The sequence below is a fragment of the Podarcis tiliguerta genome (assembly GCF_965153285.1).
Source record: "Podarcis tiliguerta genome assembly, chromosome: 2".
NCBI classification, from domain to species: domain Eukaryota; kingdom Metazoa; phylum Chordata; class Lepidosauria; order Squamata; family Lacertidae; genus Podarcis; species Podarcis tiliguerta.
In genome coordinates, this window is record NC_139535.1 from 70981128 (window position 1) to 71053216 (window position 72089).

A 72089-nucleotide genomic window follows, 5' to 3' on the forward strand; every position below is an offset into this window, starting at 1 on the left:
ATGAGCTGCCTCTATTCTGCCTATCACAAGAAAAGAGCAAATGCACCATTGACTTCATTGGTGCCTGGGAAGTCTATTTGCTGTCACAACTATTTCCACTGCTTAAGAATTCGTCTCCCCAATTTTGTGAAGATGGTTGTGGCGCCAACATGGAACAAAGAATGTGGTCCGACATGTAGATTTAGAGTCATGTGCTGTTGTAATAAAAAGATGGATAAGTTTTTATGTATTTCTATTTTAATTAGAGCAATTAGTACTACATTTGCATCTATACATTTAAAGCAGCACATACAGATTCCCCCCCCCCATCTGTGCTCTAATTTACATTGTTTCAATTTTTGGAGGGAGTGGGGAATTAGGTGAACATTTGTCTAAAATTATTTATCGGTTAAATGATTGGGGGGAAACAACAACTTCAGGCTATTTTTTAAACCCTCTTTGACTTGTTTTTTTTTCTTTATTAAAAAATCTTTTTTTTATCATTTATTGATTTTTAAATGATTTTATGTCTTGTCATGAGCTGCCCTGATAACTCTTTCTGAAAAGGGTGCAGCCTATAAGCATGCTATAAATCACCAAAGAGTAGAGCACTGTTAATCTTTCACCGCACTGAATTTAAGTGCAAAGCAGCGGTAACAATGTCCAAAGTTCTGATTACTTTCTCTGTTTCACCATTCCAAACACAGTTTCAGAAAAGCCATTGGAAAGATAGGACTCTGCTGAATGAAGGATACATTTTAGTTTGAGACTGCCAAGGACTTCATATAATGCTATGTCTAGATTCCAGAACAAGCTATACACGTCAAAAGGTTTTCTTTTTTCCCTTTTAAAGAAGTGCTTGAACAGACCCTGTCTTGAAGTCTTTTTCTACTCTAGTGATCCAAGCTTTTAGAGGATTATTATTATTATTATTAATTAAATTTGTATAACGCCTATTATCCATAGATTTCAGGGCAGTTCACAGCATAAAAAATAAGAGAAAAACACAAAATACATAATAGAAAAATCAGAGAAAACCCTTAATAACCCCTCCTCTTCACCACCAAACACATTTAAAAGGGTATAGGATTGCTGTGCCTGGGAATAAAGCTGGGGATTACTCTCAGCTTCTGCCCGGGTCCTTATTACTGCAGGGCAGCTGTCACCCCATCACCCTATCTACATTTCTCTTTGATAGATTATGCAATTGTCCTGGTTCTGGCCGTCGTTTCCGAAACTGGAAAGAGCAGCCACAGGAAATGCTTGATGGGGAAATTTATTTTATTTGCCCCTGAGGGAAAACAAAACACTGGCTCAATGCTCTTGTAACCATCCAAATTGTTCTTTTTTGTGGTTATCTTGGGTTCTCTCCTATGCCTCTGATATTTTCAGCCGAGCACTTAAAGTGAACATTGCTGAATCACAGGACTTCAGCATCTCCTTTGTCCACTGAACTGATGCTGTGGGAATGAACTTTACAGTTACAAAAGGTTTTATCTGGGCAAATAACCCATCCCTCTTGCTTAAGACCCTCTTCTTGCACCAACAGTGTAATCCTATAAATGCCTACTCAGATGTGGGCACCATTAAATCTAATGGGTCATATACCCCCAGGCAAGTTTGCATAAGATTGCAGCCTAAAGGTCTGAGTGGATGGGTACCCAATATATTTTTCAATGTACACTTAAAAATAAGTGGGCATGTGGCAAATAGATGTATAGTGTGTATCAGAGAACCACGCCAAGGAGTGCAAAATGGGGTCACATCTGATGCCCCTGATCTCAAGAATGTAGATGGGCATCTAGGTGTATCTTGTCCCGAAGGACTGAGAAAAGATAAATTATAAAATGACCCTCCTGTCTGTCTGTCTGTCTGTCTGTCTGTCTCTCTCTCTCTCTCTTTCTCTCTCTCTCTCTCTCTCACACACACACACACGCTAAAGGAAGAGCAAAAGTGACTCTTGCATCTGGTAACTCATTCCAGTCCACTAAATCATTCCACAAATACCCAGAAAGTGCTTCTATCCTTGCCTTTCCCTTAATGGATTGGGATGTGCCTATTTCTGCCTCACTTGCTCACAACAGCAAATGGATTTATAATTGGCCGGGATGGGAAAATCAAAACCACTGGGATGCTATCGTTTCTGTTTGTACTGTGGCCTTTGGTTATGAACTCCACAGCTTCTTTACATTTCCAACCTGTCCTGGAACAAACTGGTCACCACATTCACTGGATATATTTAAGCAGAGATTGGATACCTATCTCCTAGGGTTGCAGCTGCTGCAAGGCGCCTACACAAAACAAGGAGCTGGGCCGCAGGGCTGCCAAGTTTCTTTCTGAACCATAAAATTCTATGTTTCTATGTTTAGGGACTGTAGTTAAAGGTTTCAAGTGGCCTCTTTACAGCTCTGAGTTAATTTTAAATCTAACAGTTTTCTTGTAAAGAATGGCTGAATTCCCATAATTGCCACTAATTAGGAGAGAGAACTTGACTAATCTCAACATCCTGGATTTCCCCTTTGGATATACAACCATGAATAACCCTTGTGCACTACAGCTGAAATGCACCAGGGGAAGAAACTGTCATGATACAGAGCTATAGATAAAATAATAATAGTTTATAACATTTATATAGCCTTTGTTTGGAGGGAAGATATTCAGGCTATTTTCCCCAAAGTTTATTTAGCTTCATGTGTCCATGTGTGCATGGTGACTACTTGAAAATGTGCACTGTGTTATTTGACACGTTTCAGTTAAAAAACCCAAACCACCACCAGAATGATCCTATGTTTTCTTGTGCAGTTTGGTCTTCAGAGTCATTTGTGGTAAACAGGAACCAAATGAGGTCATCAGCAAAAGTTAAATCCACAATCAGAAGAACCTAGGCTTGACATACGTTGGGAAAATCCCTGACACATCCTGGTTTTCAGGTGTAAAAATGGCATTGGGGGAATTCTGCTGAATTGGCAAAATGTCAGGGAAGACCCAGATGTGTGGCAACATGATGAAAAAAGCAGCGGAAACAGCTCTAAAAGCTTTAAATCACTCTCTTGGGGGGGGAGGATTCCTAAAAAAAGCTCTTTGGGGTCTTCCTTTGTGGGTGTCAGGATATTTACTTTTTTTAAATACGGCAACCCTAGGGTAACCAGGTATATTTTTCTGACAGCCTTTGGGAAATAAGAGAGTTATTGCTAAACTAGCCCCCAAACAATACATACAAGAGCTATTAAGGCAGGGGAAATAGACACCAAATGAAGCATTCAGAGGGATAGGCCTTCTGCCCAATCAATCAGAAAAGAAATTGGTATGGGGCAGGCAGTGCAAAACGAATGAGGAGTTAGCATTGCTCTGTAGTAACTCTTTCTAGGCAGAGAAGCAGTCAGTCACTCTCACCACAGAATCACAGAAATGTAGAGTTGGGATGAATCCCAAATGCCATCTAGTCCAACTCCTGTGATGCAAAAATCACAGAAAAGCAATATGGGATGAGTTTATGAAAGAATCGTTTTGCAAATATGTGGACCACTGTGCCTTGTGGTGATGGAGTGATTTTTTAAAGGAGAAATCATAAATATATAAGTCCTTTTTAAAAAGGAAATTGGACACTGATGTGGAAATATGGCAAACTGTTAAGACTGGAAAAGTGTGGGAGGGAGTTCATCACCTGCAAAACTGCAGCCTGGCTGGTGAGCCAAAGAGCAGGAAAGAGAGAGATGTGTCCTGTCTTGTGTTTTGAGTCCAGGAGTGAGGCTGCTGGCCAGCTATATAGCGGAAGCAAAGGATCCAAGTTTTAAAAGTCTGGTGTTTTTAATGTTGAATGTTAGCATGAATATATGAGCTTGGTGTTATTATTTAGACAGTGTAGTGTTATGAGATATCAGTTCCTTGTTTTATTCACTCTGTACCTTGCAGATTTAGTTTTTATGAGTTTTACGTACGTCTTTTATTGCCTGGAGTTGTTCCCATATCGATCCTGTATTTATTGATATTTACAGTTACCCTTAAGCAAGACATTGTGTCTGAAACATGCTGAGCACTCCATGTGAACTCTAAAATTGTCCTTCAGCCAGCAATTTGGGAACGAGGTTAACCTCTCTCTTTCTATTTTCTTTCCTGGACTTTTCTGCCACCACCCCCCGACAGTATTTTCTGTTATATCAGAGCACGCAGATGTTCCTTTCTACCCATTGCAGATCACATGAAATGCACCCACATTACATCAAAAGCCATAATTCTAGTAGAACTCAATACAGACATGAAAGAAATCTCAGCCCTTCTGGGCCCACATTCATTATTGTCCAATGGAGGGGGAAAAAATCAAAATGCTTGTACAAAGCATTGCCTTTCTTTCATATTGGATGTGCTCATGCTGATGTACGGCTATAAAACATCATTACTCAGTAGTAAGCCCCACTAAGTTCTCCCATAAAGAGATGGGAATGTACTGCTGAGTACCACCAGATAGAAAGCATATTGATCATTTCAAGGGTAGTTGTGTAGCTCAGTAGCTACAAGCATTTGCCTTGCATAGGTCACAGGTTCAATTCCCACTGTTTCCAAGTAGAGAAAGACTCCTATCTGAAATCATGGAGAGCTACTGACAATCAGTTTAGACAATGTTAAAGCTAAGTGGGTCCAATGGTCTTACTCAGTATGAGGCAGCTTCCTAAAGTCATTTACAATGTATATACTACCTTAAGAACTTAAGAAGAGCCTGCTGGATCAGGCCAGTGGCCCACCTGGGGGATTCAAGCAGGATTCAAGCATAAGAGCACCCTCTCCTCCTGTGGTCTCCAGCGACTGACACTCAGAAGCAATATGGCCTCCACCTTGAGATGGATCATTGTCAGAAAGGAAGGTGTCATACTTTATTTAAACAAATGGGCCAGGTCTAACTCATATTGACTGCAAGGTGTTCTCTCTCTCTCTCTCTCTCTCTCTTTCTCTCTCCCCAAGTGATGGAAGCAAAAGGCAAATATTAATTATGAAAGATGGCGTTAATGCTCCCTGCAGACCCTCCTGTTCCTCCCCCAAATTAGATCCAATGAGAAATTGCACAGAACTGCCTGAAACCATTTATCTAATGGGAATAAATTATTGTAAAAACAACAACAGTACAAACAATAAACAAACAGCTTCCAAGGTCATTGCGCATCAATTTCCATTAAAACAGGTCAGATACAATGCCCTTTGTTTCCTGTCTGATTCTTATTAAATTACTTTAGCGTGGCAGAGAAATGAGGGCTCTTCATTCCCTTAAATGTAGCTGATTACCTTGAATGTAAACCCCGACTAGATTTATTTGAATGAGGAATAAGCGAGAGTTTGGACTTCTCTTCCAGGCATTCTGGGTTGTTAAGAAGTGGAAGAATGATGGGGAACCTGCAGCCCTCCCCCAATGTTGATGGACTACAACTCCCATCATCCTTGACTATTGTCCATACTTCCTGGGAGTTAGAGTCCAACAACGTCTAGCAGCCTTCAGGTTTCTCATTCCTGAAGCAAAGGATGCTGATTTCATTAAAATGCAGAAGACTCCAGCCCTAATACAGCAATCCATTAAATCAGGAGTGGGGGACCTTTCTCAGTCTGAAGGGTTCATTCCTTCAAAGGCATTTTTCTGGGGCTGCATACCAGTGGAGGTGTGGCCAGAAGTAAAAGTTGGTGGGGCCATGGAGATGAGGTTTACCATTGCCCAGTAAGCTGCACTCCAGTCAGAGTACACACCCACACCCTTAGGAGCCAACTCCTAGGGGCTGAGGTCCCTTTGCCTCCCCCATAACATATTTGAGGGGGACAACCCTACCCCCATTCAAGTGGTGTGCATGTGCCACATTTTGAGCTGAAATATGCGGGGTGGGACTTATCTGGGACCAATATTTTATTCGAGTTGGCACCCTTGTCCTCACCCTTCCCCTTTAAAAAGCAAGGAATTTGCTTTTCAGAGAGACCAAAGCACACAGGGAAAATATGGAGGAAGCTTGGTAAGGGGTGTGGCCTGGGAAGGGGGTGTGGCCTGGGAAGAGTCCCAAGGGCTGAATGGAGAAGCCTAGAGCATCACATTTGACTCCTGGGCCTGAGGTTCTTCACTTCTGCTCTGAAATAAAAAGGTTTCTGTTGCCTGAGCAACCACCAAGCATGTGCAAAAAGCTCCCTCAAACGTTTACTTTTCACGAAGACTCCACAACTACTCACTTTCAAATTTCCATGCTTCTGTTATTCCAGTATTGCTGACAGGCCAACAAGTGATAGCTTGAGGGCTATCTTGAATATTTATTTGGTTTTTTTTTTTTACAATATTTATATCCTGTGTCCTCTACATGTTTGGTTAGGCTGAGGTACAGTGGCTGTTCCAAAGTCACCCAGTGAGGCTTGTGGCTGAAAGGAAATTTGAACCTGGATCTCCCCAGTCATTGTCCAACACTCTAACTGCTGCAACACCCCCCTGCTGCTTAATCAGAATACCAAGCAATTGAGGCTTCTGCCTGCTGCTCCCTCAGTCCATTTATCTGCTTCCTTCAGCACCAAACAGGACTCCCAGTGTACCAGACTGCAGGCCAGTCAAGTGATGGGCTGCATCATGGATGGTTGGGGGAAATGGCCACGTGAAGCCAGAATTGCATAACCTACTAAGTCAGCAGCAAATTCAAAAGTAGACCTCCCTTCATCCTTTATTATAAAGAACATCAAGCAAAGGCGTAAGTGAGAAAGAGTGTGGGATTATAGCATAAGGATGTAAATATGAAAAATACCCTGGAGAATACAATCGTATGCTTCCAAATCTGTTGCAGAATTTATAAATGACACTGTGATAATTTATTATGGCATTTATTATGATGTACTGATTGTATTGTTAAACTGATGTTAATAAGAGTTGTTATTATTTTTTTATTAAAAGAAACCCTTACATATTCAGCATATCTGTTTTTATATGTCTGCCACCATCATTTATCATCATTTACCTTTATAGCATTCACTATGTATTCACTGTACTTGCACAATGAACATGCTATTATATGGATTCTAATAACAGGGTGCATTTATTTGCTAAGTTTATACTGGCAGTGCAGATATTCAGACTTCTGCCCCATGATGAAAACTTTGAAGGGAAGTCAGTGAGCATTTTGGTAAATAATTGCTTAATAATTTCTGTTACTATAAAAGAAGAGACACTTGTACTCTTCAAGAAGCAAATAGGTTGCTTATTATCATTTCTTGTAAGATCTGATTATCTAATTCAAATTTGTGTTGCTCTCTTATCCTAAATTAAGCTTTTGGCCAGTGTTGTACAGTTATGTCTATAACGTTTGACCATGCTTATTTTATACAATCCAATGAATTTTTTATTTGAGTCAACTCCTTTCTATTTGTGGTGGGTTTATGAGCATTGCTGTTTTTTCCTTCCTTCTGGGCCTGTCAAACTGACAAAAGCTACATAATTACATTCCTTCTTTACAAACAAGATTTGAACAGGGCCGGATTTAGGTTTGATGAGGCCCTAAGCTACTGAAGGTAATGGAATCCTTTATATAGCAGGTGGGGCCCATTACTTACATCATAGGAGACTACACAACACAAAACAAAACACTGTTGCTGTATGTAGGTTTTATTTTATTTTATTTGTTTTTTATCTTATATTTTGGAAATGTACATTCAGCTTTTTTTCCTTTAAATTTTTTTAGGGCCCCCAAGAGAGTGGGGGCCTAAGGTATAGCTTGCTTAGCTTATATGTAAATCTGGCACTGGATTTGAACCTTATTTCAAACAAAAAACAAAAAACCCTGCCCCCCCCCAAAAAAATACATTTTTGGACGCAGCCTTGAAAATGAGGCTGCTGTTTCTACAGGAAATACAATCAGTTATACACAAAACTTTAACAAAGAATGTCTAATCCTTTATTGCTAAAGGTAGGTAAAGGTAAAGGACCCCTGGGCAGTTGTCCAGTCGAATTTGACTATGGGGTGTGGCGCCCATCTCTCTTCAGGCTGAGTGAGCCGGTGTTTGTCTGCAGTTAGTTATGTTTCCAGGTCATGTGGCCAGCATGACTAAACTGCTACTGGCGCACGGAGGACCGTGACAGAAGCCAGAGCGCATGGAAACACTGTTTACCTTCCCACCACAGTGGTAACTATCTACTCAAACTGCTAGGTTGGCAGGAGCTGGGACAAACAACAGGAGCTCACCCCATCGCATGATCTCGAACTGCCGACCTTACGATCAGCAAGCCCAAGAGGCTTGATGGTTTAGACCACAGCACCATCTGTTTTCCTCTATTGCTAACACCTAGAACATTCATATGTTCAATGTCATGGACTGACTGGATGTCAAGGAATGGTAGAAGGCACCAGCTGGGGAACCTCCAGGGGAAGGAGGCTCAGAGCCAGGGAATTTGTGGTGGGACAACAATGAGTGGTCAGAGGAAGAAGAAGGAGCTGACTGGGAGAAGGAGGTGTTGGAAGCAGAAGAGGTAACAAGGCTTAGTGAGTAGGGAGAGGCTGTGACACAGCACAGTCCAGAGAACAGCACCCACAAATAAGAGCGTGGTATCAGTAGACTTAGGGGAGTTCTGAGGTTTGTAGAAATAAAGAAAAAAAACTACTTTAGGTGAAAAACCCTAAAGGGAAGAGGCCTCCTGCAAACCTCCCAGCCCCTACAAGAACTCAGTGGAATGGAACGTAGAGAGAATAAATGTTTATTCAGGTATTTGTTTGATTATGCAAACACTCAAAATTTGGATGACGCAGGAATGTGCATGCAAGCCAAACACCCTTGTAATGTCCTGTTACCCCTCAGTACCCAACCTTTTGTGAAAATGAGAGGTAAAGTTATTCCTTCATTTAGTATAATAAGCATATCAGGTGGCATCCCATTTCGAAATATTCATTGCAATCTGTCTCATAAATATGCATGTGTCATCAAACAAATTGTGCCTCCTCCCAAAGCAGACACTTAAGCTAATGAGAAGACAGCTAACCATTAGTATTATGGATTATTATTATTTTTAAAAGCCGCATCAGATTTATTTTAAAAGTCTCCTTGAAAATAGATCACCAGTAGGATGCCTCCTCGTGATGTTTTTCTTCAAGGATAACAGCAACTCTTAGAAAAGTTTTGCGGAATGAAAATAACAACCCAGCAACCCCTATTATAAAGACATAGACAATACACATTTGAGTAAGATTTTATGGATTTTGCTTTGCAGTTGATAAAATAACTCCAGTGCCTAATCACTAGACATGCAGGGACTTGTAGATATCTCTCATAGGCAGCCTAATGAAATGGAGAAGATGCTAAGGTGTGGAGGTGATAACATGTGATGTCACCTTTTCATACAGTGAACAACTGATTGCATACTGCAAGAACGAACAGACTTCAAAATTCTATAGTAAATTAATATGCTCAGAAGCCGCCATAGCACAATTAAAAATGATGTGTTGGATCCAGAGATCCCATAAGTGAAACTCTGCTTGGGCAAAGAACACTCAGAGTTACATATGGGTTAATCTGTCAATTTCAGGTTCTGCCAGTTTTCATTTTTCCAATCAGTTTTCCACAATTCTGCAGTCATTTTTATTTTTATTTTTAAAAAGTCCTTATAATTCTTCAGCATTTGGGTGTGAATTTTTTCTAATAAACACACTATTCTATGCACTATATACACATTTTTGCAAGCAATTTTGCCATATATATGAACCAACCTGGACCCTGAGATCATCATGTGAGGTCCTTCTTCTTGCACATCCTCCACAAGAGGTCCAAAGGGCGGCAACATGAGAATGGGTCTTTTCTGTGGTGGCCCCTGCTTGCAGAATGCTTCCCTGGTGCCTTTACTACTACCTACAGAGGCTTCCCTGGTGCCTTTACTACCTATTTTAAAATGTCTTTAAATGTTGTAAGCCCCCTTGAATTCCAACTTGGGAGAAAGGCAGGATAGAAATACGTTAAATAAATTAAAATACATAAATAGATCTGGGGCAGCCAACATGATGCCTTCCAGTTGGTTTGGAATACAACTTCTATCAGCCCCAGCCAGCATGACCAGTTGTGAAGGATGAAAAGAGTTGGAGCCCACTGACATCTGGATGGTCCCACATTGACTAACCCTGGAGTAGATCATTGTAATCCAGACCTCTGTACCTGATGTTCATTTTCAGCCTTTCAAAACAACTACTGTCCTGGCCTTACAACAATAGATTAGTCATTCTGCAAACTGGTGAGCACCTGTTGGTCCTGGTGTTGTTGTTTTTAACTGTCCCAATATTGTTTATGCACTAGCTAATAAAAGGGTGGCAATTGTTGCTTTGACTACATCACAACTTCAGCTTATCTAAAGACAGTACAGATGCTGTCATCTGACCCATTATATATCCCGATCAGTTGTGTGAAGGAATGTGTGGTGACGGAAGAGCCAAGGAAGCCTACGCTCAAATTGCAGTGAGAGCTACTGCAATTACTTTGCCTAAAGTAAACTAAAATCAGAATTGATTGCTGAATGTTTGAAATTTAGATCAGTGCTTCTGCTTTTCAGAAGCAGGCTCAACCATCTGAAAAGCAAATAAAAAATTGCCTGTCAGGTCAGCCTCCCATGCATTAAACTGAGGAAGTTCATGAATATAAAAGTAATTGGGCAAACTCTTTTCCCCACGTCGAACAGCTGCTTAAATGCATGTTTCAATGAAGAAAACTATCCAAAAACTTCTATAGGCTTAAAATATATTTAAGTATATATTTTAACTGCAGGGCAAGCAAATACACCTCCCTTACAAGCTTGTCTAGTGAATTTTAACATCAGAGATCTGTTGAAATTTTTATAGCCAATACTTGCTCTTTAGTATGATACCTGATAGTGGTTGATACTTAACAATGCTATTCAGTGGATAACTTTCGTTATTTGAAAACCTGTTATAATCAATACAGTTTTATATAAGGAGGAATCCAGGTCAGCTGTGAGTGGAGTTACAATCATGGGATGCCCCTGCAGGCAGAAGGGAAGGAAGATAATTTTACCTCCTGAAAGGCTGCTTCAGAGAGTTTGGGGGCCCACGGAAGTCTGTGAGGTGCAGGAGGGTCTGCAACAGGAAGGGACATTGGCAAAATTGGTCTATCATTTGTTGGGTCAGGGTTGCTGCTGTGAATGGAAGGAATCTTTTCAACCTTTCATACTTTGAAGGGCAAGTCTGGTTCCAACCCATAATGTATCCAATGTTACACACGCATTCACTTACATGCACACACATATAAAGTTGATCCATTATAATATGAATCCCATAATAAGTCGCATGGGACATGTTACAAGGATATGCCTTGGAGTCATCAGTTGTGTCTCCCGAATAACATGTAGTGGAGAAAAATGCACTATGTGGGATTATCACATCAGTATTTGCTCATCTCCCAGCTCTGCTTCATTGCCTGCCTTTGTTGGGAGAAGCATAATCGCTGCTTTGAATGCAGCAGGTCCCAGGTTCAATCCTGGCATCTTCATATTTTTAGCAAGATGCAAGCAGTTCATGGAGATCAGGAGTATCTGTACATCTTTTTGCAATTTTTGGTTTAGCCTGTCAGCTTGTATAAGTGCTTTCAAAAAAATAAATACAGATATATTTGTTCCTTCCTGTTGACTTAACTGAAATATGATTCCATGATTCGTGCAAAAATTGTCCTTTGTGACCATCAGCTAGCTTCATCCAAGCCTGCCAAGTTTTTAGTGTGAAAAACGCCAGTTATTTTTCAAAAAGGAATTAGTGCATCAGACAAAGAAAGTAGCTAAAAGTGAGTAAAGAGAACAGTTGAAAATATAAATGTTACATTGCTACTGGTCTTTTCCACCTCCACATCATTTTTCTTTGGCTAATATACAGACTTCAGCAGTTCACTAGAAAAAAAATAAGTATGACATTTATGAAGGTGCACAGAAATATTTTGTTAGCTGACAAGTAAAATGTGTAGTTCCAAGTCAGACCCTCACCAAATGGGAATAGTAATAATGAAGTTGAGGTAAATATTGAAAGCACAATTTGCTGTCCAAAAAGGACAGTGAACAACATGGTGTGTATCAGTTTGGTGTGCATTAGTTTAATACAAGACACCTTCTGAATGAATGTGTCAAAGACAAGAAGGTACAAAATAGTTATTGTGTAAATAGGAAGAAACGATGGATGGTATTCAGCTAAGTTTTATTTGCAATAGAATTAAAATTAATGAACATCAATTAAAGTAATGCCCACTAAATTTTACTCTGTGTAAAACTTAGTTGAATACCACCGCATATGCAGCTTCCCCTATATACGATGCTCTAGCAGGAATTCAATGTCACACTTTTCCAAACATGTCATCATCACAAACATTTATACTTGCTTGATAGAATGTCCCCTCTATTCCCCCTGTGCACTGTTCTGGGGGTTCTTCTGGACCCCCCCAGCTGATTTAGGGGGGGGGGGGTGTGGCACAAAGGGGAGGAGAGGCGGCGGGGGGGGGGGGAGAGAGATGTCCATTGTGCTAGTGGAAGTCTTTGCGTAGGCTTCCACTAGCAGAAGACACTAACTGAATCTGTCCCTATGTTTTTCTCATTTTTTCTCATGATATTATCATGATGACAGAGAGCCTCATGCCACTGATTTAGAGCTAGACTCTAGAAGTGAATCCCTGGCCACTGGGATGGCTGTCTCTTGTGGGCAGGCAAAACACAGGGTGCTTTTGTTCAGGAAAATTGCTGTGACATATTTCATAGTAATGGCTTGACTCAGAGACCTACACGTATTTGAAATGATGAGGTCAGATTCTTGACACCCAGTTCTGAAATTCAATTTGAAAATGTGAAACTTTGTGCCCACTCCAGTTTGAATGATTTAATGTTGTGCTAGATTCTATGCCTCCTCTTTTTAGTCTTAGTTAAAAAGGAACATGGGGTGGCTCCAGGCTGCTGGTATTTTGTGGGAGGCTTTCAAATGCATACTGGAACTTTAGCTTTGCACAGTTGATGTGGATTTAAAGTGCTCTGTCACCCTAGCGCAACAAATCCACTTTTCTTTTTAAAATGGACTTTATACAGTTTGGAAAGTGATGTAACGTTTAGCAGGAAGAAGTATAAGTACCTGACAAGCAAATCAGAAAGAATGTTGGATGAACACTCATCAACATATAAAACTGCCCTATAAACAAATCAGAGCTTATGCTCTTTAAAGATTGGGCACAGTCAAACAATCACAAGCAAATCAGGATGAAAGCCGAGTAAAAAGGTTGCCTAGTCAATCTCCCATACAATAGCAGAGTGAATTCTGGGAATCAGAGCATGTGGATGGTATTATTCCACCACGACTCAGTGTGGCCAATCTTGCTAAACTACATCATCAAGTCAGTTCAGTTCTTATATCGTTCCTTTGCTGAAGCCTTCCACATACATTTTATGTAAGAGGCTTTTGGGGGATAATTTAAGCACAGTTTAATTTTCTGTAAAAATGGCAGGCACTGTTAAAAGTGCCTTTCATCAATCAACTGACAGAAGATGCTAACTACATTACTTTCATGTCTAATGCCTTTGGGCTGTTACAGATACTACGTATTGGAAAGCAGCTGGAGATGTTGTGGAGAATAAAACATCTGCTAAGCTTGATTTTAAAACTGGACAGCTTTACATTTATAATTGCATGCACCTACACATTTTGCATGAGTCTATGAAGCTTCGGGAATTTCTCAACATCCTCAGAATATCTCATGTAGGTTAGAATGTGGGGGTAAGAGGAATAAGCCTAACTGTCTAGATATTTGTGTGCCATGACTTAAATTAGAAGTAGCTAACATGGCACCCTCCAAATGTTACCAGACTATGATTTCCTCCATCCTTGACCATTGGCCATGCTGGCTGAGGCTGAAGGGAGTTGCAGTCCAGCAAACTGGAGCCTGCCAAGTTGCCTACCTTGGACTTAAACACTCACCTAATACAAAAATATGAAGAAGAATGTGATAATTCATGTAATTTTCAATGCTACCCAGAGAATTTTATTGAATTAATAAATACATTCATAGTATTTTCTTGCTTTCTCCAAATGAAGAAAATCAGCAGTGATATACCCTCAGTACCAGACAAGACCACTGTGTAAATATTACTCAATGTTTGAGTCCACTTACTTTCACAGAAGTTGGAAAAGCCTCCAGCCAACTCACTGCTATCCATAGCTCCAAGAGATAGGGTAATAGTGGCCAGGAAGCCAATCTTACAGCACAATCCTATGCATACCTACTGAAAAGTAAGTTCAACTGAATTCAGTGCGGATTACTCCCAGGTAGAAAGGTATAGGTTTGCAGCCTTCATAAATCAAGAACGATTCACTGACCATTATCAGTAATTGCTGACCATAATCAACTGTCACTGGCTTTTTGGAATATAGTGCCTCACCCATACATTGGGTACTGCAGCAATGGCACACTTTGTGCATATTGAATATTATGTAGATACACCCAGGATGGAGGCATCCACAGGGGCAGTTGTACTGAAGCTTCTGAAGTAAGGTATAAGAATAAAGTGATGTGGCAGGGCAAAAATAAAATGAAAGTAAGTGGGGGCAGTGGTAGACAGCCAAAAATGATAAGACATGCAAGAGTCAGATTACCAGCTCCTCTTTCATTATCTCCCTCTGCTCTTCCTGACATATACTTTCAGTCTCTACACATATCATCTATGCATGGCTTAGTCTGAGGATTTTGTGGGATTTCATGAGCTCTCCTGTTGACAGTTAAAATATCTGCTTTGATTGTTTGCTACTACAGAAATTCTCCATCAGTCAAAAGAGGAAATGTTTTGGGTGCAGGGGAAATATTTATATATTTCTTTTTCTTGTAAATGGGCTTTAACCTTCCTGGATATTTCTGTAATTATTTTTATAATCCGTATCATATAATCCAAAGGCCATGGGGTAGAACAACCACCTCCAAGCAGACCATTTGTGAAAGAGTTATCAGGAAGGCTTTGCCTTCCAAATCTCATTCTTGCCAGGAAGCCCAGAAGGAGATTGCGGTTGATAAATCAAACTGACAGATTGAGAAGAATTTGCAGAGTCCCACTCTTCCTCTCTGACCCCTAGCACAGATAATCTATCAAGGCAACCAAAACAAGGTTGAAAAACCAGTCTGGAAATCAAATTGGATCTGAATAATTAACTATATCCAATACCCTGTGTGGTTGCTATTACAGGCTCACAGGGGAATCCTATGAACGTCTGCTCAGTGAATGTCTGCTCAAAAAGTGATGATGATCATTTTCAATTTCATACCTTTCATTCACCACAAAGTTCCAAAGTGGGTTGCAGCAATTTAAAACTACAATAAAGTCAAAAGAATAGCCTGGATAGAGAGATGATAGATGATAGATAGATAGATAGATAGATAGATGATAGAGTGTGTGTGCATGTGTGCATGGATGTGCTTGTGTGTGTGTCAAAGGTCATAGTAAAGAAGCACATCTTCATCATGCCATGGAAACTACATAATGAAGATGCCAGACACATCTCTTTGAGGAGAAATTTTCTCAATTTTGAGGCTGTCACAGAGAATGCTCTCTCCTGAGCTGCCATCTTCTGAACTTCTGAGGGCAGTGCCATTACTCCATTGCCTCTGAGTTCAATGGAGGTTCCAGATAAGTGTGTATAGCAGGCTTCATCAACTTGATTTCCTCCTGAGGCTTAGACTTCAACTCTAATACCTGACCACTTTCTATGTCGTCCAAAACAATTGGAGGACACCAGGTTGGGAAATGCTGGTAACTGCATTTTCAAAAACCTTGTGGTAAATTTGGCCAGTGGTTATTAAAATCAGTTGATGACTTCTTTAAAAGGGATCTCACAATAACTTCCTCAAGACACACTGGGACAACACATTTTCTTAAGAAGATCCTTAGCACCTACAACACCTCTGCAATCAGGAAACCAAACAAGAAGGGTTAATGCTTTTATTTGGTTATTTTATTTGTAACCAATTTCCCTCTTATTTGGATTATTGCCCTTTAGTAAATCATCTGCTCCTAGATATCAGCGTAGCCTCTTCACAATACATACTTGATAACCCTTCTACTTGTATTGATTCTTCCACAACAGCACTGGGCACTTCATTATAACCGTCTCCTGGTATTATTTTCTGCAGAAAAGATTCTTTGTCACATAGAAAAGCATCCATTCAGAAAATTGTCAGTCTTATTTGACATTTCTGAAAGTAACAATCTGGCTGCCGAAGATTCACATTTTGGAGAGTTTTGCAAGAAGACTGGAGCCAAGTGTTTGACTACATTTGGCCTTCTATCTAGGCAGCTTTGAAAAATATATATTATGGTGATGTAAATTTGCCAGTTAATATATTTGAAGGAAAAAGTATGAATCTCTTTTTAAAAATGGAGTTAAATCACATTACTAGTAGTTGCAGGAGTCCAAATTAAATTGTTGACAGCTAGTTTTGCCCAGTTTGTTTTGGGTAATAATGTTCTTAAACTTCTTTTCTCCTGCACTGTTTATCTGGAAATGTGCACTGAAATTTTAGCAACTATAATTATTTTCTCTCTACTGTATAGTAATTCATGATCTGAATATTTGGAAACTCATCATAAGTACTGGATGGACACACATGCTCAAGCAGAAGCATGCACACTTGGTAGACCAGGCATCCCGAACCTTCGGCCCTCCAGATGTTTTGGACTACAGTTCCTATCATCCCTGACCACTGGTCCTGTTAGCTAGGGTTCATGGGAGTTGTAGGCCAAAACATCTGGAGGGCCACAGGTTGGGGATGCCTGTGGTAGACCCTTCATGGTTAGGAGGACAAAGGGTAGACAAAAACAGAGAGATAAACCTTCTAAAATACAAAAAAAAAAAAAACACCCCACAACCCCTCAACTCAACCTTTTCCCATTGCCAGTTCAGCCCTAAGCACTGGAAACTACCTCTCCCCCCCCCCCCAAATAATATCTTACAATAATCACAAAGGAGTCAGACCTGGAAGTTATAAGTTCCCTTTGGAAAGAAATTCCATTCTTGTAGAGAAGCTCAATGCATGGGTCTTGAAGCTTAACCCAAGCAACACAGAAGTATGGCTGTTAGGGCTCAGGCAACAGTTGCATGGGCTTTTGATTCACTTCTAGGCAAAACTCAATGTGCCAGTTATTGTCATATTTTCAATCCCTAAATTCTTCACTTCCAAGGCAGCAGTAAGCAGTAGTAGCTCTGATGAGGAGATGACCCCATTTTCTGGACCACTCCAAGTAGACTACATTCTGCATCTTGAACCCTGGGGAAGCATCTTTGCCTATGGAATCTGAGAGATGGACTACTGATCAAGAATGCCCTCCAGAGCTTCTTCAGACCAAGTCCTCACAGTCCAAAACCCCACCATGTAGCAGGGCATGACTTCTTTAACTGGCACCCTGAAGGTGAAACTTCAACCTTGATCCCTCAGGCAAGACTCGAAATCTCTTATAATTGTAGCAAGACAACTTGCTCTTTTTATTTTTCCAGCTACAGGATTCCTGCCTGTGGTCCCAAATGCAGCACTCTGGTTGCTGTCCAAGGTTCTGACATCATTCCAACATGAAGCTGCCTTGGACAGTCCTGGGCCTGCCTCCCACCCCATTATTTGGACTGCTGCTTCAGGGCAGTTATCATCTCAAAAGCCTCTATGTAGCTTAGGACCAGCATGCCTAAAGAACTGCCTTTTCCCATATGAACTTGCCCATTTACTAAAGGGGCCACCAGACTGTCAGTATTTTGCAGGGAAGATTCAAGTGCATACCAGGAAATGTAAGTTTGCACAATCAAAGTAGACAAATGCTCTGTGTTGCCCTAGTAGAAAAAGAACAAAGAAGAGCCCTGGTGGATTTAGCCAAAGGCCCTTGTTTTTCAGCATCCTGTTTTCACAGTGCCCAACCAGTAGCCAAACAAATCCACTATAAAGGACTTTGCTGTTAGGAATGTGTCAGGAAAATGCATTGAAAAGTGTGGGGTGAATGACTGGTGAATGGAAATATGTGTAAACACCCCAGAAGCAAATCAAGATGAATATAGGATGAATGCTCTTTATATTCCAACCTCCCCACAAACGAATGCTAGATGAGGACTGAACCTTATCTAACCTCTATTTAAATATTTGTGCAAGCAAATTGGGACTAATGCTCAAAAAAATAAGTCATGTGGAGGAGCCCTTGGTTGCACTAGATGTACTATTTTATGCATTCTGCTGGTAGCTGGAGTGCAGATGAGAGCCATGAGAACAACCAGAAAGCTTTATAAAAATACACAAGCCATCAGTACTCACTAACAAATTATCACTGAACATTGCCTTCCTTTTGAAAGCCACTTCTTCTCGCCATGAGATAACACACACACACCATTTCTATTCCTGGGCATGTCTCTCCAGGGAGACAGATAAATTTCAAATCTTGTCAGGAATCTTGATTTGTTTGTTTTTTTCCTAGATCACCTCAGCGGCAGCCCCTTGTAAGCTTATTTTGTTTTGTTTCAGCAAATGTGGGAGGCACCAGGAGAATATGCCAGAGGGGACAAGGGAATCCTACCAACTCATTCAATCATCTAAAAAGAATTATTGTAGAGGCTGAAAATCATCAACATGACCAGCTTGTGAACTCTAGCTTAGGAAAAGATGGCAGAGCCTTAATAGATTTGGGTTCTTTCTTTTTTGATGGTAAAAACTCATAGAAAGTGTATCAAGTATGGGAAGTATACAATGCTCCTCCACTGGTCCAGATGTTAGAAAGGAGCATTGGTAGATACAGTTTCTGTTCTGTTGTTCATGCTCAATGCAATAGCTAGCGGTGCAGGGAACAAAAGGAACTAATTTACCATTGGCTATGAACACCCTGAATTCTATAGCAAGCAGGTGCAGCAGAGTCAGACCTTGGTCCTTGCCATCATATTCCCTGGAGTTCCCCCTGCCAGGTGTTCACATCTGGTAAATTTCCAGGAGTGAGGGTGGTGGTGGTCAATGATTGTGACTGCTCCATTGAGTACTGCAGCACAGTCTCCATAACCTGGCAAACTGTGGTGACGATGCCACTGCCTAGGGGTTGCGCATAAGGGAATACAGCTCTGGGGTTGACATAAAAGGTACCTTCAGAGGAAGAACTGCCCTCTGTATAGTAGAAAACATGAACACCATTCTTGCTCTTTCTTTCCATGTAGCAGGCAGCACCCAGGAAGTGGTAGAGTGCGTGGGTGGTAGCAGGGTGGAGGGAGCCAGCATTATGGCAGCAGGGCCATCTTCATTGTTTTCCAGGTTGGAAAGAACTTTGGTTAATCTACAGAATCTTCTTTTAGCACTCATGCAGAAGCTTGACGTCACGCTGAGCAATCTGGAGCAAGTAAACATGCCTGATGCAGTCTTCAGTCGACAGACACAGACAGAAATAGAGGGAGAAGACAGACGCCCACAGCTCTTTGACAGCCAGTCCCTTAGAAGACTATCGTTCTATATATAGCAGCTGACTACATCTTTCTTTTGGCTTGCACCTCCAGGCAATGAGGGCACAGAAAAGTAAAAGAATGTTCCTAGCCATTCCAAACTTTAAAAACATGAGTAGCTCTACAAGGAGCTGGCAATGAAACTGATTTCATTCCTGTAGTACCTATTGATCATATTCACATAGTCCCTTTGGCATGTTTGATCCTTTGCAGAGCAACAAGAAGACAGGCATCTGCCCCGAGGAGTATAAAATCTAAATTTGATAGGGGAGGAACTGAAGACGGTGCAAAAATGGTTGAGATATGGATATTAATATCTACTCTTCCCCAGTATCAATTATTCTTCCTTGATTTCCTCAATTGCAGTACTTGTGGGTGGGGGTGGAATCCTGTCCTTTAGGGCACCCCTGTCATGTGGCTGTGAAAAGGGAGATTTTAAAAAGGCAAGAGCTCTCTGTCTCCCCTAATGCACATGTGCCAAAGAGTGTCTCCATTTATGTTTTGAAATGAAATGCCTGTGAGCTATACCTCAATCCTGAGCATGCTGGTGCTTGGTTGGCTGTCCCTGGGCTATAGGTTCAGTTCTTCCACTTTCTCACAAATGCCTTCTGATTTCCTTTTTTGTCCTCAGCTGCAATGCAGAAATACTTTTGCCCTGTGATGGTTGGTACCTATTGAGGCTGGTTGGGACCAAATGCAGGGAGCCCAAACAGTAAGTGGAACCTGAGCCAATGACAGGCAGAGTGAACAAATTCTCATTTTGTCCCTATCCTCCCCACTGTTGGGTTATACAAGGGCAAGAGTTATGCAAGCTGATGGGTATCCATCCGTCCATCCATCCATCCATCCATCCATCCCAGAGTTACAATTCCCAGCAACCTATAACAAACTAGAGTGCTCTGAATTATTGTGGGGGGAGGGAGGAATATGCTTTGAATGTACTTTAAATGCACAGTGTGTATGCAGCCCTAGTGATTCACAGGGAGGGGAAAGGAGGAAATTGGTTTGACAATGGTCAGTAGGGTGTTGGTGAATATTGCCTGCTGTTCTGATTATGTGATTTTAAGTAGGTTTGAAACAATTGTTTGAATTCTAATGTGTAAACCACCTTGGCATCATGAATGTTGGTTTAGAAATTGGATCAATAAATGCAATAAATAAATAATGAACTTGAGATATACAATGTGTTGGAAATTATTTTGTGCAGGGAATTCTGCTAATGTTTTAAACCAGTTATTGTATTTGTATTCCACTTTACCTCCAAGGATTTCAGTGTTGTGTGTATGGATTTTATTTCAGTTTTGGAAACATGATCTAATAAGAACCAAGATCCCTACTTTCCCATGAGGCTCATGGGTGAACTTGGCCAGTCACGACCTTTCAGCCTAATGTACTTCATAGGGCTGTTGTGAGGATAAAATTGTTTGTATGTGGGGGGGACCACGTCATTATCCTTTTGGAAGAAATGCAAGAAATAAATGCAATATAATAATAATAACAACCCTAAAAGAGCAATTTCCCAGTGGTGGATTGATTGCTTGAGCTTGTAGGGTCAGGCACCAGGAGATTAGCAGAAAATGTGAGGCTAACACAACTGAATTATGGATGAAGAGGTAGAACCAACAGGAAGGTCATGAATAATAACTCTATGCCCTTGGTGGCACTAGCTGGTGGCCCTCTATGTTGTCTGTCAAAAGTTCTGGATAGTCAAAGGAAGCATCTAACATATGGACTATAACACTCCCAAGGTGAACTGTGGACTTTCACAGGCTTCTGAGTTTCATCCATAAAAATAGGGCTTAGTAAGCCAGTCAACAGTGCATGTTTTTGCTATTAATACACAGGCTGCACATGCTTGCGGCAGTGGCCTAAAAATAGTCCTCACATTCTGACTTTTTACTCTATTGCTATTTGATGCAGATCTCAAGGGAAGTGATGGTGCAGAAAACCATGGATTTCATGGCCTCTGATTCCACACATGAAAACAGACGTGATTCAAACGTCACTTGAACTTTAGCACCCAGTTCATCCTTTGCAGGGAGCAGTTTCACAATAATTTTGAATTTTGTTTGAAGGGGTGAATGACAAATTAGTTATGAGTCTTGCATATATGTCTGCTCATTAAGTTATTCACCAAGGGGTGCCTGCCTAAGTGCAGATCAAGGTGGATAACATATTGATCATTCACAATCTGCTCCCATTTCATCTCTTCAAGGGGAAGTGAAGAAAGGGTGGGTGGTTGAAGGCGAAGGAAATGAACCAGAGCAAGGGCAATATTTGAAATCTTAAGGCTCCCACCACCCTTAAACTTTCCACTAACTTCAGTGGAGCCCATGTATCAAATGCTCTGCTGCACATGTTTGATAATTGGGGAAAGGCGATAAGATGGAAGCAAATGCTTGCTTGCCTTTAACAGAAATTTCCATCAGAAAAAGCTGAGCTGCAGGGCAGAAGTTTGGCTAGGATGTGAGCAGACTGGGAACAGGAAATTGCAAAAATGACAAGGCAGAAATGAAAATAGATGGAATATATTGGCATAGGACCTCACAATACATGTCATTTTGAGTGGGGCATAGCTGCTAAGGCTGAAAATGTGGAACAGTGGGAGGGGAACCTTGTGCTGTTTCTCCCCTGAAAACCACCCATAGCATTGGGGGATGCTATGGGTGAAAGCAGCTTTGGGGATGTGTGTGTAATTATCAGTGGAGAACAGGCTGAATGGAAATGGTTAACCACCTCCCCCTTCCCCGTATTTGTGTCTCAGTGGTTGCATTGTATAAAAATGACACCCCCCAATCACTGATCTGAGGTCAGTGTCTTTTTGCAGTATAGGGACCATTCTTTGTGTTTGTTGGCCATGGCTTTAACAGTGCAATCCTAATTATGTCTCCTCAGAAGTAAGTCCCATTGAGTTCCATGAGGCTTACTTCCAGATAAGTGAGCATACCATTGGGACCTTTAACATAGCTCTCAAAGCTACTTTACAGCTTCCCCAAAAATGATTCCCCCCCTCCCCCCGGGATTCATGTGAACAAATATCCACTGTCCTCATCTCAAGGGTTCAGCTCCTTTTTGAAGCCAGCATAGCTGCTTCAGAGGGTTTCAGGGCTTGACATCTTTTAAAAATACCCAGATGAGCTTCTGTAATACTATTTCTTGCTCCCAAGTGTCCACTGCTCTTTTTGCCTCTCAAAGCGAATGCTGTAACAACTCCACCCACCTAATCATCCCTTAGGAAGTATGAATAAAATGTATGTCCTGATTTATGATTTATTCTGCAGCCCCAACGACCCTTATTTTCTTTAATAATGTATCGCTTTGATTTATACACTTGCCTTCAGTCTAACAAATGCATTTTGCCTCATCATAAAAATAAAATCATCGCTGTAGAGTAGCTCGGAAGAAGCAAGGGATTTAATTTTCCAGCAGAGCAACTGGATATATTGAAGTAGGGCTTTTAAATGCTGCTGGGACATTGCTGTTCAATACTCATAGCAGAATTAAAATGGTGATTCAACACATCACATAATACAATGCTGTATTATCCAGTAATACCTGCCCCCATGCCTAAGATCCTTCTACGATGTTTACTCTGAAGTAAGCCTTGTTCAACAAAGGTTCCCTGCAACTTTAATTAGAAGCTTCTTCCTGAAAATTGTGGCTTTAACTGATTGCTGTTCAGCGTAGCATAGTATCACTAGATGCAGTGGACCGTAACTAGTTACTTTTCCCAGTGGATGTAGACTTTACTCACCAGTTTCCTCTTAACATTCACCCCCTTTTAAAAAATGACATAGCAGCAGTATTTTGTAATAAACATTTTGTTACCCACCCAATTTTGTAAGCCACACAGAGAGCTCTGGCTATTGGGCAGTGTCAAACTGCGAAATGATACTGAGGTCAGTGAATCCCCACCCTCAGAATGTTGCTATATAAGGCTCCACAACTTTTGTCTCATGATCATTTAAATAAAACTTGGAATGAAACATTGCCAAATAAGCCATACATGATCGAAATCCCTTTCAAATCAGGGGACCATTGTTTTTAAAGCCCTTGTAACGTTCAAGTATCTTGAGTACTTTAATTGCTTTCTGAAAGTCAATTGAACAAAGTGAGATATTGTTGGGAGTCAGATCGCGTGATACATCACTGTCACTTCACCATTTTAACAAAAAAAATTGGGGGGGGGGGAGGAAAAGGAAGACAAAAGACAGAGCGGCTTTTGTGACTTGTGAATACATGGGAAAAATGAAAGTGAATGTTGAGAAATACATTGATGCACATCTACGTTTCCTCCAGTAGCACAAAGGGAGAGTTTGCATTCACTGACCATGCAGAAAGATGTAGAGAGACAGGGCTATTTTAGGACCAAGCCAGAGAAGTATGCACAGAATAGCAATTTAAGATACTGCATCACTGGCTCACATAGGACAGCTCAAGGGAATTCCATGTTATGGAGACAGACCAAAGACTGAGCCTATGCCACTAGTGCCATTATGGATTTTCATGGGGTGGAAATAAACGTGAATTCAGTTGCTCACAGAACTTTCCTTGTCATCTTGAAGTGCTTCATTTGACAGTTAAGAGTCAGGAGTCTTGAAGATGTTTTCAGAGGGAAACAAATGAAACACTTTGATGAGTGCCATTATCTGAAGCTGCTGCTATTTTCCTTTTTTCTTGCACTTATGGATCCTTCGGAGGGAAAACACAATTCTAAGGCTTGCCTTCTGGAGAGTACTAAGTCTCAAACTCGTGCATAATTTAACTTATGGGCTGAATATTCCCATAGGATCAATTTGGGATCAAATGTTGATATCTTAGGGATTAGAAAGACTCCTCCCCCCACCCCTGGCCAAGGGGCATATTTTTTTCATTGCCACTCTCTCAAGCTCCTGATGGCTGCTACCCACTTCCAAGAATCTGCTTATGTACCTTGGCAGAAAGAGACACTGGCAAGAGACTGCTGCTATACTGAAAACATCTTCACTTTGCACACACTCCGGGGAACGAAGAGAGTCCCTCCCCCATTCTTTGAACATTTGAAAATGCAACCAGTTTGCATGCAAGTTAATGGAGTGTGATGCTTCTGTATGCAGCTGAGAGCTGGATTAGTCTTGGAAGGAGGTCTTGGGGTGGGGGCAGCCTAAATTGACTGAGAGGTATGGGGAATTTTTGCTAGGCAATTCAAACCAGTCCCAGCCACACCTCTGACCTACAGTGTTAACAGCAGACAACACTGCAAGGGTGCTACATAAACTGTCAGAAAATACCCTCCTATCTTCAAAAGAGGTAGGGATATGTCAGTTTCAAATTCTCATCCTCCCCCATCCTTCAATTCAATTCTCCGCATTTGTGATTTTTTTTTTTTTTAAGTCCTCATGAAAATCCAGCATTTTAGTCTGAATTTCTTCTAACATACATGTTGGTATGCAATTCTGCCAAATATTCACATTTTTGCAAAGCAATTTCCCTTAAAGAAATGCATTTTTGTATGTTTGTTTCACTAACAGATGCTTGGTTATGGACACTTTTGCATGTGCATTTTTGTACACATTGCTTGGCTGGAGAACGGCACTGCAAAATTCTGAGAAGTGCGAATTTCGAGCTTGGTCATGTTTTGGCTGATGTATTGATTTAGAAAGTGTGAATTAGGTAGGGTCACGTTTAAATGCAAACCAAATCAAATTTCTCCCCCATCCCTACCTCAAACAAACATAAAGTGGCAACTATAAGAAAAGGGATTGAGAAATTACAAGCTAGAGCAGATGACTGTGCAATTTGTTAAGTAAGTTAGGATAATGCTTGGCGCAAAGAAAGGAGTAGCAGTATAGGGGGCAAATCTGCTCTTCAGTGAAGAAGGACACTGTCAGTGGACACTACTCAGTGTCTGAGCCAGACTGATGCATTTTCTTTTAGAAGTATCTCTTCCTTACTAGCTTCCGCCTGTCCCTTTAATTGTGCACAAGTTGTGAACTGTTTCAGATGTGAAGCGAAACTTCTAGCCAAAAGCAGCAGGTATGCATACTTGCTTGCAAATTAAGCCCCATGCTTAAGTGCAATAGGGCAGACACCACAGTGAGCAAGGAGGCTTGGAACTGCAAGCTTAATTCCTACTTCCAGGGGATGAACAATAAAAAGGAGGGGGGAAACCCCGGAAGTCTATTTACTTGAAACTAAGTCAGAGTGACATCTTTAGGACAAAAGAGCTATGAGACACACATCACAATCCTGAATTTGACTTTTGTTTTTCTTCAGCCTTTGAGAAGAATGTGTATTTGTGAATAGCTTTAATAAATAATGTGGGGTGTTTTTTTTTGTTTTTTTTTTTGTTTTACCATTTGCTGAGAACAGGGTCATGCAGTAATAATTATTTCATGACAGATTAAAGATTAATTTAAAGCTTTCTGATATGCAGACATCAAGAAACTACAAATAGTGAATAAAATCTATATTTTTCCAGATTTGTTTTTTGAAACCAAAATACAGGATACTAATATTCAGCAGTAGCAGCTCAAAACCCTTTGCTGAAGCGCTAGCTACATGGATAAACATGGTAGGCAATTATGGTAGTCAATTAAGTTTAATTTAGAGTTGACCTATTGAAATGAATGGCCTTAGCTTAGCCAATGTTATTTATTTCAATTGTATTAGTAAAATGCAGTTGAATATGATCCCTGGTCTATCCACACCAAGATTTGTTGTGCAGCATCCATAGGAAAAGCCCTGAAAAAGTTGAACAAATAGGTTGAATTCAGACTTAATGATAGCTTATTGTTACACAACTGAGTCTTAGACTTACCAGTTTTCCACTCCTCTTCCAGCAATTCCTGGAGAATGGAAGCTTCCACACTCATTTTTAAATCATCACAGTTTAATTTTCCATCTGAACACAGGCTAACTGTGGTTAATGGAAGTGGTTTTCTGGATATGGTGGACCTCCTATGCTAGCTTCCCAGCAGGTGGGGTACTGTTGCTTTCTAGCAGGGAAAGGGAAGAGGTCAGTGTGGTGAAAAGGCACTGGCAGAACCAATCTGACATTCCTGCTGGTATGTTTGCACAGCAACAGACTCCCGCCTCATCACACTTCCCAGTAAGCAGCAGAAACCTACCTGCTGGGAAGCTAGCATAGTGGCTCTGCCAACCCAGCCAGCCACTTCTGATGGCTAGTCTTGGTTATGGTTTACTGGAACAGGCAACTTCACACTGTAATTTATGAAGATGGCTAGTTTTGACAAACCGTAATTAATATTAACCACACTTTAGGGTTCAGCTGTAACAATAACCTGCAGCTCATTGAAAGCAGACAGTGGGAAACTTTTGTTCTCCTCACAGATGTGCCAAAGGAGAAGTAGCACAATATCTATATATAATTGAATTTAAATGGCTATGTTTATTTCTATGCTGCTGCTGCTGTCCAGAGGCAGCACTTTATAATTTGAATTTTATCCCATTTTAAAAGAATAAAAGTGATTTTCTTTAGCTCTTTTGCATGTAGTTCCTGCTGGTTTGGACAGTCCTTTGTTTCACAGTGTTGAAATCTAGATGGGCCTCTATTCCATCTGGTTGTTGGTTTTCTCCTTTCTCCTTACTTGCTTATTGTGCAGTTGTTGACACACAATGCCAATAGTGAAGATGAAGCAGCTGTACATTATGTTCCTCTACTTTCTACTGCGGTTGCCTCCAGACGTCAGTATTTCCAGTGATATTCAGTTAGAATAGGGGTAGCTAATGCAAAACTTTCCAAATGTTGTTGAACTCCAGCTCCCATCCATTCTCACCAGCATTTTCAATGTCCAGGAATGGTGGGGTTGTAGTACAACAACATCAGGGGAGCAACACTGGCTCCTCCTGTGTTAGAACAACTTCTAATAATTTCCTTCAATAAAACACAAAATTAGGTGGTTTTTTTGGAGCCAATTCTAGGTTCATTCTACTCCTCTTTTGTTTTGGGCTTGTGACTGCCATTAATCAAAGGATCTCTGTTGAGAGCAAATCGTTTCTGTAGCAATGAAGCACACTTGAAATGGCATTTTACACAAAGTCATTTCACACTGATGCTTGTCTGTGGGAAGGGAACAAAATCTTATTAAGTTAAATAATGCCTTAGTGCGAATAAATTAATTAAAGTCTGCCTGTTGTTTAACTCTTGCCTTATTTATTAGATAATATATAATGAAGTCATAATCTTTTATTACAGCAAAGCCTATGAATCATGCTTTGAGTGTAAATGCTAATTTTTCATTTTGTACTTTTCATGACTTATAAAACAATAATTCAATTCAGCTGTAGTGACTGACAGCCCCATATCTTATTACAGGAAAAAAGAAAAAAGAAGATGAGTGTATTTCAAAGCCATGAATAATGTAGCAAAGGCAATTCCTACTTTAACACAAGGATTGACTTTGACTTACAGAGTGCTTTGGGTCTAGGGTTGGCACCTACTTTCAGCCCGTGCTTCTGTGCCTTTAATGTAAAACAAGATGCTGCCTTTGATCAGATCAGACCAGGGGTGCCAACTATGATCACATAATTGATCACAAGATGCAACACACACACCATTTGAATGGCAATGCCCATCAACTTTGGGGGGCCCAACCCCCTCAAATATATTATTGGGGAGGGGGGTCTGAAGGGACTTCGGTCCCTAGCAGTTGGCTCCTACAGATCAGACTATTCTGCAATCTGGTCCAGTATTGGCTGCTCTGATTGGTAGTGACTCTCCAGTAGAAGGTCTGCCTCACCATCTGCTACATGGTTCTTTTAACTGGAGATGTCAGCCATTGAAAGTGGGACCTTCTTCGTTCACCATGTGCAAGCTGCTTCTGAGCCACAGTTACGAACCCCGAATAGCTATGTGATAAAAAGCTGAGGATTTTGTTGGCATGGTGATGCAGTCCCATTTCAGGAGGAATGTCAGGAGGAACCATCCATTAAAAAATATGGTCACTCAGCTATACAGCTATCCAATAGTGAACAGCACCAAGACCTGCTATAGAATGGTCTTCCTTGCTTGAATGCATCGTCTAGGTACAAAGGGGCTGGAAATGCTCCTTACGTGAATACACAATTTTTGTTGGATGAGGGGTGCGATCAACATATACAGCCATGGTGGAGGGTGATGGTGGAGCTAGCCTGAGCATGTTTTGATGAACGCATAAGGACGTTTGTCCAAATGCCCCTTCGCTAAAGGGAGAATGGCAATAAACAACTGCTGCAGCTACTTACCCTACAGATTGATGCGGAAGATGCAGCTTATACCTGCAGCTGCACAGGGAGAGGTTGTATGTGTTTGAGAGCTGGTTCAATAAATGGTTGCATTTCCTCAAAAGAGGTGCACCCAACTCTTTTAACATGTCGTCGCCCTCCTTTTCTCGCAAATGAGGGCAGTGTATGAATCCCAGCCATTTTATCAGCATTTTTTTTTTTTAGCTGTTTGCTATTTTACTGTTTACTCAACTGACACTTTAAGCAGAAAGAACCTGCAGATACTAAACACTGGCAAGAGCTCTCAGGGACTCTGCAAAGAGGCTTAACCTTAATGAGTCTATTATTCCTCCTCCTGCCCATCCACTCACATCTAGCTGCAAGGGGAGCACAGATGGTTTGTGACAACATATTTATGTGCTGGTGGCCCTAATTAATTATTTTTTCTTCGCTAAATGGGATGATATTATTGCTTTTTGGCACAGAGTTCAGGCAATTTAAAAATGCACTGGACCAAATTCCTCCCTTGTGAATATTCGCAGCAGCCAGACCATTGTTTTGACCATGTTTATCAAAGAATACTACCATGTGATGAGTCCCCAGACATGGCAAACTTTGCCAGGGCGTGCTTCATTCTTGCCCAAATGGCTGCTATCATTTCACCATTGATTTATTCCTGGCTCTTAATGAGGGTGAGCAACATTTAAAGTGTATTATCTCAACCACCTCCCTTCCACTCCAGACAGGAGTTCCTTATCGTTCATAAGGGGATTTGGGCAAGCCACTCGTGGCTTGGGTTGGATTGTTGCAGGCCACCCCCTCCCCCCCCAAAAAAGAAAAATTAAGTGGTTCAGAGTTCTCTGCCCATTTCCAAAGGACAGCTTCACCCAAACAGGAGAGGAGATTCTCATAGTTACAGAAAGCATCTCTAGGGATGGTGACAGACATCAGTGTCTACTGATCCAAGCTGCACCTCTGAAAACAGTTCTTGGAAGGCCAAGGTCAACTCCTCAACATGAACCCTTGAGGTGAGAGCCCCCTACCAACTGTGATGCAGCCCCTTCATTATCTTGCTTTTGACCCCCAGCTTAAAGAGAAGAGGGTATGGGGCTTGGGGGGACGGGACTTGATGTGTGGAAGGAATGAGTGTGGGGAACTGGTTGAGCAGGAGGCAGGGAAGCCAGGATTTCTCTAATAGATCAGATTTTAATCTGAACCAGAAAAGAACTTGGTGTTTCTCAGAGTATCTATTCAGGCCTGAGGTGAGAAAGCTTTGCCATCATCTTGGTAGATAATGCACTGAGATGGAGATGGGTGGCAGAAAAGTGGAAGGTGCTGGGCATTGCTTCTTGGTAAGGCCAGTATTAATGTATTCATGTATTAATAATCCCTTCCAGCAAAAGTCAACGTGAAGCATCCTAACAGCCAGTACATATGAAATAGGATGTTATCACTGAAATTATTTAAATGCCCATTGCCAACATGTTGGTATAATGTGAAGAATAAAAGCTCGCCCAAGGCAAAATGAATCAGAACAGCAGCGAGGAGAGTTTATTTTAGTTTAGTTACTTGCTTATTTCAGACTACTCTTTACCTGTGCTCCAGGCACTTGGGAACCTTCCTTAGGGTGCAGAGAAGATGGGTTGTCAGCTACCCTTTTCCATTTTAAATGGCTTCATATGAAGCACAAACGCCACTCAAATGTGTGTACGAGAATATGTGACTTGACAAACCAAGCAGTGGATAAAGTAGCTGCAACGGAAAGCATCCACCTGTTGTGGGCAGAAGCTGAAACTCCTAAAAGTTATTCTAGGATGTAGCTGTCAGCCAGGAATCCAGGAGCAAAAACCAGTGTTAGGAACTGCTGACCACTGCCCCATGTGCTGAACTGCAGCAATTGTTGCCTCTCAGAGAAAGAGTTTCGGACTCTGAACTGACTCCAGCTGCCCATTGTGCTGCACATATATTTTGCATTGCGGTGTTGGGTGTTTTTACCTCTGACTTTTATGCTTCTTCGTCGTACTTTATATTATGATAATTGCATCTGCCTTTCCCAACTGCATTGCGCCAATGCAGCGTTAATTGCTTTTGCTATGGCATTTGTCAGCATCATATTTGCTAGTGCATATTTATGTTAGGGTGGATTTCTCCTGCCTCCAGAAAGATGAGGACAGACAGCTCTCGCTCTCCATCTGTGACCCAAGCATGACTAAGCAAGGTCCATTTGCTGTAAAGCAAAGGGTGGGCGAAATGTAGAATTGGCAGCTGCGCTATTCTTATTTTTGTGTGCTATTCACATGACAGGGCTTAATGCACAAGGTTTTTATAAATAGTGCAGGTAAATGCTCTTGTGCTTAAAATGCCTTCCCAGGTTTCACTTGAGGTGATCTTTGAAAATCAGGAGAGAGAGAAAATAGCAACGGATGTTTAGCCTGAAGCTGGAAAGGCAGTGATCTGAAAGAGAAAGTGTGTGTGTGTGTGTGTGTGTGTGAGAGAGAGAGAGAGAGAGAGAGAGAGAGAGAGAGTCAGGCAAGAGAAAGGAGGGCAGAACAATACTACAGCCCATGTCTATGGACTTGCACTGTAAAATATTTCTGAAGCTGCCATTTGCTATACAGCTGCTGTAGGAAAAAATGCAATGGGTTGTTAGAATTTATTTTGTCCCATGTAGATGCAAATAAGTTTAATTCCTGTCATTGTGAAGTCACCCTGGTGAGTAAGCCTTAAAGGGCCCCCAGAGCTGCTGGGAGCAGCCTTGCGAGTTCATTAGGTAAAGGATGCTGCGAGACTTGCCAGTGCACAGATCCTTGCAGCTGAGCTCCGTTCTGAGCCAACTGCATTGCTAAAGAGGCTAAATATAGGTTGACGGATGCTGAAGAAAGCCAGGCGTGAGAATTGTTGTGCATGAGTCGTTGCCTCGTGGATGCCACTCGGGCTGCTCCACAAAATGGAAGAGCAACCTGCGGTACTTTCTTAGAGTGATTGCATCTTAATGGAGCCACTAATGGAGACTGACCATCCTGTTGTTAAAATATGGGGCAATGGTTTACTGGCTTTGGGAAGAGGTAGAGAATTTTTAAAGGTGCAGCATCAGAAGCTCCAGGCATGGCTAAACATGAGGATTTCATGTGGATATTGCAAGCATGCTATGAATCATTAGGAAGGGATGCCTACTGGCCTCAAGCTTTGATTAGTGGTGCACACTCATATTGGGGCAAGAGGAAAATTGAACTAAATAGAATCAATTCAGTTAAGAACATTATTATTATTATTATTATTAGGATTTATTTATTTCATTTACAAATCATTTCCCATGAAGCATCCCAAGGTAATTTTAAATATAATAAAAACATATACAATTACATATATTAAAACAGTTAAAACAAATGCAAAAATAAAAATAATTTTTAAAACCATGCACGGTCTAAAACAACCCCCACCACCCATAGATCAAAGCAATTCAAATCCAGTACAGCTTAGATGGCCTCAGTGGCACAGAGTGCCTTCCATCAGCTTTGGCTGGTGGCCCAGCTGCGTCCCTATCTAGATAGGAGATAGTCTTACTTCTCTTGCCTGTGCTCTGGTAACCTCCAGGTTAGATTAATGCAATGCATTATGCATAGGGTTGCCTCTGAAGATGGTTTGGAAACTTCAACAGGGGCAGAATTTGGAAGCCAGGTTGCTTACCGAAGCAAGATGGTTTGAACATATTACACTGCTGCTGGCCCGATTGCACTGGCTGCCAATTAGTCTCTGGGCCCAATTCAAAGTGCTGTTTTGACCTATAACTCCTTAAATGGCTCAGAACTGCTATAGTTCAAGCACTACCTCGCCTCATATGAACTGACCTGGACCCTGCAATCATCATGTGAGGCCCTTCTTTGTGCGACTCCTCCATGAGAGGTCCAGAGGGTGGCAACATGTGAATAGTCCTTTTCTGTGGTGGCTCCCTGTTTGGGAATGCTCTCCCCAGGGAGGCTCGCCTGGCACTTTCATTACAGATCTTTAGGCACTAGACAAAAACATTTCTCTATAACCAGGCCTTTAGCTGGTTAACATTCTATGACCTTTGAGTATGTTTGTGAGAGGAGGTTATTGTTTTGTTTTGTTTTCTTTCTGTTTTATTATGTGTTTTGTGTTTTCATTTTGTATTTTTCTGTTGTGAACCACCCTGTGATCTTCGAATGAAGGGTGGGATGCAAATTTAACTGAAAATAATATTAATAATATTTTTTTAAAACCTGAAAATTTTCATGAGAAAGAAATAGCAAATTGCTGCAGAAATGTGGAGAACCAAATTTAAGATGTATCCTAAAAGGTTGCTCTAGCACCTTGATAATTTTAGTTGCCGTTTTCTGAACCTTTTTCAGCTCTGTGATATCCTTTAGCTGTTTAACAAGGTAGACCAAAAATATGTCCTAATCCTAATTGTTTAGGAGGCTGAAAAACTGCCACTATATTGAGAAATTATGGGTGGTATAAAGCTTCCTGATGAGTTCAGACATCTTGCTGCTGTTAAATGATTTAATTCTTTGTTGAACTCTAATTGAATATGAAAATTGTGTTTCCCTCAGTGGCAGCCAAGATAAGGAGCACATTGAAATGCTGAAGGTGTCAGAAAGCTGTGAACTTTTTAATGACCGTCTCAACATTTTGATTGATGGTGGTGCTTCCCCCTCCCCCGCCCCTAGGCTTGTTTTGGAATCAAAGAGCAGCAAGATAAGAAAGTTCACTGAAAAGGAAAATCACAAAACCATTGCTGGTCTTCCTGTGACTGCCAGAAGTATTCTTCACAGGTTTTATTATACTTCATCATAGAAATTTTCAAAGTCCCCTTTTTTGGGGGTGTGACATAACCCAGGGAATTCAGTTCTTTTCCTTGTAGAGGTGGGAGCTCAGACATATTGAAATAACATTCAACCTCTTTCTTCAGTGGTATTCTAAGAGAACTGGCCTAAGATTTTTGAAAACTACAGTGGTACCACTGGTCACATATGCTTCAGGTTACATACGCTTCAGGTTACAGACTCCACTAACGCAGAAATAGTACCTCGGGTTAAGAACTTTGCTTCAGGATGAGAACAGAAATTGTGCTCCGGAGGCGCAGCGGCAGCGGGAGGCCCCATTAGCTAAAGTGGTGCTTCAGCTTAAGAACAGTTTCAGGTTAAGAACAGACCTCCGGAACGAATTAAGTACTTAACCTGAGGTACCACTGTATATTTCTTTTATTAAAAAGTGGCCTCAAGGCACAAAAACACCAAGAAGCCAAGTAGAATTTAAAGCTCGTTCGAATTTAGCAACGCCTTTTCTTCTCATTTGAGATTTTTCTCACCCTTCCCTTTTTTATTTTGTTTTATGCATGCAAGTAGTCTGATCTTAATTTTTTTTAAAGCTTTCTATTTCCACCCTCCTACATTGTGTTATGATTTGATCTTTTCATGTTGCAGCACCTATGTTGTGGAGCTCTCTGCCTATTAACTTTTGAGAGGTACTCCCACTATGCTGTTTGAGATGGCTGCCAAAATTTATTTTAGTAATTTCAACAAGACACATAATTTAGCTGCATATAGTTAGTTTTAATATTTGCTGATTATCTGTGCCTTATTAATTGTTTTATATTGTTGTATGCAGGGCCATTTTTCAGCCAGAACTCTCCGGAACCCACTTCTGAGGTTGACACCATTACCATTACAGTGGTACCTTGGTTGTCAAATGGCTTCACTCCCGGACAAATAGGCTCCCGAACGCCCCAAACCCAGAAGTGAGTGTTCCAGTTTGAGTGCAGAAAGCTCCTGCAGCCAATCAGAAGCTGTTCCTTGGACTCCTGGAACAAATTAAGTTAGACAACCAAGGTACCACTGTATAAGAGAACAAGGGAGGTGTTCATAGTGAGTTCCGGCATCTCTTTTTCTAGAAAAATAGCCCTGGTTGTATGCACACTGCTTCAAGATTTGTGGATTTGTTTTTTGATTAGTGAGTTGATGTATTTTTTTCTAAATAAATTAATACTCCAGGCTGTGCTAATGCTACCCAAGGGTTTGGAATCTTTCTTAGCATGAGTGCACAAATACTTCAGGGTTTTAAGAAAAGGTCCACTGACAGCTGTCCGAAGTGTTTTCTATCTGAAGCAGAGATATGGGATGATCACTGAAGAGCCCCGGTGACCTCAGGATCCCTATAGGCTCTCCGCAGATGGTTTTGTGTATGTTCAGGAGCACTGCTCCTTTAAACCTAGGCACCTCAGAGCACTAGCAACTGGCCTAGGCAGTATGCTTCTGAATACAAGTTGCTGGAAACTACAGAAGGGTAGAGTGCTACCCTGCTTACGGGCTTCCCATAGGCATCTGATTGGCCACTGTGAGAACAGGATTCTGAACTAGATGTCACCAGCATGATCCAGTAGGGTCTTCTTGTGTTCTTGCCCCTGGGCTGTACAATCCTATGCAGGAGGATGTTCAGCTGGCATTTCCGACCGGCAGGTTTGCATATTCTTGTAGCCTGAATCAAACAATAAGCCTTTGAGGATCAGAAAATCCGCAGTTGTGTCAAGCTGTCCACGAAGAACTAGATAGACAGTTTCCATCAACTTCAGGGGAGTAGTTTTACTCATTGTTCCACACCACGGGAGCTATTATTAGCATTTTGTAGGTGAAGAATAAGGGAAATTGCCAAAGGGCAACCAACAGTTGTCAGCAGAATCCAAGCTGACTGTCAGAAGTATTCAAAGTTGTAAGCTCCAAACAGTCATCCTTAGCAACTGAGGGCCAATGGGTCTGGGTGGTGTTCATGAAGATGTCAAAGTCAGAAGAACCCTGAATGTCATTTACAAGTGATATTTATTTTGCTCAGCATCTAAAGCCCAAATGGATATAGTGAAAATCCATACCAGACAGAAAGGGTTAGACAGGTGACATGCCAATTTTGTGGGAAAGAAGGATGGGACCAGCATTTTTTTTTTAAAGAGAGATGCTAGGCACCAGGTCTAATAGGCACATTAACCTGGAAGGTAAAGATCAAGCGAGTCCACTTTGCAATTTGAATTCTTTAAATTTACACCCATAAATGGCATCATTTCTTAAAACTGCACACACTTTTCTTTTAGTGTACTCTTTTCATATGGCATTGCCATAGTAGGCTTTGCGGGGCCCCTGATTGTACCAGCATAGCTTTTTAAAATGTCTACAGTTGTGTGAAAGCAGTCCATCATTCAATGAATGCATGTAGATCGGGGGACAACACCTATTGTCATGATGTCTATAAGTGTACATGGGTTGGGTGTGGTAGCAGCTAAGATCTGCAAAGGGCTTGTTTGTGAACCCACTGTCAGTCACAGCAGTCTATTCACAAAAGTGTGTGTATAAAATAGATGTTTGTAGGATCTTCACATGCCACAATTTGCACAGGTTGTTGTTATTTCTACATTGGGGTGGGGAACAAGGGCATCCCTTGAAATGCAAACAACGGCTTTGGAGAGATTATCTTTCTTGGGACCATGACTGTGGGAGAAAAAGAGTCCATTTCTTTCCCCACCTCCCCACTTCCCTGCATGATTCTGCGGCTGCTAAGATTTCCCATGTGCATATTAGTTGGACTTGCTCTGTCCATTTTGCCCTTTTGAACAAAACTGGACCAACAACACACACCTAACTACTGCCTAGAAGGGTACCAGATATTTTAAGGGTGTAACTGAATGAGCATACACAGTTGAAAGTATGCACATTTTTGAACTGAATGTATTCAAGCAAAATCAGGAGCATATTTGCAAACCCAGCATGTCTGCAAATTGATACCCTTCCCCCATTCATTCCCTGCAGTGACAAATATTGCGCCAGCTTTTTGTTGCCTTGAAAGACTTTAGTACAGTTAAAAACTTAATTCATTCCAGAGGTCCGTTCTTAACCTGAAACTGTTCTTCACCTGAGGTACTACTTTAGCTAATGGGGCCTCCCGCCGCTGCCGCGCCGCTGCCATGCGATTTCTGTTCGCATCCTGAAGTAAAGTTCTTAACCCAAGCTACTGCTTCCAGGTTAGTGGAGTCTGTAACCTGAAGCATTTGTAACCCAAGGTATCACTGTACTTGAAAAAAGGACAATGATTATAAAAAAAGAAGACCTACTACAGTGGTACCTTGGTTCCGGAAGTCCGTTCTACTTCTGAAAACGTTTGAAAATCAAGGTGCGGCTTCTGATTGGCTGCAGGAGCTTCCGGACCTCAGTTGGAAGCCTCAGAATGGATATTTGGGTTCCAAATAACTTTCACAAACTGGAACACTCACTTCTGGGTTTGCTGCGTTCGGAAGCCAACGTTTGAGTTGCAAGGCATTCGTCAACCAAGGTACAACTGTACAGGGAATGCAGACACCTCCTCTTGGCTCCAACCAGTCTTGCCAATGCTGATTTCTAGTTAGATGGAAGGTAGTAGTTCAACCAAGGTTGGTATCTGTTTCCCCAATCCACCACCACCACCTTGGGTAACCTGGTGCGGTAAGTGGGTGGCACAGATGGTTTCTTAGGTGATGTGCACTTTATAAGCAACAGACAGGGGTGAGATTTGGAAGTGGGCTCTGGCTGGGTATAGCATGCCTACTTATTTTCAAATGATAGACCTTTCCTACCTAGGTAGCATTTTATTGGGGTTTCTGTATTTTACTTGTGTTGTCAGTAGTAGAAACATTTAGAAAAGGAACCTTAAAATTGTTTTCTCTACACACACACACACCCACACACCCACCCACCACAAAGAAGACTACAAGAGGTTCAAGAATGCCTCAAACGCTTGTCTACATGCTTGTCTGGTTTGCCCCTTGGCCTGGAAGCTTAACTATAAATGATGGACCACAAGGAGCCACAAATTAATGAGTGTGTTGGTTTCCTCATCAGTGGAGGCCTACTTTCCTTTTTGAGAGAAAATCCCACTCCTCCTATCATGTGCCTTACCGCCATTGCAATGGTCTTGACACCACCTTTGCCTCATAGTGCACAGGAGAGGCAACCTGGTCCTCATCTAGTCAGATTTTATGGGATGCTTTCAGTTACTGAGTCCCAATGACGTAGGCAGAATACTTGCTTCTGTCTGTCTCATTGGGAGTCAGTAATTGAAAACAAATTGTCTACTCAGTCCACGGATTGAATCACTTCAAAAGGCCAGAAGAAACTGCCGGCTTGTTTGTTTTATATAATCACTGTCGCTTTGGGAGACAGTCGTGTTCCAGCAAGGTTGGAAGCGGCAATAAATGAGACAGCTGCTAATAAATACCCTCTTTATGAATTGAGATGCCGCAAGCCCATTTTTAATCTCCCATTTTCAGCCACAATGATCCAATGGACTGTGGCTCCACTCCCCAGGTAATATGGAGTGTCTAGATCCCCATCCATTTGGCTCCTTTCCGAGTTTTGGGACTGAGAATGCCTTGGTCACTTTGGTCTTAACTTCACTAGGAAAGACAGAGATCCTCCAACCCTAAAGGACTGGGAGAACAGAAATGGCAACAAAAAGAATATGGCAGGCAAATCTCTCTAAGAAGGGAGGTTTTTCACTGAAAATTAATATAAGAATGCACTTGTACATTATTTACCCTCAGTAAAGTCTTATATCCATAGCAATGACCAGAGGAGGAATAACCACTGAGAGGAACGCAGAGAGAAGAAACTACATGGTGTATCTGCAGCAGCCCAACTGGATGCTTTCATCTTTCTCAGCTGCGACAAAGCATCTCTCTCCTGATTCTACAGTCACAGCAGGCACCTCAACCTTCCAATAATTTGACTTCATCCCCAAAGGCGCACTCCTCCATTGTCTCCCAAGACAGAGTACCAACCCATTTATCACATAATTATCTTACAGATAATCTCAGAGAAGCATGGAGCATTCTGAATTTTCTCTGTTGCTTATGCAACACAGTATTTTATTAGCAGCTTTTATATATGAAAATGTTAGTGAAAGATAATACTTGGTAGAAGCAAATGCTGCAAAGTTCAGTTTGAAGACTTGTGGGAATAAAAATACTAGTTTCACCAGGTCTCTATTTTTCATATAAAACTCTCTGAATGCGCTTGTTCCCATCTTTATCTATAATACTCTTAGCTGTTTTGGTTGGGCAATGCTATTAGACAGAGTGTCAGTCAAATCAAACTCAGTGGTCATTTTGGGAGGCCATGCCACGGCTGATTAATATAATTGAATCATATCCATAGTGGACTCAGGAACAGACTAATTGAAATGGATATGCAGGTTAAGAAACATGACCTGTATCACTGCAGTTAGTTTCTTAGCCTCCTACACATTGCAGCCATGGCTATGATAATGCTACCATGTATTTCATTACATAACTTTAGTCTAAATTTATTGCAAAATTAAAAAAGACAGAAAAATGAATTAGATGTGAGTCACTAAAAGCCATTTAATCCATAGCTGCTTCACTAACACAGCTGATTTTGTAGTCAGAAGCATTATAGTCTGAATCTTAGTTTTAGTCTTCTTTTTTAAGTAAGTATGTGGGATGCAGTGCTAAGAGTATTGGACTAGGACCTCAAATCCCACCTGACCTACCTTACAGGGTTTTTTTGAGGATAGAATGGAGAGAGAAAAGAATCAATTACTCCACATTGAGCTTCATGGAATGAAAGTGGGATCTAAATGAAACGATAAAAGAAATAATAAAAATAACTAGGTATGCAAAGTAATTTCAACACAATGAGAAAAAAAATGTTTTTTGAACAATAAAGCTGGCATTTTCTAAAGACCAAGAGAAAACCAGAGCACACATATTTCTGATTATCTTGTTTGTAAATGGTTGATCTGTTCTACTCTTTGGTTAAAAAATGCAAGCAGATGAAATAGAATACTGTACTGCACTGAAGCAGAATAAAGGGAGTTCATGATGGCTGGGAGTTTGTTAAGAGGGAGATAGTAAAAGCACAACTTCAGGCAATACCAATGAGACGGAAACATGGAAGGTGCCTAAAGAAGCCAGGGTGGCTATCTAAAGAACTTTTAACTGAGTTAAGATTAAAAAAGGATGTGTACAAAAAATGGAAAAGGGGGGAAACCACCAAAGAGGAATTCAAACAAATAGCCAGCACATGTAGACACAAAGTCAGAAAAGCTAAAGCACAGAATGAACTCAGGCTTGCCAGAGAGGTTAAAAGCAACAAAAAAGGCTTTTATGGGTATGTCCGTAGGAAAAGGAAGAACAAAGAAACAGTGGGGTCACTCAGAGGAGAAGATGGTGAAATGCAAACAGAGGACACAGAAAGGGCTGAACTCCTCAATGCCTTCTTTGCCTCAGTCTTCTCCGATAAAGAAAACAATGCCCGACCTGAAGAATTTGGAGCAAATGATTCAGTAGAGGAAACACAGCCCAGAATAACTAAGGAGATAGTACAAGAATACTTGGCTAGTTTAGATGTATTCAAGTCTCCAGGGCCAGATGAACTGCATCTAAGAGTATTTAAAGAACTGGCAGATGTGATCTCAGAACCACTGGCAGTCATCTTTGAGAATTCCTGGAGAACAGGCGAAGTCCCGGCAGACTGGAGGAGGGCAAATGTTGTCCCTATTTTCAAAAAGGGGGAAAGAGAGGAAATTATCACCCAGTCAGTCTGACATCAATACCAGGGAAGATTCTGGAGCAGATCATTAAGCAAACAGTCTGTGAGCACCTAGAAAGGAATGCTGTGATCACCAATAGTCAGCATGGATTTCTGAAAAATAAGTCATGTCAGACTAACCTGATCTCATTTTTTGACAGAATTACAAGCCTGGTAAATGAAGGGAACGCAGTGGATGTAGCCTACCTTGATTTCAGCAAGGCATTTGACAAGGTGCCCCATGATATTCTTGTAAAGAAGCTGGTAAAATGCGGTCTTGACTATGGTACCACTCAGTGGATTTGTAACTGGCTGACTGACCAAACCCAAAGGGTGCTCATCAATGGTTCCTCTTCATCCTGGAGAAGAGTGACTAGTGGGGTGCCACAGGGCCTGGTCTTATTCAACATCTTTATCAATGACTTGGATGATGGACTCAAGGGCATCCTGATCAAATTTGCAGATGACACCAAACTGGGAGGGGTGGCTAACACCCCAGAGGACAGGATCACACTTCAAAACGACCTTGACAGATTAGAGAACTGGGCCAAAACAAACAAGATGAACTTTAACAGGGAGAAATGTAAAGTATTGCACTTGGGCAAAAAAAAAAATGAGAGGCACAAATACAAGATGGATGACACCTGGCTTGAGAGCAGTACATGTGAAAAGGATCTAGGAGTCTTGGTTGACCACAAACTTGACATGAGCCAACAGTGTGACGCGGTAGCTAAAAAAGCCAATGCAATTCTGGGCTGCATCAATAGGAGTATAGCATCTAGATCAAGGGAAGTAATAGTGCCACTGTATTCTGCTCTGGTCAGACCTCACCTGGAGTACTGTATCCAGTTCTGGGCACCACAGTTCAAGAAGGACACTGACAAACTGGAACGTGTCCAGAGGAGGGCAACCAAAATGGTCAAAGGCCTGGAAACGATGCCTTATGAGGAACGGCTAAGGGAGCTGGGCATGTTTAGCCTGGAGAAGAGGAGGTTAAGGGGTGATATGATAGCCATGTTCAAATATATAAAAGGATGTCATATAGAGGAGGGAGAAAGGTTGTTTTCTGCTGCTCCAGAGAAGCGGACACGGAGCAATGGATCCAAACTACAAGAAAGAAGAATCCACCTAAACATTAGGAAGAACTTCCTGACAGTAAGAGTTGTTCGACAGTGGAATTTGCTGCCAAGGAGTGTGGTGGAGTCTCCTTCTTTGGAGGTCTTTAAGCAGAGGCTTGACAACCATATTGCAGGAGTGCTCTGATGGTGTTTCCTGCTTGGCAGGGGGTTGGACTCGATGGCCCTTGTGGTCTATTCCAACTCTATGATTCTATGATTTTTAGAACCAAGTAGATTCCATTTGTTATCAAGAATCTTGAATATTAATGGGATCTGATATATTTTTGAAACATTGCTTTTCTAAGGGAGAAGGGCAAGTCCAAGACTCTGCTGCCTTCTCTGCACAGTCACACTAGGATGTGGAGTTGGGGATATTCCATTTCCTTTTTGTCTGAATACATTCTTTAAACTTATTTGACCTACTGACTAATTTGGTAAGCCATTCCAATATTTAAATAACACATGGAAAGACAAGAGCACATAAACAACTTTTATGTTCTGTTTTGTTTTGTTTAAAACCCAACCTGCCTTTTTAACCAGCACATGCTGTGCAATATCCTGTTTAATTGTCTACAAGGTACACCTGGGAATGCAGAGCTGCATCGATGAGGAAGAGAGGAAGGCTTAGATCTATGACTCTTGTTTTTCTTAAGGTAATTGCAGCTCTGTGTGTGGCAACTGCTATCCAAATCGCAGCAAGCAGAAAGGGAAGATTTATCCTGAAAATCCTGCCTCACTTAGTTTAGAAGTTCCTGCTGGCAGAAATGGGAATGGGCTGTCTGGACCCAACACTGCAACTCTCCACTTCCATGTGCACAATGGAACATCCTCTCCTGTCCCCTGTAGTCATCCACCCAATGTGTCCTCAAAATCAGCCCTGGTGGGTTGGAGGGCTCTCTAGAGCAGATTTTGAGGGTACACAGGGGGAAGAGAGGAAATGGAAGTCCCATTATGCAAGTGGAACCCCGCTCGTACCGCATTGGATACAACGCCTTTAATAAGTCTTGCCGCCGGGCAGGTGATCTTCAGGGTGTGTGTCTGTGGCTATGCAGCTAAAATGGAAATAAACCTGTCTGCAATCCCAATAACCGTTTCTCCCTCAGTGGCTGTAATAAATATAAGGGCAGGGGAGAAATTTCATTGTGCACTATGCATAAGTGAATTAGTTAATTTTATTTTTCTTCTATCAGTTATTAATATACAACTTAATTCTGTAGCTTCACCCTATCTGTACTTTTCATATGCAGTCTTGAAAACTTGAAGAATAAAATTACAAAATAATAAAATAATCATCATCATAATAATCACAGAAAGCTGAAACATGTGGATGTCAGGCTGCAGAGGAACCAACTTCCCCCTCATATTTTCTAAGTGGTGTACATAGAGAGTACAAAAAACCCCCACACTGATAATAAAATCATTTAAAATTAGTCATAAAAGCTGAAAGCTTAAGTGTAACATGTCATTTGGCCCTAAGGGCAAAATGCAGAGGGAGCCCCCAGCTATGGGAGGAAGAGGCAGGTGGAATACAACTCCAAGCTGAGGGGGAAAGGACAATGCCTATTTAATGTGTTATTGTTATTGTTATATTATGTATTTTCTATTCTTATTTTGTTTTTGTGGGTTGTTGTTTTTTGCTGTGAACTGCCGTGGGATCTTTGGATGAAGGGCAAACTACAAATTTAATAAATAATAATAACAAACAATTAACTTTCTCTCTCTCCATGCTCTAGCAGTTTGTCTCAACCACCTCCCATTATTCTTATGCCGTTTGGTGAAACGTCCCGGCGGTGTGCACAGCACCTGGGTTTGGTTTCTTTTGAAAGGAGGCCACCAGGTGCTGATGGTGATTTCTAACATCGGAGTTTGTTTCCAAGAGGTGGAGACAGATACAGTGGTACCTCAGGTTAAGTACTTAATTCGTTCTGGAGGTCCGTTCTTAACCTGAAACTGTTCTTAACCTGAAGCACCACTTTAGCTAATGGGGTCTCCCATTAGCTCTTAACCTGAGGTACTATTTCTGGGTTAGTGGAGTCTGTAACCTGAAGCGTATGTAACCCGAGGTACCACTGTAGTTTAAACACACTAACTGCAAACCTCACTGCCCTGCATCAGATCTGTGGAGAGAAGCAGTCCCTCAAAGTCATTTCCTGAGCGCCAAGTGAGTCCGCTGTCTCTTTCCCTGTTTCACCTCTGTCTCCCTCAATGCTTCTACTGTTTCTCCTTCACACCAAACCTGATGAAAGTGGGGGGATGAAGATCAGCCATCTTCTTCAGCCATGCCCATGCCTTCTTGGCACACTTGCTTGCAATGTCTATCATTGCAATTTCTGTACTGCAAACAGCACCGTCGTGAGTGGCGCATTAATATTTGTAGGAGGTGCCATCTGTCTCCCAGGGGCAGCGTGGGAAGAAGAGCCCTTGTTGTCACCGTTAAGATATCTGACTGTGGTTAGATGTTCCAAGCAACAGTTGTGTGTTAAGATTCCTGAAGTAAACATGAAAAACTGTGCTTCTTCTTGCTGGAAGACGCGAAACTGCTCTTAATCTCTAATTACAAGAAATATGCGCCTTTGCTAATGACTGGAGCATCTGCAGTCATTCTGGTCCAGTTAAGCTGCTCCTGTCCAATACTTCCTGGCAGAATTTATGTCGAACGCTCACCGTGGGACAACTCTGAGCATAATAAAGAGGGAGGATATTGGAAATTCTTCTTTGCTGCAATATTTTAGTTTTGTGATCATTTTATCACTGGCTTTTTTTTTTGGTCAAGTGAAGCTTAGAACCAATTTCCATTTGGTGATAAGCCTTAAACCTACATTCCAGTCAGATGAAAGACCAAAGTCCCCTCACAAGTACCTTCCATGTCTGTAATTCACACCAGAGGGTGACACTCCCATCATCTCCGGAGTTCTGAATACCCATATTAAGATAACAGCAATCATTTGGAGGTGACAGATTACACAAATAGCCTTGCTCACCTGATAACTCCTATTGCTCTACTGAGGGATAATGCTCATAATTCACCATTATGTGTGAATTGGTCCTAAAAATAAATAAAAATAATCACACCTAAACCATAACAAGATGCTCTTCTGTTTATCTTATAAGGCACTGAGGCAGAGAAAAGAAAGAAGGAAATGGAGGGAAAGAAGGTGACAGTTCTTCTTTATGGCTCAAGGAAAAGGCATAAGAAAAATAATATTTTTCTGGGTTCCCCTCCTTTTGCTTTCCATAGTATTGGGTGTATGGGGGTGGGGAGTTAAACAAACAGCACAACTCACTGCCTCTTCCCAGATTTAATGTCTATTTCACAGTTATAACTGTAAGTGCCAGGACTCAGGGAGAGAAATAATGAATTTTGCAAGTGAAAAGCCAGACAACTGGGGATATGATCTATAAATACAGAAAACTGCAGTAGAATTTCAACACTGAAGTAGCAGTGAGGATGGCTCAGTGCCTCTCCCTTAGACCTCATGTTGAGGAAGATGAGCAGTTTGTAATATGTTCCAAAACAACAACAGCATTTGCTTGTTTTGCATTGGCCTGCTAATTATTCTGGGCAATGCTCACAATGCCCTTGATGTCTTTATCTGAAAGGCTATTGCAGAGTCATTTTTTAATTTTAATTTTATTTTATATGACTTTTATATATTTGTGATATAATGATATGAATGATGAAGCAGCTGGAAAACTGGAAGAGATTTTTCATGCCTGAAAAATATATTGAACTATGCCAGAGTTCTTCAGCCTTGGGTCCCCTGTTGGTGTTAGGCTACAACGCCCAACATCGCCCAACAGGGAAATAATACTTTTGAGAAATTGGAGGACAGATTTCAGCAGAGCACTATTTAAAATTGCCAGCCTGCTTCCTTTTGCATTAGAGGAAGCATTAGAATCAATGGAAATAAAGGGGGATATATTTATATATATTATATATAAAGTGAGTAATATGCTAATATGCCATTCCCTACTTCATAACAGAGAAAGAACAAATATGGGAAGCTGTTGTATAATGAGATAGGCCATTGGTCCATCTAGCTAAAATTACTGGTGATGCTGGGGATTGAACCTGAAACCATTTATATACAAAACATGTGCTCTACCACTGAACTACAGTCCTTCTCCCTAACAACAACAACAACAACAACAATTTATACCCCACCCATCTGACTGGATTTTCCCAGCCACTCTTGACGGCTCCCAACAGAATATTAAAAGCACGATAAAACATCAGGCATTAAAAACTTCCCTAAACAGGACTGCCTTCTAAAAGTCAGATAGTTGTTTGTTTCCTTGACATCTGATGGGAGGGTATTCCACAGGGCGGGTGCCACTACCAAGAAGGCCCTCTGCCTGGTTCCCTGTAACCTCACTTCTCGCAGTGAGGGAACTGCCAGAAGGCCCTTGGAGCTGGACCTCAGTGTCCGGACTGGATGATGGGGGTGGAGACGCTCCTTCAGGTATACTGGGGCGAGGCCATTTAGGGCTTTAAAGGTCAGCACTGACACTTTGAATTGTGCTCGGAAACATACTGGAAGGAACTTAGAGCTAATGGATGATAACATATATTACCCTCCTCCCCCTGTCTGTGTGATATATGGCTGGCAACAGAGACTCCTTCCAGGTGATCTCTGAAGGAGGTTTCAGAGAATAACTCCAGGCTAACCAGTTAATTGCAAGTCTGTCAACACCATTCAGCTATTTGCTCAGGAAGGATTTAATTAGTGAAGTTAACTGGAACACAAAAATTGCTACAGCACCGTTTGTCTTTGATCCATCACATTGAATATTACATGTCTAATTTCCTTTCAGGATTACTCTGAACTCTTGTTTTACATCCTTGTCAGTTAACCGGGACTCATAGGTGAAACCCATGAGAAGTATCTTGTGATCACTTGCTGGCAAATGACTAATATATCCCCCTTTAAAACAACAACAACGTAAGGTTTCTTGGTCTTAATTCCATTGCAGAATCAAGCCAGGCATCTGTCTTGCTTTAAATAAAAAGTATGTCAGAATAAATCTTTCATGAAGAGGTGTTCTGTTCTAGCACAGATCTTCTCTGCTATCTCTGGCTGTTTGAAGACAAGCAGGTCCCCCTAGAGGTCTGCTGTTTCCCTGACTATGAAAGCATCATCCCCTGATTATAACTGCCTATGTGGATAATAGACATTGATGGTGCATGGAAAATGTCATCAGAGCTTTTGAAATTCCATTTGCAAAAGAAACTTTCCACTGTGTAGAAGCTTTATGATTACAACTCCCAAAGCACTGCTAATATGCCAAATGTATCCCACCCATAGCTTATTCTCTTCACATCAGTCCTGTGAAGCAGGTTACATCCTTCCCTTTTTACACAGTTGACCTTTGCCAGTGCCGGATTTAAGGGTGGATCCCCACCCTGAGTGGGTCTGCCCACTCAGGGTGCCGAGCTGTGGGGGCACAAAACTGAGATCCATAATTGAGAAAATCCATTTGGAGGCACCAAACTTTCAGCTCACACAGGGCACCATACTGCCAAAGATTATCTCCCCTGCCTTTGCTGTTAGATGACTTGCAAATGGCTATCTGATTGGGGATGCCAACTTGAGTAAAACATTGAGGGGGGGAGCAGGTAAGCCCCGCCCCACATAATTGATCACATGACACAGTGCACACACACCATTTGAATGGCATTTTCCATCAACTTTGGGAGCTGAGGCCCCTTCGGCCCCTAGAAGTTAGCTTCTATGTATCTAACAGATTTAGGTCTGCAGCCTAATTAATTGCTGGCTCCATATTTGTTGGTGCTGGAGGAGACTCTTGAGACTTAAGGAAATCAGCCTTAAGTGCTCACTGGAAGGACAGATCGTGAAGCTGAGGCTCCAATACTTTGGCCACCTCATGAGAAGAGAAGACTCCCTGGAAAAGACCCTGATGTTGGGAAAGATGGAGGGCACAAGGAGAAGGGGATGGCAGAGGACGAGATGGTTGGATAGTGTTCTTGAAGCTACCAGCATGAGCTTGACCAAACTGCGGGAGGCAGTGGAAGACAGAAGTGCCTGGCGTGCTCTGGTCCATGGGGTCACGAAGAGTCGGAGACGACTAAACGACTAAACAACAACAACATATTTTGTAGAATCTTGGTCAAGTCAGCCTTGTCCAAAGCAATATTGTGCTACAAAGCACTGCAGTGTTGTGCCTGGACCTTCAGCTCCTAGACCTTCAACATGCATGGACCTTAGCTCCCAGAAACCCCAGCCATAGAAACTGTTGAGCTCCACTGCTGTGTTCCTTCTAGTGATACCACTGTGGTCAGCAGCAGCAGCAATTTCACCATTCCCCCACCAAGAACCACACAAATTGTACCTCACTGGGCTACAGTTCCTCCAGACTGACCCACCCGGGCCAAATATCATTGCAAAATAGAAGTGGCATGATCATTGTACCTCTCAGTGTGGGAATTTCAGGACTGACCATACCATTTGACTGACTGAGGTGCCTGACATAGGCAGCAGATGCTGGGAGGAGGTTAGTGGCGGAGTGGTGATGGAGAGCAGAGTTGAATATGGCATACCCATAAGCTTGTGCGACCCATAACCTAGGCTACTGCCCTCAGGTACAATGGAGGATGCTGCCTTGTTGCCATTGTTGACGCCAGTTAAATGCCAGTCTGGTCAGCTTTTGGATGTGGAATCGGGGCGTGTGTGTTCACATGCGCCATATTGTCCTTTGCCTCAGGCAGCAAAATGCCCTGGGATGGTCCTGGATTACTCCATCATTCATCAGGTGTTCTGATTCTGGGGATCCTGACAGCTTCATTCAGTAAATAAACAAACAAAATCCTTTGTGAGAAGAGCTCATTTGTTAATAAAAATCCCAAGCTCTTCTGTTTTATTAGTGAGATTCTGCTCAACTCTGGCAATGCAAGAAGAAAATGGGAAGTACTATGCCCATTTTGTTTATGCATGTCCTCTCCAATTGATTTGTCTCCTTCCTCACCTCTTCCCTCCTTTTGGCCTCTGTCTTATTTGTTTATTGCATTTCATATCAAAGAGCAACAGCTACTGTTGGAAACTGCTCAGTAAAAAAACCTGCTTTACCCCACAGGATTGTTTTTTTTGGATTTTTTTTACATGAGCTCGTTTATGCAGGCTGTGATCTTTTATTTTTAAACAGTTTTTTGTGCACGAAATCCTTATAAATGACAGTTCTGTGATAACAGTTCACAGGGGAATGGCACAAAGCAGCAGGCAGTTATGTTACACAATGTAAGAACTTGCTGGATAGTGATTTAGGGCTCTGTAGCATATCACTCTCCAAATACTATTATTCCATCATCTCAGTTCCATTCATCTTAGGCTCGGCTTGCATACTGTATGTTGCGATATGATAAATTTGGCACACTTCAACATAATAATAATAATAAATTGCTTCCACATTGGTGCAGAAGATATATTCTATCTTTGACAGTTTGTGCTGGGTTGTGTTTTTTTAAAAGGATGCATTAAATTATTATGTGAAAATAGCAAAATGTAGCTACCCTGAAAATTGTGCTCTTATGTGATTAAACACCATGAGGATATCTTCTAGTAAGCTGAAATATTTTCCTTCCCCTTCTCTCTGTAGGTTTTATAATCCCCATCTTTAAAAAGATCTAATTTTGCTGCTGCACAGCAGATCTGAGTTGAGAAAGGGAGTTTGTTCTGTCATGCTGTGCGTGAAAAACACAACATTAGAAGCACTATACACTAATCTTCCCAAGACTTAACAGCAGGTGCTTCAATCAAGGAACATAGGTAGTTGAAGCAAAAACACTTCGAAGATGAGGCTGATATCCATTCAAGAAACAAATACAAGAATGCAAAAAGAGCTGAGGTCAGGAATACTGCTGCAGAGAGGTGTTTCTTTTCATTTAGAGGAAATATTCTTCACTACTCTGCAAAATAATTATTGCAACTACATGCAGAAAGAGTCTGATCGCAAAAGCACCCAAGGTGTAACAAGAAATCCAAAATGGAGGCTCTGCTGGACACTGATGTGGCTAGCTTTTGGTTTCTGACAATTTGTCAGTAACTGGCTTTCACTTGTGGCAAAGAGGGATTACTGTGTTAGATCACAGTTGACCTAAAATGTGTCCTCAACAGCTCAAAACAAACCTCAGTGGATGCCTTGTTTGAAATGGCAGGTTCTCATTCAAAAATTGGTCTTCAAGAGGGATGCCAGAGAAACACACAAAATGTAATAAGGCTTCTCTCGTGAAAGGCAAAAACAGGGGGAATGATTGACCAGGGATAAGGATTACAAAATAGATGCTCTTTCTGGTAAATAAGGACAGTGGAACTTATAAGATAATAAAATATCTCATTGGAACTTGGCTCCTCACACTGCAATCCTTTGCATGTCTACTCAGAAGCAAGTCACATTGATGTCAATGGAGCTTACTCACAAGTGAGATTGTTTAGGTTTGTCATCTGCTAGGGGACCTGTTTATTGGACATTGATTCTGATTTTAAACATTGGCTGTTTAACAAGCACTCACTCTGATTGGTTTTTGAGGAGGCTACATGATGTATCAAAGCAACTACTATTCCACCCTTTCCACGTCAATCTCCTGTCACTTTCTTTACTGCAAATATTAATAAATAAAAATAAATAATTGTGCATCCTGAATTTACCACTATGTGATTGAATCCTTCCCCCAAATAGCAGCCTATGAAGCACATTAGTCTTGTGCTGTAGCCAAGAACTTATACAATATGTTAAGGTGTCCCTCTATTGTGAAACCTTTCTGAGAACAGGTTTTTAGGCACTACACTTTCGTTTCAAGCACCATATGCTCTTTATCCTTTATGCAACTATTTCTGGTGTTTCTCCCACATGCTTGGGATCAACAGATGAACAGTAATTATGATTAAAGTATTTTGTCGGCTAAGGCTGCAATACTATACACATTTATCTGGTAGTTAAGTCCCGCAGAACTTAATGAGACTTACTTCTGAGTAAGCAAGGATTGCACTCTAAGAAGCTTATTTTGAGAATTTGAGAAGCTAGACATCCCTTTGACATTCAGCTATGGATTACTAGACTGTCACTGAATGCAGTGGGACTTTCTTCCAAGCAGAGTTGCCTGGGAGTGCACTTTTTGATGGAAAAAAAGAAGCAATTTTCTTAACATCCTTCCTTCTAACTCAGGCATCCCCAACCTTCAGCCCTCCAGATGTTTTGGACTACATTTCCCATCACCCCTGACCACTGGTCCTGTTAGCTAGGGATCATGGGAGTTGTAGGCCAAAACATCTGCAGGGCCGCAGGTTGGGGATGCCTGTTCTAACTCTTTTATTGGCAGGCCTGCCATATTTTATTATTGTTCTTTAGTTGAAAGCTAATTCACAATATCCTTATTTTCAACCTGGAATACTTAACCTAGAATGTTCTACCTAGAATGCTGTAATTTTACCTGAAGGAGAGGGAAAGGTTTTACTCAGTGAGCACTGAAGCTTTAACATGCAATTCTGAAGCTCATTTAAACAGTGTGCGCCCTAACTATCCCCAGAAACATTTGCAGGAAGAATATATGTCTGCATGGAGTGTCACTCTTTTTGCTGGACAGTGCAAATGTGTCAGCATTAATACAAGGAGGCACACTCACCAAAGTGTAAGAACAGACAACAGGAGATTCAATGGTAGCAAGAAATCCATGTCTTCTGCCTCCTTCCATTTAGCCCTCTTCCCTTTGCTATCTCCCAGAAGAATGACACATTTCCCTGGAATGTCGCTAGTAGGCCTTATTACTGGCCAGTGATCAGATATGGTGGGAAATGTAGTCTAACAACATCTGGAGATCCACAGGTTTCCAATTCCTAGTATAAGTGTTACTGCCTATACAAAATATAGTTTTTCAAACATTATGAACTTCAAACATTATGAACTTATGATCTCATTTTACAAATCACATTTCACCCAATGTTCAGGAAATAAATCACACTAATGGTTTTGAGATTTCTGATGCATTGGAGGGAGGAGGTTAGAATGTGTTGTTGTTTAGTCGTTTAGTCGTGTCCGACTCTTCGTGACCCCATGGACCAGAGCACGCCAGGCACCCCTGTCTTCCACTGCCTCCCGCAGCTTGGTCAGACTCATGTTTGTCGCTTCAAGAACATTGTCCAACCATCTCATCCTCTGTCGTCCCCTTCCCCTTGTGCCCTCCATCTTTCCCAATATCAAGGTCTTTTCTAGGGAGTCTTCTCTTCTCATGAGGTGGCCAAAGTATTGGAGCCTCAGCTTCAGGATCTGTCCTTCCAGTGAGCACCCAGGGCTAATTTCCTTCAGAATGGATGCGTTTGATCTTCTTGCAGTCCATGGGACTCTCAAGAGTCTCCTCCAGCACCATAATTCAAAAGCATCAATTCTTCAGCGTTCTGCCTTCTTTATGGTCCAGCTCTCACTTCCATACATTACTACTGGGAAAACCATGGCTTTAACTATACGGACCGTTGTTGGCAAGGTGATGTCTCTGCTTTTTAATATGCTGTCTAGGTTTGCCATCGCCTTTCTCCCAAGGAGCAGGCGTCTTTTAATTTCGTGACTGCTGTCACTATCTGCAGTGATCATGGAGCCCAAGAAAATAAAATCTCTCACTGCCTCCAATTCTTCCCCTTCTATTTGCCAGGAGGTGATGGGACCAGTGGCCATGATCTTCGTTTTTTTGATGTTGAGCTTCAGACCATATTTTGCGCTCTCCTCTTTCACCCTCATTAAAAGGTTCTTTAATTCCTCCTCACTTTCCGCCATCAAGGTTGTGTCATCTGCATATCTGAGGTTGTTGATATTTCTTCCGGCAATCTTAATTCCGGCTTGGGATTCATCCAGCCCAGCCTTTTGCATGATGAATTCTGCATATAAGTTAAATAAGCAGGGAGACAATATACAGCCTTGCCGTACTCCTTTCCCAATTTTGAACCAATCAGTTGTTCCATATCCAGTTCTAACTGTAGCTTCTTGTCCCACATAGAGATTTCTCAGGAGACAGATGAGGTGATCAGGCACTCCCATTTCTTTAAGAACTTGCCATAGTTTGCTGTGATCGACACAGTCAAAGGCTTTTGCATAGTCAATGAAGCAGAAGTAGATGTCTTTCTAGAACTCTCTAGCTTTCTCCATAATCCAGCGCATGTTTGCAATTTGGTCTCTGGTTCCTCTGCCCCTTCGAAATCCAGCTTGCACTTCTGGGAGTTCTCGGTCCACATACTGCTTAAGCCTGCCTTGTAGAATTTTAAGCATAACCTTGCTAGCGTGTGAAATGAGTGCAATTGTGCGGTAGTTGGAGCATTCTTTGGCACTGCCCTTCTTTGGGATTGGGATGTAGACTGATCTTCTCCAATCCTCTGGCCACTGGTTAGAATGTAGGCTCCAGATAATATTTGTGTCTGTTGTCAGAGGAAGTGTGCTTGATTAAACACCAAGGGGCAGAAAATATTCAGAGGAGGTAGAATTTGCCTGTGCAGTAAATATTTTCCACGGTATATTAGCAGCACAATTTCTGTTCCTTTAATAAGCTATGCTTTTTATTTTCAATTACAAACAACAACAATATTTTTAGAAGTATTAATGTTGTAAACTATTTTGGGAAAAAATTATTACATCTGAGAACCAATGTTAATATTTTTGGGAAGTGTTTTTCTAATCCCCTAAAAAAAAAAAACCTCAAGAAAACTGTCATTGGTTAGAGAACAGTCTCTGAATGAAGTTACATGGTTTGTGCCAACCTACTGTCATTTTCTTGACATTTCCCTGACCATTTTTCTATGAAAAAACAATGGGGTGTTTTACTACCCCTGTCCTCCAACATTGGCAGAATTCAATGTATTTCTGAGGTATTTTATGCCAAAGGCATTTTATTTTTGTTTCCGGAAGGAGAATGATAACTGGTGAGTCGCTTAAATTTTGAGACATTGTACATTTGTGACAATGTCCTTGTAGGTTACTTATCTGTACATTGCAGAATGAAAAGTGCACCTCGGGTAGAATGAATGAATGAAAGTCAAGCTAGTTACCATTCAGCCTGCCCAGTTTCTACCTGGAGAAGAAGTCACAGGTGTTTATGTCACTGTAGAAGAAAAGATAGCCAGAACAACTGAAAGAAGAATGGGTGGGAGCTGCCAGAGGTACCTTCTCTGTGACTGCTGTTGAAAGGTAAATTCTTGTTCTCTGAGTTGCAACATGGCAAAACTACTCACCAGGCAATCTGGTCTAGATAAATACAAGAACTCATCATCAGCTAAATTAACATGAACAGCATGCTAAGCCATGCTAAATAGAAAAGCCACTGGGTTTGAGCGGCGTGTGCTTAATGCCTGCTCCAAAAGTTAATTGGAAAAACAATTAGTGCATCAAATGGAAAATGGATTATTTCACTAAATCAACATGTGAAATAGAAAAAAAAGCACAAGAAGTGGGTTTTTATAGAGTCAGCTTAGATTTATCTACATTGACAATACAACAGTAGCTGTCCAGGGCTTAAGACAAGTTTGTCACTTTACCTGTCCTATTGGGGATGTGAAGAAAGGGCCTGAGCATAGGATGTCCATGGCTGGTGCAGGGAGGGCTGAAAGAATAGACGCAGGAGACCAGTATTGGGTTGAATTAAGCCACAAAGTTATTAATTACAGGAAACAGTAGGCTTGCCAAAGGCAGCCTTTCTCAACCTGTGGGTCCCCAGATGTTGTTGGACTACAACTCCCATCATCCCTAGCTAGCAAGGCCAGAGCTCAGGGATGATGGGAGTTGGAGTCCAACAACATCTGGCGACCCACAGGTTGAGAACCGCTGGCCTAAGGCATTGGGCATGCATCTAGCATCAGGCGGCCCACCTACTGCCTGAAAGGAACCTGGTGGGATCAGTTTTGTGTTGGGGAGCTGCCCCTGGCTTGGATTAGATGTCACGACCCCACACAGGGAGAGGTGTATTGATCCATCAGTCCCTCTGTGGACTCACGGAGAGAGTCACCCTGGATCCCTCTGACAGGGTGCTCTTGTGACTAAGGATCCAGCCCAATGCCTTATTTGTGATGGCTGCCATGAATTAGGTGAAAACCTGCAAGCCAATCAATTTGCTTGCCGGAGAAAATTCCTCCCTGGCCCCAAAAACGGTGACAAAGTAAACCATAGTAAAGCCCATATGAAACTCACTGGGTGGGTGGAGAATCCCATTATGGTTAGCAAAGAGGGCGGCCCACGCCTGTTTGCCCTTAAATACACCAGGGGCAGGCTGGGCACAGCCCCCATACCCTTACCCCTGATTGGCTTTGCGGGTGATGCCTGCCCATACCTGGAAGGTTCAGCACAGCTGGGGTGGGTGGCACCAGGTGGCCATCCCCTCCCTGGCCCCGCAGGAAGAAGGTGGCCTCCTCAGACCAGTCACAGCCTCACTGTGCGGCAGACTCCCTCTCTATGGAGCCCCAGGAGAGTGGATATTCTCTAAATGAGGCTGTCGGGCATCTCCTGCCAGCCCTCTCCATGGGCAAAAGGGGCCTTTAAGGGGCCTATCTGAGAAATGAGCAGCACCTGACAAGAAAGTGCCAGGGATCACCCTTCCCATGCGGGATGGAAAGAGCCTATAAAAAGCTGCTTCCTGTAGCTTGCTCACCTTCAAACGTCAGGGGGTCCAGTTCTCTTCCCAGCACCAGAGTTTGAAGACGGGATCGCCTGTGAAGATGACCAGGCTTTCAGCTACTCTGTGAGTAAACTTGAACGAGTTTAATGAATAGACTTTTAGTTCAATCGTGGAGCCACAGTGCTTGGGTTTATTTTGCATTCTGTTTTGACCTTCTGCCTGCTTTTATTCGTAACAAATGTTCATAGTTTGACTTCTGAAGAGAGTATGTAGGCCAACCTCATGTTTTTAAAATGCCAACATACCTAGATACTTGGCATTGGGGATGCTAGGAGTTTAGTTGTAAGTAACCAGCACATTCTTCTGAGGTTTGAGGGAGACTCAAGAATGTGGACTGCCTCTACACTCCAAGTAAAGCACAAAGGTGTTGTCTGAACTGAGGAGTGCTGGAGCAAGGACTCAGAACCTTTTAAAATGTAATTGCTCCAGTGCATCCCACGTTCCCTCCCATTTGGGGCTACTTAGGTGGTGGGGAGTGTGGTGGCAGCAACTACCAGAGACTAAGACTCACTGGCAACACAGCAGGGTTGTTGGGTAATGTTGTGAGTGTGGGAGAATCTCTTGGGCACCCCCACTTTGTCATAGGGGGTCGAACATGAGACCGTTTGCATATTTAGCTCTACCACTGAAGACAGCTTTTTCCTAAATTGGAAGTGGAGCTTTACTTTTTTAAAATAATGTGTTCCATAAAAAGGCTCGAGCAATTGCATGTAGCCTAGAATAACAAGCACTAAGAGCTAAATTATATATCAGTTCCCCCTGATTGGCAGTGACTTTGAAGGAAAAAAGTGTTGTACTTATATTTCCCAGTATGTCCCTTTCTTTACTATAGTCTTTGCCATCAATCTCACATCAAACCTTTCTTTGGGTTGTTTATATTAGCAGCAGATTCTTTTTGTGAAGTGTTAATGTGAATTAAGAGTTTGAATGATACCATATTTCCTGCTGTGACAGCATTTTATTTAAAAGATTTTGGCTAAAGTTCCTACTGAATCTGCCTAGAGCTTTATCCTCCTTAGATATTGGTGCTCTAGGAAAAGGAAAAACTCTGATCCTAAACCTCCACTGCCTTTCAGGATATCTTCAGGAGAAGACAAGGTAGTGTAAACTATACACAAATCCGGAATGGAGTCCCTAAGACACTTGCCTCTTTCTGGCAACTCCTGCAGCTAAGCTGCTGCCAAATGTGTCGCTCTGCTTTCCTTTGAACCACATCGGTGAGACTGAGAGGGAGTTCTTGTCATCTGGCCAGCCCAGGACCTCCATACACACTGCCCAGGTTTGTGCCCTGGGGAGGTGACTTTGGAGCTGCTAACATAGTGGTTTGACTTCATCCCCCGGAGGTGCACGTCATTGTCTCTCAAGACAGACAGATACCTACTAAGTAGGATACAACATAATCTGACTTAGGTGATCTCATGTAGATTCTAGATAAGGATATCCAGCTTAAAAAAGCAAACCAAAACCCAGATTGCCTCTGTTTCCTGATTCACTGTCCATGTGTCTACAAGTAGCCAAGTCAAATGACATTGTTTCGATGAGGAATGGCAAGAAATACGAATAAACAATTTAAAATAGAGACAAGAATCCTATTTAGGCAAGTGATGGTCCTTGAGCTGGATGAGATGTGACACTGCCATCTGTCTAAGAGCAGACACGGACCTCGTAGCAGCATGTGCAAAGGCAGAAGATGGAAACTGCAAAGATTTACTCCTCCTCCACAGCCTGATTGCTGTCGATTAAGCCCTGGTGAATGTAGCAGAGTTAAGAATTTCTGTATGCTAATACAAAAGGAGAGCATCCCCTGACTGGGAAGAAGAGAAAGAATGGAAACGATCACTTAGACTTCAATTTATTCACTGAAAGGTAGAAACAATTTCACTTCCAGCTTATTTACCTTTCTCCTTAGTAATACCCAACCTGCCATTAATGTGGGCAGCAACAAGGCAAAACTTCCTGGTCCCTCTGATGTGGGTTACTTGGAAGTTTGTGTAGAATCTCATCATTCTTACTCCTTCTCAGTGATGGATTATGCTTCCCTAGAAGAGGTCACAGAGTCTGAGCTTTTTGTTTTTTCTAATTAAGTCTTTGGTTCTTCGAGAAGGAGAGTTATGAATAAAAAATGTGAAGGACACCAACCAAGATAAGATTTCTGTGAAGTCAGGGCACAGGTTTCATATTGCAGAGAAGTCCCAGAAGTGGTTAGCTGTCCTCTCCCTTCAAAAGGGCAAAGTACTGGGAACTCCTCTACGGCCCCCAACCACATTAATCTGGCCTTGTGTCTGATTTTCACAGCCCTGTTGTACTCTGGAGTGATATGATTCATCCAGCCTAAAGATGAGTGATATAGATAAGTGTTTCATCTCAATGGAAATAAGGACATGGCTTAAAAAATGAATAGTGACCAAATTGTCTCTACATTCTATCTCTGTCTCTGGCAAAGTTTGAATATAAAATCAGGAGCAGAAAAGCCATTCATAGAAGAGCCTGAATTAAGGGGCTAAAATAACACATTCCCAAAGCCAGCTGGATTTATTCATAAATTTGTGGCAAAGCTTGGATTGGATCATATATGATTCTGATACTAGGTCCAGTAGGAAGGTTTTGAAAAGAGGTTTCTCTGGATGCTTAGAACCTGGTCTATGAACGTGTGTGTGTGTGTGTGTGTGTGTGTGTGTGTACAGGCAGGCAGGCAGGCAGGCATGCTGGGGGCAGGACACTGTTAGTTTCTGTTTGCCACTGAGCAGCTGCTTAGAGTCACAGGACTCTGTTTACATTCCAAACACATTCCATACTGTTGGAAGTCTCACGGGACGGGAGACAGGATGTGACGTTAGTGGTTTCCTGTTCCTTTGTTCCTTTGTTCAGTTCCTCTCTGCTTTCATAGAGAGAGGATGTATTTTTCTTTGCTGTTTGCGTAGAAGATAATAAAGCATAGCATGTAGCTCATACTATCTCCTCCTTCTGCATGCTGCTGGAAACTCTCCTGAATGGGGGAACATGCCTTGGAGCCTCATCAAAGGCTCAGGTTGTTAATTATTCATCGGGAGGGCGATTCCAGAAGATGAGCTTTCTCAGCTTGGCTGAGCGGAGATCCTGACAGACACTGCCTCAGAGGAAGATCTGAAGGTAGCAGTAACGTGAGTGGAACTTCTTTCCAAATATGGAATGCTGATACAATTTCAGTTCAGTGATAGAGCTTGGAAAACACACTACATGCAGAAGCACTCGGGTTCAACCCCTGGCATCCTCAACCAAAACAATGAGGTAGCAGGTGATCAGACCTTTGAAAGTTGTTGCTAGTCAGACAATACTGGTCTAAATAGACCAAATGTCTGATGTGGTCTAAGGCATCTCCTGATGTTCCTATAAAATGAGGATAGGGAACCTGTCTCCCTACAGATATTACTGGATCCCAACAACAGCAGTACGGCCAATAGTCAGAGGTGATGGGTGCTATAGTCTAATAACACCTGGGAAACCACCAATTTGCCATCCCTACCACATAACTTATAAAAGTGTGCCTTTTTCCCTCTGAAAGTTTAAGAAACAAATTTTTAAACAAATATATATAAAAAAACTCTCTGCAAAATACTTCTGGCCTCTCAAGTGTACTCAGCTTTTGCAGGAAGGATGAGCTAAAAAACAATGAGTTTTATAAGTAGAAACATAAAAATGCCAAAGTATAATGAACCACCCAAAAGACTTTGTTTTGTAACTCCTGCTAGAATTGCCTTTAAATGGCAAATGACTGTTCTAGTGAGCTTTTCTCAGTTGCTAATTTGTACACATTTGTAACATGAAGTATATACTGTTGCTCTAAATGCAATACTCTATTAGATGACTTCTGGAGGCACATAATTGTCACTGCTTTTAAAACCCGCTCACATACTGTTTTCTACACATATAGTGCTGTGTTGATCAATTGCAGTATTACAGTTTTCAGCTTGGCATGTGTTTTCTCTTCCTACCTGCATTCCCACACATTTTCTTCTAGCCCCTATACTAGATGATATGTAATTGTTCAATCAAAGTCAAAGCAGATGATGCTCAACGTATTACAGGAAAGCACTTCCATTGTCCTTTAGAAGGGCCTCCTCACCACCACCAAACGCTCTCTCATTGCTACATTAAGTGAAAGTGTTGCTATTGTCGTTATTTTTGAATTATCATGTTTACAATTTTATTCTATACTACTTTAAACTGAATTGCCTTTTTACAATCTCATCTCCTTCCACATTAATAGGATGCAAAACATACTCAGATAATAAAAAAGTATTCATATTATGATACAGATTTCATTGGCAATCAATCTGACAGTTAAATTGTTTTGAAGAAAGCAAATAATTGTTACCTGTGGACACCCCTTAACTGCAAATTAAATCCTATTTATGAAGTATCTTTCCAGCAGATGGATTTAGCTGGAGACTGAACACATTAGTCTTTGTTGTTCAGTATGTGCTAAGTATGGAAGAAGCTCCCCCCCTCCCCCCGCAGCCACATTCTTCTTTGTATTCCCAAAATGTGGGAAGTGCATTGTTGTTCAGGCCTGCTAAGCTAGTGATTCCAAAATATTCTGGACTTTGCCAGCAGATCCCACCCACTCCCCAAAAGTCTGTTGGCAAAATATACTAATAGCCTGCATACTAGTAGCAAAGAGATTATCCAAGTGCCTGTGATTATGTAGCAAAAATAGCATCATCCACACAAACAAGAAGAAAACGTATTTGCAGATTTGGGGGAGCCAAAATATTTTCAGGGGATAAACCCTGTGGTGACAGGGAAACAAAAATCAACAACCCCAAAACAGACCATTGGCTACTAAATGCTCAGTGGTCACAAAATACTGGCTGTTCGGGTGTATGTGTGGGCATCAAAAATGGTGGTGGCTGTGCTGGAATGGAGTATTCTGAAGGAAGGTGTGGATGGCTGGAACTCTGACTAGGAGCACTTCACAGCACATTTTGTTGCAACACTGATTTTATAGGTCCTTATAACCCAAAGGGCTGTAGCTCCATGATAGAGTACCTGCTTGGCATTGAGAAGGTCTCAGGTTTAGGGATTGGGGGAAATTCAATTAAGTCCACTTTTAAGGTGGACCTATCAAATTTGCACTTTCTTGAACAATATATGAACTGAAAGAAGCTGTCCGTTGACATTTACACTTCTCTTAATTTTGTAATGCAGTTTTGTATTGTATACAAACATATTAGGCACATATTAGTGAAAATGGCATTTAAAAATGAATCGGAGAAATTACAAAAAATGTGTATATCGGAGGAATTGTATGCAAACATGCATTCTTTAAGATAAATTCACAGTAAAATTATGATGAATTTCCATGAGGATTAATAGCTGCAGAAATGTGGATAATTGAATTTATCACTGGGAAAATGAGAGACCTGAACTGGCAAATCTATCCATATTCACCCAGATTCAGCCCAGTATACCTAGGGTGGTGTGACAGGTATAAGTTGAAGAAGTGCAGTTCTTCCTCCATTCTCTTTCCATTCTAGAAAAAGTTTCATTGCCGGAATTTTGCCCATTGCCCAGCTCTTAAAAGCAGAGATGTAGAGATGTAGAGATGTCATGCCAAAATAAAAAGGAAAGGAAAGGTGGCAAGCCTGAGACATTTTGGTGCCTGCATTGGAGTCTGAATCATGTTTCCTCTTCTGCTACACCCAACACTTTAAAAAGTCTTGCTGTGCCATTCAGACACTAATTCCTTCCTGCCTTCATCATCATGGTGTTGTCTAGAGCAGGTCATGTCACCCTGCTGGCAAGGCCGGCTCTAATTGACAGTAAGATAAATTACGACTAATTATTCCTTTATCATAGATTAGCCATTTTGTTTTGAAAATTCAAAAGCAGCCAAGATCTTTTCCACATCCTGTGAAAATTTGGATGAACTCAGCAGTGATGCGTCTGCAATACTGAAGGAACAAATGCTTCATCTTTCTTTATACAGCTCTCTTGTTCAGGCAGTTCTCGTGTTTATAATGGCAGACCTCATCCTATGGTGGATGGTAAAGCCCTTCCTTTTTGGGAAAGCATTTAAAGTTATGGCAACTTAGGCCACAATCCTATACACCAGGCATGGCCAAACTTGGCCCTCTAGCTGTTTTGGGACTACAACTCCCATCATCCCTAGCTAACAGGACCAGTGGTCAGGGATGATGGGAATTGTAGTCCCAAAACAGCTGGAGGGCCATGTTTGGCCATTCCTGCTATACACAGTTACCTGGGTGTAAGTCCCACTGAGGTAAATGAGACACAGACTGCACTGTTAGTGGCCTACTAGCTGCTATTGTCTTTACGTTTAAAATGTAGTGTACTGCATAGGCATTGCACTTATTGCCTGGACTGCTTTTTGTGTTTGTGTTATGCTATATTATAGCCCTTTTTTAGCTGCCTTTGGTATTGTGTTAAAGATCTTGTCATTAACATGATTCTTATTTTTATCTTTAGTTTGGAATCTGACAACTCATGAGAGTTGTTTTCTGAGAACAAAATATATGTACATTATTATTTTTTAATACTCGGGTCCTTTTTCTTTTAAATGGGCTATTTCTTTTTTTAAAAAAACAACAATCCTACTTGAGCTAAATACATAAACTAACCTCAAGTGAATCTTTCAAAGCCAATAAACATTTATCTGGTCCTGAGTCTTCCACATTGACTCTTAATGCTGCTGGGTGCAGCATTTCAGAGTTACATCGATGGGAAAATTACTCCATGTGCAGCATCTCCTGTAGCTACAGTTGTTGAAATACTCGCAGCCAGTGCTGTGAATCTAAATTTGGCCTCATTGAGTGGCAGTATTTCATTATGAGTAGAAAAATGAGAGTACCCCTAAACATTTTTTTAGAAAAAAAGCACTGCTCACAGCTATGCAACTCTTAAAGGTACGGAAATTGCACCAGGCTCTGGAATTTGCAACCCCATTCAGCCTTATAGCCAGAACAAATAATCACCAAGAAATCACAGTCCATACTGATGTATTTTGAGTGCGCTCTGTGTTCAAGTGTCCCTTTCCCTGCTAATAAGTATCAAGATATTACTCTCCAGCATTGCCCTGTTTTACGTGGCAGGGCTTCTCCTGCTGAATTTTCCCATGCAAATGTTAAAGCTGCAGAAGCCTTCTCGGAAAGCTTTATTCTTTTCATTTTTTGCTGCCTTTTAATCCAAATGTTGTTCTTTCAGCCAAGTAAAGAAAAAGGCAACTGGTTGTTTCCATTGTGATTCTAGGGTTCTGTAATGTAGATTGAAGAAGCATGTGTAGGTGGCCTCATGTCAAGGGAAGCTGAGCTCTGAACGCATCAGGACTCTTCTGCTGCATAATGGATTCTTGCTTCTCAAGATTATATTGGGTACAGCGTCTTTTAAAAGTGTTTTTAATTGAAGGGATTAATTTTGCAGCACGACAGTTTCATACCCTCCTTTCCTCTTACAGCTCTTTGACTTCACTCCCTGAGGATCTTTTATTGCATTTGGGACAAGCTGCTTCAGTAAAGCACTCTCTGAAACAATCTGAAAACCAAAGTACAGCCGTCCTTCAAAATCCACACCATTCTGAAATTTGTGATTCGCCTCGCCAATCAAACAGTGTTTACAAAGATGCATATATTACAGGGAAATGTACATAAAACTGAACACGTTAGTGAAGATAACATACAAAAATGCATTATATTAGGAGGAATTGCTGTAAAAAAAGTGTACCTTTGTCAAAACTGCATACAGAATTCTCTGACTTTAGCAGTTCTTGTTTTTATCTGTAAGATGCCTTGAGTCCCAGCAGGGGAAAAGGCAGGATATAAATAAATATGATAACAATGATAATGACAGTATGCCAAGCAATTGCTCTGTAACACACGGGACTTCCTCTTTCTCTTTCCCCAGCTGCTTGTGGTTCTTTCTGTTCCTTTCAGGCAACAGAGATGGCCTGTATTGGAGAACCTACTAAATCCTAAAATCAAGCTTTGGAGCCAACATTTTTAACACTCCTGTGCCTTTAACATCATCTTGATTTGCCACCAACAGCACCAAAATGGAAATTAAATTATTGGGGAAGTCCCCACTGCCCCTCTGCTTGCTTTATTTCTGCATGGCAGGAGGTTGTTAGAAACAATCTCTTCAGTGCCGTTGTCACCCCCTTTGAGTTGTTAAGTTGCAATACGGTACTTCGCCCCCCCCCCCATTGAATCAGGATAGCTTGGATAGATCCCACGTTGCCTTGGACAAGCCCAAAATCCCTCCCCTGCTTTGACTTGGCCTTCATTGGAATAAATGATTTCACTTAGGAAGAATTTGCTTAAATAAATATTAACTGGAACAAGGCAAAATTATAGAATTGAGGGAAAGGACAACTATTTATATTTTCCAGCACTGACATTGTATTTGGTTAAAATATATTGGTGCCTGTGCCCAGCAAAATACACAGATGCTTTTAAAAGTAACTTTTTCTTGCAAGCCTCATTCAGATGTATGCAGATGCTAAGAGACTACAAGCCTTTAAAGTACCCCTTCGGGAGAAAATTAATGTTCTTAAAATGAATGCAGTCTCTAAATTGGTCTATATTCTTTGAAAAGTTTAAATTGGTCTTCTTTTAAGAAAATTGATCCCTTGTTTATGAAAATGTTCATTTGGAGTAGTAAAGAGACAAGATCCAAAAATACCATTGTAATTGTATCTGGTGACAGTTGGAGAAGATTTTAATTTGGCAAAGGATTGTGAAAAGAGAAGGGGAACTGGACTCTTGAGGTCCACAAGATGCACTTCCCCCCTCCCCCACCCACAATGCAGAATTATTTGTACATGCTTTAGAGCCACAAATTTGAGGTCTGCAGCTTCTCTATTCATGGAAACTGGGAAGCCTCAATAGGGTTAATCATGTGAACGTTCAACATGCAGCTTAAAGCAGTACAACCTACAGACAGGTTTGCTATGTTAATGAGACATGGCCTGTTGAGGAACCAGCTACTTCTCTGGTGTGATCTCCTGCACAGAATTTCTGTTTCAGTTGTAATATGTTTACATATGTACTCTGGGGCAGGGACGTGCAAACTTCAGTCTTGGAGGATCTACTTGATTTTTATTTGACCTCCCCCACCACAACGATCCACCAGCCAGAATCAAATGGAGAGAGAACAGAGCTCACAGGTATTTCAGACAGAAATCTACTTTTGGCAATATTTTATTTGATAAAAATAAATTATTATTTTTTTTAAAAAAGACATATCCTGGTTGGAAGGCTTGAGGAAAAGAAGTCCCATTTTCACATGTTTTCTGGAACCAGGGCTGTATTGGTTTTGGCCTGGATGTCATGAAGTGACTTCTCCCATGAAGCTTGGGCTCCTTCAAGACATCCTTGAGAGCAACCTTATCTGACTCAGTAGTGTTGACTTCTGATTAGACCTACATAGGATTGGGAAATATCTGGTGTTAATTGAAGCAAGTTATAACCAGGTTATAGTTATTTTATTCCAGATTAGTTAATTCATAACTTGTATGTCTCTGGCACACACACACACACACACACCCCACCACCTCTGGCTTCTTCCACCACTGACATGCAGCTCTGAACAGAATTACCCTTAAGGGAATTGAGCCCTCAATAGACAAAACATCTTGCTCACCCTGCTCCAGGGACAAAACTCTCATTTGCATGTGGATCCAGGGGACCCTTCCATACTTGCATTTACCAACTCAGAGAAAGTCTGTCCTCAGAGTCAGGACAGCTTGCCTTACTTTCAAGGTGGACAAGTGACATTTGTGAATGTCCTTTCTTTCATCCTACAAATCATCTCTTTGGTGGTCTCCACTCTGCAGTCTTCCTGGGTGCCCAAGTTTCTTGCAAACCCCAAGATATCTGCAGCTCAGCTTTCCAGAGTGCGGAAGAAATGTTTAATGGGAAGAAAACGCACACATACCACAATTGTAAAGTTCAACCTCAGACCCTCCAACATTCTAATGAAATCCCAAAGTGCCTTGAGAAAGAAGCAGAAAAATGGAAGGTGCTTTTGCTAGGTGGGTGGGAAAATGCAGGACAAGTTTCAGCACAGCACTAGAGATTTCAGAAGAACAGAAAGTGGGCTGCTCTGCATTCAGATATCAGCAACCTGATTCAAAATTGCAAACAACAAAAATCAAATACATTTTTGACTTTTCACTTCCTTTTTTAAATGTCCCCCAGACTGTTGTCGTGGGCACTTAATAGGATGGGTATATCTATATCTATATTTTATTATGGTACTATTAGAAGATTTTGGCACATTTATTATAATACCGCTGACTGACATTGTTTCAGGTGGGTTCCCAAACAGGTTTGGTCCTGACATTTATTCTGCCTGTGGGTGCTGTTTATTGCCTAGCAATTAGAACTGATATTAACATAAAATAGCTTATTGACTTCCAAAAAACCTGAGAACCTTTCCCTGAACAGATTCCCAGGAGTTTTTCTCACTCACTCACTCTCTTTGTCTCTCTGCTCTTCCTCCCCCACAGTCATCCACCCACTTGCTTTTAAGTGTGCCGTTTCAAATTTAGAGTTCAGGAAACTTTGCTTAAATCTCAGTCACAGAAGACAGTTACTAGGGCAAAAGCAACCCACAAGCAGAGAAATTTTAAAGCAAACTGAGACTGACTTTTAATCTCCAGAAACTTTCCCACCTCATTTCAGTGCTTAAAATCTGATTCTCAAACCAGTTTGATTTAGACACTTATTCATTAAGCCAGTGTCTTCCTTGGGTCATTGTTTCAATTGTACATATTCATGGCACATTGAGTAAGCCTACAGTTCTCATGTCAGTGTGAAGCTGGCTTCGGGGAACTGCATCAAAATTCAACATTTCAGAAGAAACTATGGATACCTGTGGATCATGGGTAATACGTATGCACAGATTTTTTAAAAAAGAGGTGTGGGAACACACTAGAGCTAAAGTGAACATGTGCATTGCCTTATTTGCCCCAAACTTTTAAAGCAAGGGTGGTTGACCAGTGGCCATCCAGATATTGCTGGGCTCTAGCTGCCATCAGTCCCAGCCAGCATTGCCAATAGTCAGGAAAGATGGGACCCACACTACCTAGAGGGCCACAGATTAGCCACCCCTGCTATAAAAGCTGCCATGTCAGGAAAATTCTGCAGTTATCTTTCTGCAATTATGTAGTACCCATCAAAAAGCAAAAGAACTGCAGCCATAATAGGGAATGGGGAGACAGGGGACCTTAATTTTTCTGAAGCAGGGTTCTGATTTGGACTCAAGACAAGACAGACAACTTTTGTCATAGTCCAAGCCTACTTGAATAAAACAGGAGGGGCAGGTACGCCACACCCTGAATAATTGATCATAACTGAGTTGTAGAGTTTTCAAAAACTTTTTTTTAACAAAGTTTTCTTTTTGGATTTTTGAAAGTACATTTAACAAAGAAAACCCAAAGTTTCCCAGAATGTTAGAAAAGTTTCAAGTATTTTCATTTTATTTAGTGTTTTATATGTTGACCATGCAGTGATTTGTTTCAGAACCTGAATTAATGTATTTAAAAATAATACTGTAGAGCTTAAATCAGATTCTGCCTGGCTTCATGTACATTTGCATCTCCTAATAAGAAACCAGCACTTCACAACTGAAGACATCAGCAGTATATTTAAAATGCTCATGTTTGTTCCTTAATAAATAGCTTTGATTTACATGTCCTGACTTTGCTCTTGAGAAAGAACTGATGGATGACAGATTTCCAAATTAGCAGTTTTAGATATATCAGACTTGTAATCACTTGGAAAACAGAATGATGATATCTCTTTAAAATAACAGAACACACACATACACACACACACACACACACACACACACACTCCAACCATTCTTCATATTTAATGAAATCAAGACTATTTGTTGAGATTGCCCTCTCTGGGTGTCAAATGTATTTTCTGTGCCAAACATACATTTGTGCTCAAATCCTGGCTAGACTGTAGATGAGCAGGTCCTGAGTCTGGATAATTGGTCAACTGCCTGTTTTGAACAGGTCATACTGCCCTAAAGTAGCAGGTTTATAGGCTGGGGAATGCTCCTGGATCTATCTCCATCATTAAAGGTTGAAGTGACCTCAGTGGCTAGTAGTACCTTTTACCAGCTTGGGCTGGCAACAGCTTTTTCTGGACCAGGATAACCTGACCATTGTTCATTAATGTAATGGTAACCTACAGGCTACCATTAGATATGCACATGACACAACCTTGATGGCAGAAAGTGAGGAGGAATTAAAGAACCTTTTAATGAGGGTGAAAGAGGAGAGCGCAAAATATGGTTTGAAGCTCAACATTAAAAAAACGAAGATCATGGCCACTGGTCCCATCACCTCCTGGCAAATAGAAGGGGAAGAATTGGAGGCAGTGAGAGATTTTACTTCTTGGGCTCCATGATCACTGCAGATGGTGACAGCAGCCACAAAATTAAAAGACGCCTGTTTCTTGGGAGAAAAGCAATGACAAACCTAGACAGCATCTTAAAAAGCAGAAACATCACCTTGCCAACAAAGGTCCGTAGAGTAAAAGCTATTGTTTTCCCAGTAGTGATGTATGGAAGTGAGAGCTGGACCATAAAGAAGGCTGATCGCCAAAGAATGGATGCTTTTGAATTATGGTGCTGGAGGAGATTCTTGAGAGTCCCATGGACTGCAATAAGATCAAACCTATCCTTTCTTAAGGAAATCAGCCCTGAGTGCTCACTGTAAGGACAGATCCTGAAGCTGAGACTCCAATACTTTGGCCACCTCATGAGAAGAGAAGACTCCCTGGAAAAGACCCTGATGTTGGGAAAGATGGGGGAGCACAAGGAGAAGGGGACGACAGGACGAGATGGTTGGACAGTGTTCTCGAAACTATCAGCATGAGTTTGACCAAACTGCAGGAGGATGTGGAAGACAGGAGTGCCTGGCGTGCTCTGGTCCATGGGGTCACGAAGAGTCGGACACGACTAAATGACTAAACAATAACAAACCTACAGGCTGGGCTACTGCAATGTGTTCTATGTAGGGTTACCTACGAAGCTGCAACTAGTGCAAAATTCAGGGCTTGACTTCTCACTGGGACACACTATGGCTACCGTTTTCCATCACTACTAAAATAATTGCATTGGCGGCCAGTTAGCTGCTGGGCAAAGTTCAAAGTGCTGGTATACGGAATTAAACATACAGTCAGGAGTGGGGAAGGAATGTTGCACCTCCTCCCTCCCTCTGGAACAAAAGGAGGAGAGTTCGATTCTGCAGGGTGGGGGGGTCTCCTTTGCAAGCACCTTCCCCCCTCCTTTTTGAACATTCCACTCAAAACCGTACTGAAGGTTTCCTGCTGAGGATAGTTGAGGGCCCTGATGTCTATCCCATATAATAGGAGCAAAGGGAGTTCTGCTATGCCTATGGCTGTAGAGAGTCATGAATGAATTATGTCTGAATTTGACATAAGCAACTAGTTGGAAGAGTTTTCAATTTTTGTTGGGAGATAAACTGCAAAGTGCAAATTAGGTAAAATTGCCTTTAAATGTGAAATGAATCAACTTTTGTTTTACCATGATGGGAAGATCTTCCTGTGCCTCAGTCCTGGATAGGGTAGGCTGACTAATAGCGCCCCCCCCCCACTAACCTGCAATGAGGCAAGGTCTAAATAGCGACTGGATGTAAAGCAAGCCAATGGTACGCTAAACGTCAACGCATCATGCCTATAATATTACCATTCTACAACATAATACGTATTCATAATGAGCTATAGCAGACCATTTGTCAAATATGCCAAGCCAAATATTTCTAAAATCAGAATGCTCAGCTTTCCTTCTCCCTTCTTCTTTCACAGAAGCAAGGGTCACCATACATATTTAAAGCGTGAGAACAACCAATATTGTGGACGATGTAAAGACAAATTTATTATGGCACAAGTTGTTGCAAACTAGAATCCATTTCATCAGGCATGTGAAATGTAATCTTCAGTTGCAGGTATATTTACAAATGGGGTGAAGGATTGCAAGCAGTAAGGTGAGCATTGCCACTGCTTCTTGCAGGGGGCAGGATGGGGCAGCGCAGGGTAGCGCTGAAGGAACACCGGGTTGGGGTGCTGGCAGATGCAGACACATGCACACCTGTCCCCACTGCCGCCAGAGCTTCACCTGTTCTCACCACTGCTCTGTCCATTCTATGTGTTGCAGTGCTTCAGTCAGGAGGTCTCCTCATAGGGGAGTTCTCCAACCCTTTGAGTATTTTGGTTGCACTTTGCGGAACATTTTCCAACCCCACAGTTTCCTTTTTGAAATGAGGAGATCAGAAATGTACACAGTATTCCAAAGATGGTTGCACCATAGATCTGAATAATGGCATTATGATATTGGCAGCTTTATTTTGATTCCTTTTCCAGTGATCCCCAGCATGGAATTTGCCGTTTTCACAGATGCCACACACGGTGTCAACACCTTCATCAAGCTACCCATGAAGACTACATTTTGCCACCCATTCACTTGGTCTAGATAGGTCCTTTAGGAGCGTTTTACAATCTTTTTTTGTTTGTTTGTTTTAATGACCCTGATCAATTTAGTATCATCAGCAAACTTTGCCACCTCGCTGCTCATCCCTAATTGTATAATATTTATGAACAAATTGAAAAGCACGGGTCTCAATACCAGTTTCTGAGGGACTCCACTTTCTATACCCAGATAACCATTTGTTCTGTCTCTCTGGTTCCTGCTGCTTAACCAATTCCAGGGTTCACAAGAGGAATTGTTATTCTCTATGTTGTCTCATCTTATTCAATGACTGCTAAGCTTACTATCTGAAATGAGTAGAGTTCTTGAGAATCTATGGGAAGCATGAAAATGTCCAGCATTAAGCAGAGCTGAGAATGAGGTTAATACATTTGAGGGGGGGAGAGATATTTGTTTGTTTGTTTTTTATTGATTTATATCCTACTGTGGTGGCACACTTGTACAATGGATTTCTTCTTGTGAAAACAGGACATACACACCCCTTCCTAACCCTGGAACACCTCTGGAGGGTGCAGGTAGCTGCAGGCAGAGGGAGGGGGGAGGAGGAGATGTTTCCTTGCATCCATGGGGGTGACACTGGATCTCACCCAGAGACCTGAGATGATATCGTCACACAAACCTGAATGTGAATCCCTGTCCATTATCACCCTATTATTGTAATAACTTTTCCATTTAGTACTCACATCTGATTTTATGACAGCCAATATTTGAGTCAAAGTTTGAGCCAAATGTTATCTCTCCTGACGGCTGTACTGAAGGATATAAAGAAGCTGAATGGAATGGATGGTCCTGACAGTTTATTGCATTATATGTGGAAATGTGATGTACGGAAAGCAAGGAGCTTGTGCAGCATAATTGCCTCAAGCCAAGTCAGATCCCATTTGCCACAAGTGAAAACTGTATTTGTAATAATGCCATATGCAGTTCCTTACCAGGGCTGAATCCCACGTCCTTCTGTGATGTTCCAGGAAGTAAGGACCCCTCCAGACATCCTTTTTATGGAGCTTTGATGATGTGCTCATGATGATATTATATGCAGTTATACATGCAATCCCACTTTCAATACTGTTTGAAAAGTGGACATCTCACTTCATTTATGTCCTGCAGCTTCCTGCCAAAATCATTTAATTTTTCATTCCTCAAATGTTCTGGGGTGAGGATGTTGCCCCACTTTTGTTGCAGTTTTTGCTGTTCTCCCATCTGAAATGTGGGATAAATATTTTTGAAGGCAATCTAGTCTCCAAAGGCATCGCCGGCAAGGGTTCATTACTGGTTTGGAGGTCTATGCCCCAGTAACCTAACTGGGTCAACCTCTTGCTGATCCTAGGATACGTCCCTCTAGAGACTTAACTGTTTCAGAGTATAGGTGGGGGGGGGGGATTGTAAAAGCAACCTGACAGAAATAAGCATTCTAGCCTGCCCAATCACTTGACATGCTTCCTTAGAGGAATTCAGTCACGCCGTTTCCCCACATGCATTCTAAAGGGGTGCAGCCCTTGTTGTTAATCCAGAGGTCATGCAACGGAAGAGTTAAACGTGATGTGTGAGCACAATTCTTAGAGATAAGGCCCTTAAAATGATTCCTGTATGTTTTGACAGTGTTTTGCGATCTAGAAAGCGACAAGCTACAAACTAGCTGAGAGAGCGATCGAGAGATCAACAAACAAATGGGCTGAAGATGCAATTTTAATCCTGTATTTGCACTCAGCTTTGTAGCCCCGTTCTGCTCCCACTGTAGTACAAATCATCCTGATTAAATCAGTCAGCGGTTGCTCAAAGCCACCACCGGTTTTCTTTCTGCTCTGATAAGCAGGGATCTTTGGAACAGATTTGCCCTGGGTCGCTTGCTTTGCTAGCAAGGACAGGGGGCTATTTTCAGCAATATGTTTGGTTTCTGGGTGGTCAGTGACTCTTTTGCATAAGTGCCTGTTCTAACTATAACATTTAGGTGAAGGTTTGAGTTACGCAAATAGAAGCCTCAGTCTCCTTTGCAAGGATTAGCTTTCTAGATGGAATTTAAGAGAAGCGACTCCGATATGATTTCTTTGGATGAAGTGTGATGTTTAGGATTTATTTATTTTTAAAGAAAAGATTTTCTTAGGTCAAACAAATAGCTAGCCAGAGGCCAGCTTTCTAGGTAATGCTTTTTTATGGTAAACTCTGGTCCACCATAATTAAAATTGCAAGGTGATATTCCATCTTTTTAAAAATCAGTAGTCTGTTGTGGTGGAAAATGAACGATGAATGCTTTGTGAACTGCTTGTCCCCGGTTTTGTGTCTAGAGCCATTATGTACAATTCAGTACCCCTCTTCCAAAAGAAACAAAGGTTGGAGGGAATTCTGTTACCCCAATTAAGATATGTTTCAATCAGATTCATAACCAGGCATCTGGAAATCAACCCAAGGGAGTCTGGTTTTCTTCTTCGCAGTTTTATCTTTTGATTAGGAGGTGGTCTTCTTGATCAAAGTGGTCTTCTTGATCAAATCTAAGGCTGTGCACTGGATTTGGTCACATCCTGAACCAATTCGGCATGATTCAGCAGGGAATCTGGGTTTTGGACAAGTCAAGACA